General features: G+C 43.7%; 1 non-coding gene across 1 annotated transcript; it reads left to right on the forward strand.

Annotated features, from left to right (window-relative positions):
• The first annotated feature begins 41226 nt into the window (after positions 1-41226).
• Positions 41227-41418, forward strand: LOC116978162. Its single transcript, XR_004413401.1, has one exon. It is a non-coding gene; the product is annotated as a U2 spliceosomal RNA (small nuclear RNA).
• The last annotated feature ends 30671 nt before the right edge of the window (positions 41419-72089 follow it).

The raw sequence follows: 72089 nt of genomic DNA on the forward strand, positions 1-72089 counted from the left end.
ATGCTGGTTTGTAGGTTAATTGCCTCTGTAAATTGTTCCTGGAATGTCGGTATGGGAAAATGGGATACCATAGAACTGCTGTGAATGGGTAAGATAGTCACTAAGTGCTGGTGTAACTCAACGGGTCAAGCAGCACCTCTGGAGAAAAAAGGATGGGTGACACTTCGGGTTGGGACCCTTCTTCAGACCCTGACTTTTCGGGTCAGGACCCTTCTTCAGACTTGTGAATGGGTGATTCATGATGGTCGGCATGGACCTGTAGAAGCCAAAGGGGCTGTTTCCATGCTATACCTTTCAACCAATCAATCAATCAATTTATCAATCTTTGATATATAATAAAAAAGGAACTGCAGATTCTAGTTTATACCAAAGATAGACAAAATGCTGCTGTAATTCAGTGGCCAGGCAGCATCTCTGTAGAAAATGGATAGGTGATGTTTCTGGTACGGACCCTTCTTCATATGTATCTAGAAATATATAAAGGAGGTAGTTCGAGGCATGCGGATGGTGCATGTTGGCCGGCATGGGCAAGTTGGGCTGAAAGCTCTGAATTCCACGTTGTATGACTATGACTCTATGACCACCCATCTTCTCCTCGACTCCTTCCTGACACTCCCCAATCACCTTGTCAAAATTACTTCCACCCTACCTCAATCATCTACATGACTGCCTACGCAACCAACCTCACTATTGGAAAATCTGAGGTAAAGCTTAATTTTCAAATCCTTTATTTAAAGCATCAGCAAACACCAGTAACCTATATCTGGGCACAGAGTTATAACTTATGATAGATGGTCTTAAACATACCCTGAACCCACATATAAACTACATTGCTTGCCCTGGTACAGTGGCACGCACAGTGGTAGAGTTGCTGTCTCACAGCGCCAGAGATCTGGGTTCGATCCTGACTGCAGGTGCCATCTGTACGGAGTTTGCACGTTCTCCCTGTGACTGCATGGGTTTCCTCCGGGCGCCCCTGTTTCCTCCTACATTCCAAAGACATGCAGTTAACCTACCTGCATACAGGTACTTCAGCTATAACATGATAGTGACATTCATAAGAAGCCTCGTGTTGTGGAAAATCATTTTATAAAAATAATTATGGAGGTGGGGAAGAGTTTCAGACTTGGAATAACAAAGTTTTTTCTGACATGATTTTTAAAATAAATGAGCCCATTCCAGTGCTATACTGTTCAATGTTTGTATTTGCCCGGTTGTACGTGGACAAGGCACATCTGGGCAATTGTCCATATTTTTGGATGGACTCCAGGGTTGTAACTGTACTGGAACAAGTTGGAGAGCATGAGAGGAGTGAAGGTGAGAGGTCCATTTTAAATATCTGAACCGATCCCTGGCAGCTGTAACAATCTGCCACATGAAACCAGCCATAATCTCCCTTATGAGCGATTAACGTCACCATGAGTGGCAGATCAGGGAGGATTTGTGTTGCTGCTCTTGGCTGGAGTTCCTTCCGCATGCGCTGGGATCTTCGCTGGCATAGAGAACTCTGTCAGGAACTGAAACAATCAGAGGAGCAGAAATTATCAGGACTTGCGAAGCAGCTTTGGTCCACACCAAACAGATTGAGAGCAGCTTGGCCTTTCGGGACTCAGCTGCTCAGAAAACATCTCTGCTGGTGGAAACAGCAGGAAGTGGATGGTGGCCAGAGGGTGGCGAATCTGTGGAATTCATCACCACAGATAGCTGTGGAGGCCAAGACAATGTTTTTTTTTTAAGCGTCAGATTCCTTGATTAGTAAGGGTATCAAGGGTTGTGGGAAGAAGACAGGAGAATAGGGTTGAGAGTGAATCTCCCTATTATTCTGACTTCATCCACTTCACCACCAACTTCCATCCAGCACTCCAATACACCTGGACCATTTCCGACACTTCCCTACCATTCCTTGACCTCACCATCTCCATCGCAGGGGACAGACTTCTGAACGACATACACTACAAACCCACTGACTCACATGGCTATCTGGACTACACGTCCTCCCACCCTGCCCCCTGTAAAGACTCCATCCCCTACTCCCAATTCCTCCGCCTACGCCGCATCTGCTCCCTGGATGAGACGTTCCACACCAGGCCATCGGAAATGTCCTCGTTCTTCATGGAACGGGGATTCCCCTCCGCCACCATAGATGAGGCTCGCACCAGGGTCTCATCCATACCCCGCAACACTGCTCTCTCTCCCCATCCCCGCACTCGCAACAAGGGCAGAGTCCCCCTAGTCCTCACCTTTCACCCCACCAGCCAGCAAATACAACAAATAATCCTCCGCCATTTCTGCCACCTCCAACGTGACCCCACCACTCGCCACATCTCCCCATCTCCCCCTATGTCTGCCTTCCGCAAAGACCGCTCCCTCCGCAACTCCCTTGTCAATTCTTCCCTTCCCTTCCGTACCACCCCCACCCCGGGCACTTTCCGTTGCAACCGCAAGAAATGCAACACCTGTCCCTTCACCTCCCCCCTCGACTCCATTCAAGGACCCAAGCAGTCATTCCAGGTGCGACAAAGGTTCACCTGTATCTCCTCCAACCTCATCTACTGCATCCGCTGCTCTAGATGTCAGCTGATTTACATCGGGGAGACTAAGCGGAGGTTGGGCGATCGTTTCGCCGAACACCTCCGCTCAGTCCGCAATAACCTACCTGAACTCCCGGTGGCTCAGCACTTCAACTCCCCCTCCCATTCCCACTCCGACCTCTCTGTCCTGGGTCTCCTCCATTGCCAGAGTGAGCAACACCGGAAATTGGAGGAACAGCACCTCATATTCCGCCTGGGTTGCTTGCGTCTGGATGGCATGAACGTTGAATTCTCCCAGTTTTGCTAGCCCTTGCTGTCTCCTCCCCTTCCTTAACCCTCGAGCTGTCTCCTCCCATCCCCCCGCCCTCGGGCTCCTCCTCCTCCCTTTTTCCTTCCTTCTCCCCCCCACCCCCCATCAGTCTGAAGAAGGGTTTCGCCCCGAAACGTCGCCTATTTCCTTCGCTCCATAGATGCTGCTGCACCCGCTGAGTTTCTTCAGCATTTTTGTGTACCTCCCTATTATTCATTCATTTACAAACCTATATTGTTCAATCATATTTACCCCTGAACTGAAAAGGATGTTAAGAGTCAGTCACATTGATGGGAAGATGGGAAGAAAGTGCTTGAGAAACTCAGTGTGTCAGGCAGCATCTCTGGAGAAAATGGATTGCTGACTTTATGGGTCAGGACCCTTCTTCAGACTGATTGTAAGGGGAGTAAAGAAAGCTTGAAGAAAGGAGGGTTTGGACAAAGCCCAGCAGATAATAGTTTGATACAGGGTAGCAAAGTGGCACAGCAGTAGAGTTGCTGCCTTACAGCACCAGACCCCCAAGTTTGATCCTGACAACGGGTGCTCCAGTTTCCTCCCACATCCAAAGACAAGTTTGTAGGTTAATTGGCTTCTGTAAAATTGTAAATTGTCCCTAGTGTGTAAGATAGTGCTGGTGTATGGAGTATTCACTGGATTTGGTGGGTCGAGGGGCCAGACTTGGTGGGTCGAGGGGCCAGTTTCCGTGCTGTATCTCTAAAAGTCTAAAGTCTAGAGGTGAAGAGGGTCTTGATATTGATGGCAGACACAAATTGCTGGAGTAACTCAGCAGGTCTTTGGAGAAAAGGAATAGGTGACATTTCTGGTCGGAACCCTTCTTCAGACTCCGTCTTGACAATATCTTGACATCGATGGGTTCATGGAAAGACTGTGCAAGAATAATAGATTCCCATACATGAAGGTTTGGCTAAAATTCAACCGCAAAAAAAAGCATTCTGCTGTTCAATTGATATTCCAGGTAGAGATAAATGAATGGTTTTATTATTTACTTTGATAGTTTATTGGACAATTGTCGGAGGCGGTGGAGAAAGCTTTTCAGCTCTGGGTGGTTGGAGGTGGGAGGTTAAATGATGAAATCTCCACAGATATCCCACCAGAGAAGCCAACTTTATGCCAGAGGCAAATGATGAAGTAGGAGGCAATTTGCCCTGTCCATAATGATTATGGATGGATAGCTGCTATGTGTTCACAAAGGGGAAACCTTCCCGTAATCAGTCCGAGTGAATGTTTAAAACAAAATAAATCAAGATGAATTAAGTGCTTCAAGAATTAAATTGAGGAATTGATTATTAGTATTAAGTTTCAGGCTTTGCTTTGTGTTAAACACTGACCAACATGGATGTGGGGAGGATGTTTCCACTAGTGGGAGAGTTTAGGACCAGAGGTCATAGCCTCAGAATTAAAGGACGTTCCTTGAGGAAGGCGCTGAGGAGGAATTTATTTAGTCAGAGGGTGGTGAATCGGTGGAATTTTTTGCCACAGAAGGCTGTGGGAGGCAAGTCAATGGATATTTTTAAGGCATAAATAGATAGATTCGTGATTAGTATGGGTGTCAGGGGTTATGGGGAGAAGGCAGGTGAATAGGGTTAGGAGGGAGAGAAAGATCAGCCATGATTGAATGGTAGAGTAGACTTGATGGGCTCTGGCCTATTCTGCTCCTCTCACTTTTGACCTCATGAGCACAATGAGGAAAAGGGGCAGGTTCTCTGATGCATTTTTTAACCGTGGAAAGCCACAGGATATTGACTATTTTAATTCAATTCCAGCTGTTCAATTGTTTCATTTAGTTTAGAGATACAGCGTGGAAACAGGCCCTTTGACCCACCAACCAGCAATCCCCGCACATTAGCACTCTCCTACACACTCTAGGGACAATCTTAAATTTATACCAAGCCAATTAACCTACAAACCTGTACATCTATGGTGTGTGGGAGGAAACCGAAGATATTGGAGAAAACCCACGCAAGTTACGGGGAGAACATGCAAACTCCATGCAAACAAGCACCCGTAGTCAGGATTTAACCCGGGTCTCTGGTGCTGTATGGAAGTAGCTCTACCACCATGCCAACATGTCCCATAGAAACATAGAAAATAGGTGCAGGAGGAGGCCATTCGGCTCTTCGAGCCAGCACCGCCATTCATTGTGATCATGGCTGATCGTCCCCAATCAATAACCCGTGCCTGCCTTCTCCCCATATCCCTTGACTCCACTAGCCCCAAGAGCTCTATCTAACTCTCTCTTAAGTCCATCCAGTGATTTGGCCTCCAATGCCCTCTGTGGCGGGTAATTCCATAAATTCACAACTCTCTGGGTGAAAAAGTATTTTCTCACCTCAGTCTTAAATGACCTCCCCTTTATTCTAAGACTGAGGCCCCTGGTTCTGGACTCGCCCAACATTGGGAACATTTTTCCTGCATCTAGCTTGTCCAGTCCTTTTATAATTTTATATGGTTCTATAAGATTCCCCCTCATCCTTCTAAACTCCAGTGAATACAAGTCTAGTCTTTTCAATCTTTCCTCCTATGACAGTCCCACCATCCCAGGGATCAATCTTATGAACCTACTCTGCACTGCCTCAATCACAAGGATGTCCTTCCTCAAATTAGGAGACCAAAACTGTACACAATACTCCAGATGTGGTCTCACCAGAGCCCTACACAACTGCAGAAGAACCTCTTTACTCCTATGCTGAAATCCTGAACTCCTATACTGAAATCCTTAGTCCCCCGCCTAACATGTTTCTGCTTACTCTTTATAAAACTTTGCATTTTTTTTGGTTTGAGTACGAGTTTAGTTTATTGTCATGTATACCGAGGTACAATGAAGAGCTTTTGTTGCATTCTTAACCAGTCAGTGAAAAGACTACACATAATTGCAATCAAGCTGTACACAGTGTACAGATACATGATAGAGTAATGTTTAGTGAGAGATCAAGTCCAGTAAAGTCCAATTAAAGTTGGTCTGAAGGACTCCAGTGAGGTAGATAGTACCTCAAGACCGTTCTCTAGTTGTTGATAGATTGGTTCGGTTACCTGATAACAACTAGGAAGAAACTGTCCTTGAATCTGGAGATGTACGTGTTTATGTGGGAGTAGGAGGTAAAGGGGGAGGTAAATGTTTTAAGACTGGGTGCGAAGAAGGAAGAAGACAATGGTTTAAAGTGTTAATGGAATAGCTTCTTCCCAACAACCACCAGGCTCTTGAACACTAAACACTAACTAAACAATGAACTATGGACTGTCTTTGATTATACTAAGGACTTTGGGGGTTTTGCACTGGTATTGGGGTTATTAATTTATTCATTTTTGTTTATTTTTTATTTTTTATGAGTATTTACAGGCCTGCAGTACTGCTGAAAATTAAGAATTTAATTGTTCTGTTATAGGTACATTTGACAATTAAACACTCTTGGCTTGACTCTTGGGTTTGGTAGATTTGGCAAAAGTGGTCGAGGGGTAAAAAAGTGGAGGTAGGAGGAGGTGAGAATTAAGAGTTGCTGGAGGAAAAGGTGGGCAAAGGGAAGGAAATGGATGAATGACATAGAGTAAAGGGTCAGGTAAAATGGGAAGAGAAACAAAATGTAAATATCATTAGGCTGGACCAAGATGTTACCAGGGACACAAGGGCTTGGTTTATGAGGAAACGTTGAAAAGTCTGGAACTTATATCACCGGGACATAAGAGGCTGAGAAGGTGACCTTATAGAGGTACACAAAATCATGAGAAGCGTAGACCAGGTGAATGGTCATAACCTTTTTAACAGGGTAGAGCAGCCCAGAACTAGAGGTCATAGGTTGAAGGTGAGAGGGAAAGATTTAAAAGAGACCCCAGGGGCAATTTCTTCATGCAGAGGTTGGCGGGTATATGGAACAAGTTGTCATTGTTTAAAAGATATTTAACAGATGCATGGATAGGAAAGGTTTAGTGGAGTATAGGCAGGCAAATGAGACCAGCTCAGTTATAAAACCTGTTTGGCATGGACGCGTTGGGCCGAAGGGCCTTTCTCCGTGCTGTATTATTCCTCCATGACCCTAAATAAGGCCAAATCCCAACTAATATAATCTGTTGGAAATGCAGAAGGAAGTTCCCTGCAATGCCCTTCTCTGTCATTTCGTGGAGATTATTCGTGCACGGAAATCATTGTAGGTGAATTATTGAAGTCACGTACAGACACGATCTAACGTGACAAACAATGGAGGAGATTGTGTGCACCGGGAGAGAAGATCAAATATCAACATTTAACTAAAATATAAGATAAGAAAGCTTGACTTTTTAAAGGAGGTCCTCCCACCTGTTTCTCAGTGGCTGCAGATGGCGTATCTGATGGAGGGTCAGGTTTTGTATTGTACAGAACAGCAGGCTCATGAGGAGAGAAATGTCAGCTTCTAAATCACAACAGCAATTACATCCTCCAAGGAATTATTCAAACCCATTTCAGCATGGTGCCTCGGTGTGACTGTAACCTTTTAAATAAGCATCTCCAGATGTAAAAGTGTTTAACCCCTTTTCTGCCAGCATGCAATCTAACTCGTCTTTAGGAGTAAAATCTACTTGTGTTCATTTTTAGTTTAGTTTACTTTAGAGATACAGCATGGAAACAGGTCCTTCGGGACACTGAGTCCACATCAACCTGTGTGCTAATTCTATGTTATTCCACTTTCTCATCCACTCCCTATACATTCAGGGACAGTTTCTTCCCAGCTATTATCAGACAACTGAATAACTAGAGAGCAGTCCTGAGCTATTATCTACCTCATTATAAACCCTTGGACTACCTTTGATTTACTGGACTTTATCTTGCACTTAACATTATTCATGTTATTCCCTTTATCATGTATGTATCTGGACACTGTGGATGGCTCGATTGGAATCATGTATTGTCTTTCCGTCGAATGGTTAGCACACAATAAAACCTTTTCACTGTACACATGACAATAAACTAAACTCAAACTCAAAAGAACTCAATCAACCCACAAACATGCTCGTCTTTGTTATGTGGAGGAAATCGGAGCCCTCGGAGAAAACCCATTCGGTCACAGGGATAACATGCAAACTCTCCAAAAACAGCCCCCATATTCAGGATTGAACCCAGGTCTCTGTCGCTGTGAGGCAGCAGCTCTACCTGCTGCGCCACTGTGCCAGTTGCAAGGTGGAAACGTGGGTGAAATACTAGATTTCTCTTGGGTGGAAGAATTTCATTGCTCCAACCCCTAGCTCAGTTGGAATAAGCAGAGACACTCAGCAATTCCCAGCGAGCATGACGCACAGGGAATAGTGACATGTACCACGGAGCTCATGTTGGTAATAAACTAGGAAACTGCTAACACAAATGTAGGTTTTTGCTGCCTCTTGGGATTCGGATGTCTTCAAGGCTTCCTGCACAATCACAGCCATTCAAGATGTAAAGAAGAAAATCAAAGGCGTATAATTCACAACAAAATCTGATGGAGGTAAACACTTCTTTTCAAAGCGGAGGCAGGGGAATTATTCCCAGGGCCGATTGTCCATACTTCTCCCTCAGCTAAGAATCACTAAAACAAACGACTTAAATAATCTTCGCCGTCTCCGTGCAAATCAGCTGCTGAATTCTTAGCAGAATTGCCATCATGTTTCAATCCACTCCTTAGATGTCCTGAAGTGATAGAAACTGCTGTACAAATGGGAGAATTTTCCCTTTGAACCAAAATACAGACAACTAAAACATTTCCAAAGGCCACAATTACATCAACCGAAAGGTTAATTGAAAAGAGTGTTGCAGATAAGTGTGGCAGTAACGAGCAAAGCTTATTTTAGTTTAGTCATGGGACTGCCAAAGACTATTAGACCATTAAAACATGCTCAAGGACAGGTTGTAAAAGACTTCCGGAGAGGAGCTGAGATAATAAATGAGCATTTTACAACATCCTTCACGCTTCAAGTTAATGTTCAAGTGACAGAATTAATGAGTGTTGTTAATAATAAAACTCGGAATGTTAAAATAGATGAATTAACAATTTTAGAAAATACTAGAAACCTTGACACAAATAGGGCTGCCAAGCTGAATGAAATATGCAATGAGAAATGGGGCACGTGCTCCATGAGGTTCCTGCCCAAACCTTAATAGCTCCTTGGAGTCTGGGCCTTTGCCCTCACACGGAAAGATGTTTCGTATAGTCAGTATCTTTAAAAGGGAAATTAGGAAAATATGCTCATTATTCCAATGTCAGGTAAATGCGAGGTACATAAGCAAATGATCAGAGATGTAATCTAAATACAGGGAGAAAGACATAAGGGACACATAATCGGGAAGGTTATATCTTGCTAAATCGCTGGTGGAGGGGAGGGGAGGGGAGGGGTGGGGGAAGCATTAAAAAGTCAAGCTTTCTTATCTTATATTTTAGCTAAATGTTGATATATGATCTTCTCTCCCGGTGCTCACAATCTCCTCCATCGTTTGTTACATTAGATCGTGTCTGTATGTGACCTCAATAATTCACCTACAAATGATTTCCGTGCACAAATCATCTACACAAAATGGCAGGGAAGGGCATTGCAGGGAACTTCCTTCTGCATTTCCAACACACATGATATTTGTTGGGATTAGTCCTTCTAAAGAAGGTATGCAAACAGGCTTCTCCGTGGATGGTCACCTTGTCGTGGTGGAGAAGCTTGTGTGGTCCTGGGATCCTGAGAGCGATGCCGTCTGGAGCTATGCTCTTGGAAGGGCCACCCATGGCGGTAAGGTTAAGGGGGAGGCGCCTGACAACGAGCAATCCAACCAAGACCTCAACGTTGGACAGGCGGAGGATGATGGCTGACTTTAGTGGAGCGTCACACCGGCTGGGAAGGCGGATGACGGCTGTAGCAGAAAAGGGTCTCCGGTCGTCTTGGACTCCATGCCATTGGATCCTGACCCAGATCTGTCAAGAACCATGTGGTGGCTGTCTGTGCACCAGTCTCCCCACGTTAAACAAAGTCACACACAGGCGTCCTCCCAAAAGAGGACAGTCATACTTGTTTCGAGTGACTGCCGATGATGATGATGATGATGATGCAAACAGGAGAGGAAAGAAACCTGGATGTTTTTGAAAAGATATTACACTGGACACTTCCAATTCAAGAATGAAGCCTGTGGTACTGGAGGCAATCTTGTGTGCCTAATTTAGCATTGGCAGGAAGTCACTGGTATAAAGTCAAGTTAAGCTTATTGTTGTTGGAACAAGTTCAGTGAGGTATAGGTACAATGAAATCTGGTGTGTGGATATGACTCCATCTAGAAATTTGTATGGATTAATGATATATTTGCTGGATTTGTCATGGGAGGCCTGGTGCTCGGCTGGCCCGGGCACAGTTCCAAGAAACCAAGCGCGTGGGCCGCAGTATGGAGTCATACAGCATGGAAACATGTCCTTTGGCCCAACTTGCCCATGCTAACCAACATGCACCATCTACACTAGCCCCATCTACATTAGTCCCACTAGTCTGTTTTCGGCCCTTATCCTTCTAAACCTATCCTTTCCATGTACCTGTCCAAATGTCTTTTAAACATTGTGATAGCAGCTGCCTCAACTACCTCCTCTGGCAGCTGGTTCCATACAGCCTTTTGTGTAAAAAGGGTTGCCCCCCAGGTTCCTATTAAATCCTTCCCCCTTCACCTTAATTAGTTTAACCAAATATCATGTTCAGCACAGAAATGGTGGGCCAAAGGACCTGATCCTGTGCAGTACTGTACTATGTTCCATATATCAAAGTTTGCCAATGATAGAGTGAAAGTTAGTAGCACAAAATATATAACTTTATAATGAGACAATGATGCAGAACTGTAGTAGATCAACCTCAAAACTGGTATTTGGGAGGTCATGCATTGTGGAATATGAAAGAATAGATCTAAGAACTTTCAAGAGGTGCATCTGGTAGAACTGCTGCCTCACAGTGCCAGCCACTTGGGTTCCATCCTGAACTCAAAGTGCTGTCTGTGTTGAGTTTGCACGTTCTCCCTGTGACTGCTCTGGGTGCTCTGGTTTCCTCCCACATCCCAAAGACGTGTGGGTTTGTGGGTTAATTTGCCTCTGTAAAAAATGAATTTGTATGGAAGTGGATGAGAAAGTGGGATCAGATAGAACTAGTGCAATCAGGTGATCGATGGTCGCTGTCAACTGGTTGGACAGAATGGCCAGTTTCCATGCTATATCTCTAAACTAATCTAAACTAAATAAAAAAGCTGGAAGCAGAGATGGTCCAAAGGAAATTATAGATCCATGTTCACACATCATTGAAACGTAGTAAGTTTAGTTTAGTTTAGTTTAGTTTAGTTTAGTTTAGTTTAGTTTAGTTTAGTTTTAGAGGTAAAGCATGGAAACAAGCCTTTCATTTCATATAAACATAGAAACAGAAAAATAGGTGCAGGAACAGGCCAATCGGCCCTTCGAGCCAGCACCACCATTCAATATGTTCATGACTGATCATCTAAAATCAGTACCCTGTTCCTGCTTTTTCCCCATATCCCTTGATTCCTTTAGCCCGAATATCTAACCCTCTTTCTTGAAAACATCCAATGTATTGGACTCCACCGGCTTCTGTGGCAGAGAATCCCACAGATTCACAACTGTCAGTCCCGCCATCCGGGGAATTAACCTGGTGAACCTACGCTGCACTCCCTCAATAGCAATAATGTCTTTCCTCAAATTAGGAGACCAAAACTTGCACACAATACTCGAGGTGCAATCTCACCAGGGCCCTGTACAACTGGAGTAGGACCTCCTTGCTCCTAAACTCAAATCCTCTCGCAATGAATGCCAACATGCCATTAGCTTTCTTCACAGCCTGCTGTACCTGCATGCTCACTTTCAGTGACTGATATACAAGCACACCCAGGTCTCTTTGCATCTCCCCTTTTCCTAATCTGACACCATTCAGATAATAATCTACCTTCCTGCTCTCGCCACTAAAGTGGATAACCTCACATTTATCCACATTATACTGCATCTGCCATGCATCTGCCCACTCCCCCAACCTATCCAAGTCACCCTGCAGCCTCATAGCATCCTCCTCGCAACTCACACTGCCACCCAGTTTAGTGTCATCTGCAAACTTGGAGATGTCACATTTAATTCCTTTGTCTAAATTGTTAATATATTGTAAATAACTGGGGTCCCAGCACCGAGCCTTGCAGCATCCCACTAGTCACTGCCTGCCATTCTGAAAAGGACCCATTCATTCGTACTCTTAGCTTCCTGTCTGCCAACCAGTTCTCTATCCAAGATTAGTCAAGCATGATTTCCCCTTCATAAATCCATGATGGTTTTCAAAATGCACTGCTATAACATCTTTAATTATGATATATATTTTTTTATTAAAGGTAATCAATTACAATGCTTCAAACAACTTTATATCAAATTAATTCAATTTGCATTAAGTAAAACACTAGTAATACTTATCTACTATTTTTTTAGAAATAATGATAGAAAAAGAATAGAACAGTTATAAATCATTAAGAGAGTGATTAAATAATAATTTGATTATATATAAGAAAGAAAAGAGAAACGAAAAAAAAAAAAAAAAAAAAAAAAATGAAAAACCATGAAAAACCACAATATGTATTGTTAATAACACTACTACAAGTGATAGTATCAATAAAGACATATATGTTAATTCCAATATAAAAATGAATTATTCTCACCAAATCCCGCAGGGTGCACGCCGAGCTGTGTTGCCAAGAACAGCTACTTCTCTAAATACTGTATATATGGAGACCATATCTGTTCAAAAGAATTATACTTGTCCAATAGGACAAATCTAATTCTTTCCAGATGTAACGTCTCCATCATCTCTGTTGCCCACATTTTGGTTGTGGGGGATAATGTTCCCTTCCAAAATTTCAATATGATTTTTTTCCCAATTATCAAACAGTAATCAAAGAAATTTCTTTGATTTACTGTAAGTGATAGATGTAAATCCGGAATTCCAAATATTATTAGCTTTGGGTTAGGGTCCAATTTAACTTTGATGACTTCAGAAATAACTTTAAAAATTTCTGTCCAGTAATAATTCAATTTAGGACATGTAACGAAACTATGTATTAAATTTGCCTCTGCTTTCTTGCACTTATCACAAATAGCGGAGAGATTCGGAAAAATACTATTTAATTTAGTTTTCGAATAATGTAACCTATATAATACTTTAAATTGTATCAATATATGTCTGGCGTTTAATGAACACCGGTGTATTCGTTGTAGACTTTCTTCCCAGTTTTCTTTTGTTATAGCCAATCCTATTTCATTTTCCCATGCTTGACGATATATTTCCGTTATTGGATTCTCCTTATCCAAAATGATGTTATATATATAGGCTATTAATTTTTCTGTATTTGGATATAAATTAAACAGTTCGTCTAACAATCCTGCTTCTTTATTTTTATAATCTTGTGTATTGGATTTAATATAATCTCTAATTTGTAAATACCTAAACAAATGTTGTGGAGACAATCCATAAATATCTTGTAACTCCTGGAATAAAAGAAATTTTCCTTTTCTATAAAGGTGTTCTATCCTTGTAATTCCTAAATCATCCCATTGTTTAAACCCCCCATCTAATATAGCAGGTTTAAACGATGGGTTATTCATAATTGGTAATCTAAATGAGAGATTATCCAAATGTAGAGTCTTAACTATTTGTTTCCAAATACGTCTATTATTATATATTATTAGGTTGTCTTTATAATTTTTTTTTTGTACTTCCGTTGGTGCAAAAATTATCGAACCTACATTGAAAGGTAGACAGTCTTCCTTTTCTATATTTAACCATGTCGGTTCATGATCCATATTTACCCACCAGAAATTCATATTCTTAATCTGAACAGCCCAAAAATAATATAAAAAGTTTGGAAGTGCTAATCCTCCATTTATCTTAGCTTTGCATAGATGTTTTTTATTTATTCTGTGATTTTTATAATCCCAAATAAAACTATTAACAATATTATCAATTTTTTTTTTAAAGTTTTCCGAAGAAAAAAAGGAATAGCCTGAAACAAATATAACAACTGTGGTAGAAATACCATCTTTATGGCACTTATTCTACCAATCATGGATATAGGAAGTGTTTTCCAATATAAAATATTTTTTCTAAGTTTATCTAATAGTTGAGGATAGTTGGATTTTATTAATGAGTTATGAGTTTTAGTTACGTTAATCCCTAAATATTTAAGTTTGTCTGTAACTACTTTTAATGGGTATTGTTGTAATGTATTTAGATTTATTCCTGTTATTGGCATAATCTCGCTTTTATCCCAATTAATCCTATACCCAGAAAATGCACCAAATTTAGTTATAATGTTTAGCAGGTTGGGAATACTAATTTCCGGTTTTGTAATATAAATCAAAACATCATCTGCATATAAAGAAATTTTATTAATTGTTGTATCAGTATTATAGCCATATATTTCAGGTTCAGATCTAATTTTTTCCGCCAATGGTTCTATCACCAATGCGAACAATAAGGGTGATAACGGACATCCCTGTCTACATCCCCTAGAGAGTTTGAATTTGGCTGATAAAATTTGGTTAGTCAAAATCTTGCAATAGGATTCGAATATAAAATTCTTACCCATTTACAAAATCTATCCCCCAATTGAAACTTTTCCATTATATTAAATAAATACATCCATTCCACCTGATCAAACGCTTTTTCTGCATCTAATGATATAACCGCTAGTTCCGTATCTCGTATTCTTTTTGAATATATAATATTAAACAAGCGTCTGAGATTATGGGATGAATAACGTTTTGGGATAAAACCTGTTTGATCATAATGTATTAATTTAGAGATCACTAAACTTAATCTCCTAGATAAGACCTTAGTTAATATTTTTTGGTCTGTATTTAAAAGGGCAATCGCTCTATATGATCCAGGATCTTCCAAATCCTTATCTACTTTAGGGATGAGTGTAATTGTGGATTCATTTAGAGATTCTGGTAATTTTCCTTGGTCATATGCATATCTATACATTATTTGTAATCTTGGAGAAATCAGATCTTGAAATTTTTTATAAAATTCTGCACTCAGGCCATCCGGGCCCGCTGCTTTTCCGTTCTTTAGCGAACTAATTGATTCTATAATGTCTTTTACTGTTATTTCAGCATTTAACAATTCTCTACCTTCCTGATCTAAGCTATTGATTTGACATTCTTGTAAAAATATTTCCATACTATCTGTTTGTCCTGTTAGTTTTGACAAATAAAGATTTTTATAATATTGTAAAAATCTATCATTAATATCTTTTGGAGTAGTCAATATATTTCCATACTCAGATCTAATTCCGTGTATCATCTTCTCATCTTCTAATTTTCTAAGCTGTCGTGCTAGTAATTTTTGTGGTTTATCTCCAAATTCAAAATACACTTGTTTAGTTTGTTGAAAAAGTTTAATAACTTGATTAGAATATATTTTATTTAATCTATATTTTACTGATGCAATTTTATTACTTAACTCTTTGGAAGGCTGTTTTATATTTTCATTATCTAGACGTTTTATCTCATTTTCTAAATTTTGTTCTATTTTTCGATTTTCTTTATTGAGATGTGCTTGTGCGGATATTATTGCGCCACGCATGAATGCCTTAAATGTGTCCCAAAATAGTGATGGGGAAGTTTCAGGATTATCATTAGTTTCAAAAAATAATTTAATCTGATCCATCACATATTTACAACAGTCATTGTCCTTTAATATCTGAGGGTTAAATCTCCAGGTAGTAGTTTTATTAGATATATCTTTTAATTTTATCTTAAATGTTAATGGCGCATGATCCGAGATGATAATATTATGATATTTTGCGTCATACGTAAAAGGAAGTAATTTAGAATCTATTAAAAAATAATCTATCCTCGAATAGGTTCCATGTACGGGCGAGAAAAAAGAATATTCTCGTCCGGATGGATTATCTAACCTCCAGATGTCTTTAATATTAGATGTATTGATAAAAGCATTTATGAATTTACTTGATTTCGAGGCAACTTTCCTTTTTGCAGATGATCTATCTAAGTAGTTATCTAAAGTACAATTTAAATCACCTCCAATTATTAAATTGTGTTGAGTGGATAAAGGAATATTATTAAATATTTTCTTAAAAAATAGTGGATTATCAAAATTAGGGGCATATATGTTCGTTAAAATTACCTTTTTTGAATATAATTCCCCTGTAATTATTACATATCTGCCTTCTTTATCCTCTATAATAGAACTTTGTATGAAAGGTATACCTTTGCGAATAATTATTGCAACTCCTCTAGATTTATGTATAAATGTAGAATGATACACCTTAGAAATCCATTTAGCTGTTAATCTATGTTGAGCATCTTTTTTAAGATGAGTCTCTTGAAGGAAAATGACATCTGTCTTCAATCTGTTCAACTGAGCTAACACCTTTCCCCTTTTAATTGGTTCATTAATTCCTTTTACATTCCAACTGCAGAAGGTTACTCCATCACCCCCAGTCTTCACCTTTATATCATGCATTTTACTATTAGGGCGGCTTTTTTTGGAGTAGCTTTCTTGACTCCCCCAGCTCCCCGTTGCACCCGGACATCAATCCAATGAGAATTTCTATCCACCTTAATCCGCATCTATGTCTTCTTAAACTATATACACAATATCCTTCACATCTACATTCAAATAATATATAATATAAGATCAATAAAAAACAAAAACAATAAGAAATATCAATAATAAAAAAAAAGTAAAGGGTGTTAATAGGGTGCTCAGAAAAAAAAGAAACTACACTTATATAGTGTGTAGTATGTGAAGGTGAAACCCACACTAACGTGGCCATTAATCTAAAGACTTCCGTTTTTTTAATTAAAAAAAAAGATGTTAATTATACCAGCTCCTATCTCAAATGCTATATATATTGGGGTGGGGTACTAACTTTATATACTTAGTACTTAGTAATTATTTCTATTATTCATATTACTATTTGCTAATTACTAATATCAATTATATTTAATACTATAATATGTAATACTATTATCATGGAATAATTAAATATTTTCTAATAATTAATACAGAACTACAACTAAATGTCCATTATTCCACTTCCTTCTAAGTGAGTATTTCATAACCACAGGCCGATGATAAAAGTTCAGTTCTCTCCTTCTCCCTCGGGTTCTTCCTCCACGTCTTCTCTCTCTTCATCTTCTGGCTTCTGCTGTATGCCTCGGGCGAATTCCAATGCTTCAGTATACTTAACGAAACGATATTCCTTGTCATCATAAGTTACTCTCAGTATTGCTGGGTACATCAAGCCATATCTCAGATCCTTAGTATTCTGTAAATTCCTCAGGATACCTTTTGTTTCTCTAAATAGTGCTCTTTTCTTGGCCACTTCTGCTGGGTAGTCTCTAAAAATACTGATGTTGTCTCCCTCGTATTTCAGGTTTCTCTTTTTTATTATTATCTTCATCATTTCTTCGAAGACATGATCAAAGGCCACTTTTACAATCATTTGTCTGGGCGATGAACCTATCCCAGGAGCCCGTCTTAGAGCCCTATGTGCACGGCTCAACAGGGGTTCATGATCCAAATTCAGAATATCCTTTAAAAGTTTTGCAACAAATTTTCGAGGATCTTGATTCCCCTCACGACCTTCGCTCAGACCAACTATACGCAAATTTTTATGGCGTTGGCGTCCCTCCAGATCAATACATTTCTCGTTTGTTTTGCGTAATAATTCTGAGAGGCGTTTGTTCTCGGCACGGAGTTTTTCGGTCTCCTTAGTATTCAGTTCAGCAATCTTAGTTAGCTCTTTAATTGCTTCGCCTTGTTGGTCTAGCGAAATTATAGTAGGATCTATCTTGCCATCCAGCTTTCTTTCCATCCCAGCAGCTATATCATTTACCTCCTCAATTTGAGTTTGTAACTCGGCATTAGCCTTTTCCTTCCACTCATCCATCATATTTCTTACCGTCATTATAACTTGTTTTATTAAGTCTTCTTTATTTTTCTCGTGAGACACCAGCATATCCGCTTTTAAACTTTTTATCTCCTCCATATACTCCTTCCTCTGCTTCTTTATCTCACCTAGAATGGTAGTCTTGAGTTCCTCCATTTCAGCTTTCCTCTGTGAGATATCTTCTTGAGAAGCAGCAGCAGCAGCAGCACCCGAGCTGAGGCCAGTTTCCCTTCTCGTAGCTTTTTTTCCAGTGGTGGGGGGAGGGGAGCGCTGGGTCATAATTTCTTCTTAAAATCGCGCGCCTGATGACGTCACGCACCTTTTAAACGCTGCCGGAGCCGTTTGCAATCGATCTCCTGTGGTAAGTGCGTTTGTTTGACCCTTTTACCCCCGTTTTAAATTCATTTTTTTGCGGAACTGTAATGGCGCGATTCCACTCACATCGTGGCGCCAACCGGAAGTCTAACATCTTTAATTATGGACTCAAGCATCTTCCCCACTACCAATGTAAGACTACAGTCTATAATTCCCCATTTTCTCTCTCCCTACTTTCTTAAAAAATTGAGTTACATTGGCTACTCTCCAGTCCACAGGAACTGATCCAGAGTCGAGAGAACATTGGAAAATGATCACCAATGCATCCACCATTTCTAGGGCCACATCCTTGAGTACCCTGGCATATCAGACTGGCATGTAGGCCCTGGGAATTTATCTCCCTCAGTCCCAACAGTTTACCTAACACCATTTCCTGACTAATGTGGATTCCCTTCAGTTCCTTACTCCCATTTGATCCTTGCTCCCCTAGTATTTCTGGGAGATTGTTTGTGTCTTCCTTAGTGAAGACAAAACCAAAGTACTTGTTTAACCGCAAGAAATGCAACACCTGTCCCTTCACCTCCCCCCTCGACTCCATTCAAGGACCCAAGCAGTCGTTCCAGGTGCGACAAAGGTTCACCTGTATCTCCTCCAACCTCATCTACTGCATCCGCTGCTCTAGATGTCAGCTGATTTACATCGGGGAGACCAAGCGTAGGTTGGGTGATCGTTTCGCCGAACACCTCCGCTCAGTCCGCAAAAACCTACCTGAACTCCCGGTGGCTCAGCACTTCAACTCCCCCTCCCATTCCCAATCCGACCTCTCTGTCCTGGGTCTCCTCCATTGCCAGAGTGAGCAACAGCGGAAATTGGAGGAACAGCACCTCATATTCCGTCTGGGGACCTTGCGTCCTTATGGCATTAACATTGAATTATCCCAATTTTGCTAGCCCTTGCTGTCTCCTCCCCTTCCTAAACCCTCTAGCTGTCTCCTCCCACCCTCCCATCCGCCCGCCCTCGGGCTCCTCCCTCTCCTCCCCTTTTCCTTCTTTCTCCCACCCCCCATCAGTCTGAAGAAGGGTTTCGGCCCGAAACGTCGCCTATTTCCTTCGCTCCATAGATGCTGCTGCACCCGCTGAGTTTCCCCAGCAATTTTGTGTACCTTACTTGTTTAACTGTTCTGCCATTTCCTTGTTTCCCATTATAAATTCACCCGTCTCTGACTAAAAGGGACCTAATTTGTCCACTAATCTTTTCCTTATTACATATCTAAAGATATTTTTATATTCCCCACAAGCTTTCTTTCATGCTCTTTTTTCTCTCTCTTAATTAACCCCTTTGTCCTCCTCTGTTGAGTTCTAAATTTCTCCCAGTACTCCAGTTTGCTGCTTCTTCTGGCCAATTATATGCCTTAACACTTGGATTTAACACTATCCTTGATTTCCCTCATTAGCCACGGTTGAGCCGCATTCCCCGTTTTATTTTTTTGCCAGTCTGGGATGAACTATTTTTGTCATTGCATCTCCACCATCAACCCTTTAAGTATAATTTGCCAGTCTAACCTAATCAATTCCCGTCGCATACCTTCAAAGCCTCCTTCTTTAAGTTCAGGACCCTAGACTCTGTATTAACCGTGTCACTCTCCATCTTAATGCAGAATTCCACCATATTATGATCACTGTTGCCCAAGGGGCTTTGCACAACAAGATTTCTAACTAATCCTTACTCATTACACAATACCCAGTCTAGGATGACCTGCCCTCTAGTCGGTTCCTCTACATATTGGTTTAAAAAACCTTCCCGTATACATTTAATGTCCATGCCAACCATTGATGACCCATTGACACTAGTTCGATGCTTTCCCACTTTTTCATCCACTCCCGACAAACTAGGGGCAATTTACAGTGGCCAACTGATCTGCAAACCTGCACATCGTTGGCATGTGGGAGGAAACTCATGCAGTCACAGGGAGAACGTGCAAACACTGCACAGACAGCACTCAAGGTCAGGATTGAACCCGAGTCTCTGGCGCTGTGAGCCAGCAGCTCGACCAGTTGCGCCATTGTGCCGCCCAAAATTCAAACACATTGTTATCCCTTACGAACAGAAGTTCTGCTCCTGTTATGTAAAGCCCTGTGTAAACCATATCTGTAACAATGGGGTTGCCAAGAATCCAAAGGATAGATTATCAGTAGTGATTAGTTAAACAATAAATCTATCCCCTGGAATTTATATGGCTTGGATAATTTAGATGAAGCTGTAGCATTACAAGAGAAAATGACAGGATAAAGAGAGAAAACACAGTTTGCACTTGTCAAGGTGCTTCAGGCACAAGGTTATAGCCTTAATATCAGAGCAAAGATATTTAGTATAAAGTTAGGGATCATATTTTATACTGGTAGAATTGTAGAACACTTGCTCAGAAAATGTCAGCTGAATTAATCATTTAAAGACTGCGATTGATAGATTTTTACAAGCCAAATGTTTTAAAGGGGATGGACGGGGATGAGTAAATTGTGTTCATATACAGATCAGTCATGATCTCATTGATGTGGAAAATAGGCTGCCAGGGCTGCACAGTCTGCTCCTTGCGGCTATTTCCCAATGCAACGTACGAACCACCATCTTCCCCGTTGGCATCCTCAGAGCCTGTGTTCTGGGCTGGGCTTTTCCATTACTTTTCCATGCCATTGGGGAAAACCATTTAGAGTCATAGTGTCATACAGCATGGAAACAGCCCCTTCGGCCCAACTTGCCCACACCGATCAATATATCCCATCTACTCTACTCCCACATGCCAACGTTTGGATCATATCCCTCCAAACCTATCCTATCCATTTAGCTTTCTAAATGTTTCTTAAATGTTGTGATAGCATCTGTGTCAACTACCTCCTCCGGCAGCTTGTTCCATACACCCACCACACTTTGTGTAAAATAGTTAGCCCTCGTTCCCATTAAATCTTCCACCCCCATCCCCTCTCCTTAAACCCATGTCCTCTGGTTCTCGATTCCCCTACTCTAGGCAAGAGACTCCATGCGTTTATCTATTCCTCTCATGATTTTATACACCTCTATAAGATCGCCCCTCATCCTCCTGTGCTCCAAGGAATAGAGTCTTCGCCTGCTCAACCTCTCCGTATGTCTCAGGTCCTCAACTGACTCTATGGCTCCATGACTCTATAGCAGGGGTTCATGCCAGCTACCCTCACCTAGAGCCCTGCCACTGCAGACAATAGGGCAGTGGCTTGAGCCAACTTCCTGAGTCAGAGGCATCCCACCATTTAGAGTGACATACTGACCTCGCCGAGTGCTTTCATTCCTGCAGGTTAGGAAAGGCACTAGAGCAACTGCTGATGCTGAAACCCTGACAGAAAGATTAAAAATGCCGTAAATAACTCAGCAAGTCAGGCAGCATCTGAGGAGAGAGAAACAGAATCAATGCTATATGTCAAAGACTTGACATTTTTATGTAGGAAGGAACTGGAAACACTGGTTTACACCGTAGATAGGCACAAAATGCAGGAGTAACCCAGCAGATCAGGTAGCATCTCTGGAGAAAAGGAATAGGTGACATTTCAGATCGAGACCCTTCCTCAGACCTTTTTGTACCTGGGCCAAGAAATAACATAGAACATAGAACAGTACAGCACAGGAAGAGGCCCACCATCTACAATGTCTGTGCCAAGCATGAAGCCAGGACCAACTGTATCTGCCTGCACATAATCCATATCCCTCCATTCCCTGCATATGCACGTGCCTATCCAAAAGTCTCTTAAATGCCACTGTCATATCTCCCCACCCCCCACCCCTACCGGCAGTGCATTCCAGGTATCCCCTCAACTTCCAGTGTTCCAGAGAGAATAAATGCAATTCTGTCCAACCTCTCCCTAATATCCCCTATTCCAGGCAACATTTTGGTGAACCTTCTCTGCATCCTTTGCAAAGCCTCCATATCCTTCCTGTATTGCGGCGACCAGAACTGCACCCAATTCTCCAAATGCAGCCCAACCTAAGTCGTCTAAAGTTGTACCATGGCTTCCTGACTTGGTGTCCCAACCTATGAAGTCAAGCATCTCATATGTCTTCTTTGCCATTCTAGCTACTTGCATTGCCTCGTTCATGGAGTTATGGACTGTTAGGGGATATGAGGAGAAGGCGGGAACGGGGTACTGATTGTGGATGATCAGCCATGATCACATTGAATGGACCTCCAGCACCTATTGTCTATTATCTATTGACCCCTAAGAATTTTTTTTTTAAACGGTCAAGAAAGTTGAGCTCCCTCGTGTTACCCTGCCTGTTTAGTTTAGTTCAGTTTACGTTGGCTTTGCTTAACTTAGCTTAGTTTAGCTTAGTGTAGTTTTATTTTGTTTAGTTTAGTTTAGTTTAGTTTAGTTTAGTTTAGTTTATTGGCATGTGTACCGAGGTACAATGAATGGCTTCTTGTTGCATGCTATCTAATCAGTGGAAAGTCTATACAAGATTACAATTGAGCCTTCCACATTGTACAGGTAATCTCGATCCATTTCAATCACACTAACCTAACACCTCCCAAATAAATTGGTTGGTGTCATAATACTGAACATGCAGGATGACAAGATGTGCTTTGCTCTGTCTGCTGTACCATTGTGCCACCCTTAATGAATGGGCTTTATAGTTTTTATTGACCTTTGTCGAGGAATAGAGGAAATGAGGAATAGAGAAGGTTCATAGGATCGATGGCTAGGGTGGTACTGATGAAAGACTGAAGCCCGGAGCAGCTAGTGATGGTGAAACAGTGGCTGTCAAACATTGCTTGCCTCAGAACCTAATCCTGGAGCTTGCGAGCGGCAACAAGTAACAAGGAGCTGGTGGAGCTTTCATTTAAAAAAGCTGTAAGGCCTTTGACAAGCTTCCCCAAACATTCAAACCACGTCCATGCACTGAATGCTCCTGTGGCTTCAATGGATATCAGTCGCTGAGGAGAAAAGGGCATGAAAGATGGAATAGAGCTTCTTGAAGTAGATGTGAGAAGTGAGAAATGATTTTGACACAAAGGATTCTGAGTAATGAGAGGATTTAAGAGATCATGTAGAAAAGAAAACTTCACAGAGATATGAAGAAACTGCTCTTGGTAATAGAGTGACTACATTTTTAAATACTTTTTTCAGTTTCATTTTAGTTTAGTTTAGTTTAGGTTAGTTTAGTGATACAGCGCCGAAACAGGCCGTTCGGCCCACTGAGTCCGCCCTGTTCATTCGCACTAGCCTACACATTAGAGACACGTTACAATTTTTACCGAAGCCAATTAATCTACAAACCTGTGCGTCTTTAGAATACAGGAGGAAATCAGAGCTCCCGGAGAAAACCCACGGCGTCACAGCAAGAATATACAAACTCCGTACCGACAGCACCCATCGTCAGGATCGAACCAGGTCTCTGGAACTGTAAGGCAAGAATTATAGCACTACGCCACCATACCGCCCTTTAGGGAGCCAATTCAAACTTGAAGAATATGAAGAACCAAGGAGCTGCAAATGCCAATTTACAAAAAAAAGACAAAAAGTGCTGGAGTAACTCAGTGGGTCAGCAGCATCTCTGGAGAACATGGATAGGTAACGTTTCAGGTCAGGTCCCTTGTTTAGACTACTTATAGGGGGGACAGGGAGAAAGCTGGAAGAGAAGAGGGGCAGGACAAAGCCTGGCAGTTGACAGGCGGATAGGGGGTGGGGGGGGGGGGCAGTTGACAGGCGGATAGGGGGTGGGGGGGGGGGGGGAGTTGACTGGCAGATAGCTGGACAAAAGGCAGAGATTTAAAAAAACCTGAAGATGTGAGCAAAAGAATTGCTGAGTAGTGAATTATGAATGCTGGGGGAAGGAATGTAGGTGAAAGGGGAGGAATAGGTGCGAGTCCAGGTGGGGGACCTGGGAGAGAGTGAAGAATGTGATGCTGTAAACCAAAATGGACTAAAAAAAATAACCAAACTCCTTCCTAAGCACAGTTTAATGTCTAAATGAATAGGGCAGCACAGTGGTGTACCTTACAATGCCAGAGACCTGGGTTTCAATCCTGACTATGGGTGCTGTCCATGGGAAGACCTCCCTGTGACCGTGTGGGTTTTCTCCAGGTGCTCTGGTTTCCTCTCACATTCCAAGGTCATGCAGGTTTGGAGGTTAATTAGCTTCTGTAAATTGTCCCTCGTGTGTAGGATAGAATTAGTGTAGGGGGATCGTGGGCGGCGCGGACTCGAAGGGGTGAATGACCTGTTTCCGTGCTGTATATCTAAAATTACATTAAAACAAAAGCATTTGGTGTGCTTTTCCTAGCGTAAGTAATGAAAGAGTTAAAGGATGTTGATGTTTCTCTGTGCAGTTTTTATTCTACCAGCAATCCATGTGCAGACATCCATCTGTGTGAGACACCTTCCTTGACTGAATTGATATCATCAGTAATCATTACCATAATTAGAATGGCAGGGGCACATATGTTTCAGATAGTGTGGATAATAAACGGGAGACGGCAATGCAAAGGCAGTTTAGTTGCAGTGCGACAAAAGTGTACCTTTGGGAGTCACTTGTCAATTCAAAATTGAAAAACTGGAGCAGGAACCAAGCTGAACTGCTCTGCTACATTATCATGCCAGAGATACACATTAAGCATCAAATTGCAGCCTAAAACTCAGAACTTTACTTAAAAAGCTACTGCCAAGAATCATGCATCTGAGCATTGAAAATAAAGAACTGTTAAGACATTAAAAGATGAACACAAAAAGCTGGAGTAACTGGGCGGGTCAGGCAGCATCTCTGGAGGTATGGGTGACATTTCAGGACGCGACCCTTCTTCAGCCAGCCTGGAAATTCAGACGCATCATTCCTGTTTTTATGCACAATTGTAAAGCAAATTAGATTTTTGAAAGAAATTAGGACTTTATAACTCCTGTAGTGTTCAGTGAAACTTTGATTCAGGCAGACGAAAGACACAGAGCAGCAGCATGTGGCACAGTGGCGCAGTGGTAGAATTGCTGCTCTACATCACCAGAGACCCAGGTTCGATCCTAACTACAGGTGCTGTCTGTATGGAGTTTGCACATTCTCCCCATGACCGTGTGGGTCTTCTCCAGGTGCTCCGGTTTCCTTCCACATACCAAAGATGCAGAGGTTTGTAGGTTAATTGGCTTCTGTAAAAAATGGTAAATAGTCATTGGTGTGTAGGGTAGTGCTAGTGTGCGGGGTGATCGCTGGTCACGTGGACTCAGCGGATCGAAGGGCCTGTGTCACACTGTATCTCTAAAGTCTAAAGACTAAAGTAATTGACAATGAAGAACTGATAAGATATTAGCCTGGAGAGTCAGACACATCGTGCCTGCTTTCATGCACAATTGTAAAGCAAATTTGATTGCTGAAAGTAATAACCATAACCATATAACCATATAACAATGACAGCACGTAAACAGGCCATCTCGACCCTTCTAGTCCGTGCCGAACACATAATCTCCCCTAGTCCCATATACCTGCGCTCAGACCATAACCCTCCATTCCTTTCCCATCCATATAACTATCCAATTTATTTTTAAATGATAAAAACGAACCTGCCTCCACCACCTTCACTGGAAGCTCATTCCACACAGCTACCACTCTCTGAGTAAAGAAGTTCCCCCTCATGTTACCCCTAAACTTCAGTCCCTTAATTCTCAAGTCATGTCCCCTTGTTTGAATCTTCCCTACTCTCAGTGGGAAAAGCTTTTCCACGTCAACTCTGTCTATCCCTCTCATCATTTTAAAAACCTCTATCAAGTCCCCCCTTAACCTTCTGCGCTCCAAAGAATAAAGCCCTAACTTGTTCAACCTTTCTCTGTAACTTAGTTGCTGAAACCCAGGCAACATTCTAGTAAATCTCTTCTGTACTCTCTCTATTTTGTTGACATCCTTCCTATAATTAGGCGACCAAAATTGTACACCATGAGGACTTTATAACTCGAGAAGTGCCCAGTGAAACTTTCATTCAGGCAGATGAAGGAAACAGAGCAGTAGGGACATTAGTCATTGCACAACATATCAAGTCAAGTCAAGTCAAGTCAAGCCAAGTTTATTTGTCACATAGACATACGAGATGTGCAGTGAAATACCGGTGCTATATTAGAATACTAATTCCATGAAGTACAAATAAAATAATATAAATAGTTTAGTTTAGTTTAGTTTATTATTGTCACGCATACCGAGGTACAGTGAAAAGCTTTTTGTTGCGAGCTATCCAGTCAGATGAAATACTATACATGATTACAATCAAGCCGAACACAGTGTACAGATACAGGGTAAAGGATCAGTCTCAACTTTTGTAACTTTGTGGGCACCCTATGCGTGACGACTCCTTGCATACTTGTGTATTGTACGCAAAACAAAGAATTTCACTGTACCAAGTACACGTGACAATAAAGTTTTAATTATTCAATCAATCAATTCCCCCCCACTTCACCTGTTGTATCCTGGTGTAAATGTGACCAAAGATGGTAAGGAGTCATTCTCAGCAGCACTGGACCAAACTGAGTCAGGTTTTCATAGTGTGTGCTTGTAAGCGAGAATGAATTTCATGCCCATTACACAATGCCCTAAAATTGCTTTTTATTTCCATGGTAGTAATCTCTTTATTACACTATTCACATAAGCACTTCCAATTCCCAAGCACAAAATTGCATTCTATGAAATAATAAAGTCAGAAACATACTGCGACAATTCGAGCAGCATTTTTGCCTGCTGAATCTCATTACGCATCAATTTTCGTGCATACTGACAACTAACGTTATTAACATCGCATTCTTCATCCAAATGGCTGCTGACATTTCAGGCTTATTGATCTGCAACTGTATCAGTATTGGCAGTATATTGACCTACTTAACAGATGGAGTGTCTACCTATTTAGCTTATCAGTGAAAAAAATGCAAAGAAAACAGATGAGCAAATCCATTATGTTATACTTACTCAACCTTCCACACACTCCTAATGCACACATATGTAAAAATACACATACAACACAAATGCAAATATACATGCATATGCACATACACAAACATGCAAACATGCAGATGGCAGACACGCAAATAAACATATAATGTGGGCACATGTACATCATCTCACACACATATTCCATATTCTTTTCTTTAGTCAGAGGGTGGTGAATCTGTGGGAATCATTGCCACGGTGGTTGTGGAGGCCAAGTCAATGGGTATTTTTAAGGCGCAGATTGACAGATTCTTGATTAGTACTGGTGTCAGCGGTTATGGGGAGAAAGCAGGAGAATGGAGTTGAGAGGGAAAGTGAGATCAGCCATGATTAAATGGTGGAGTAGACTTGATGGGCTGAATAGCCTAATTCTACTCCTATCACTTATGAACATGAACTTTTGTATCAGTGGTTTACAAAATAAATGAACAGATATGAAAGTACAGTAAACCCTCATCTCAATGGACCTCTATATAATGGTTAGAGCATGGAAACACAGAGTCCGCTGTGACCACCGATCACCTGTACACTTGCTCTATCCTACACTGCATAGTAGGAATGTGAGGCGTAATTTTTTCATACAAAGGGTTGCGTGTGTATGGAACAAGCTGTCAGAGGAGGTAGTCGAGGCAGGGACTATCAGAACATTTAAGAAGCAATTGGATAGGTACATGGATAGGACAGGTTTAGAGGGATATGGGTCAAACGCAGGCAGATGGACCTAGTGTAGATGAGACATGTTAGTCGATGTGGGCAAGTTGAGCCAAAGGGCCTGTTTCAAAGCTGTATGACTCTATGACTAAATCATCATCAAAACATATTGAAATGTCTGATTGTGGCCCAGTGCTATGACTCTATGACTATATGGCACAATGTTTTGGATTTATCTTTCCTCCAACATTGCAAAGACAAAGCCTTGTGACAAACCTAGGGTAGGTTAGATCCAGTGCACCTGGAGGAAACCCACGTAGTCACAGGGAGCACCCAAGGCCAGGATCCAACTTGAGTCACTAACACTGTAAGGTAGCAACACTGCCGTGGCACCACTGTGCCATCCCATGGTATCGTGTATTTTGTCTTTTACTATTTATTGGGTCGTGTATGTTTAATGGCTTTTTTTCTAATCGTAGTGTACATATTAGGAATACTTTATTGTCACATGTGACTAGGCACAGTGAAATTATTTGCTTGCATACCCAATGTATACAATGTGTACCCAATTTCAGTTACCGCAGACTTATTCAGTTATAGCAGATAATCAGCAATAACCATCTCTCCCCCCCCCCCCATATGTTCCGTTTAGCGAGGGTTTACTATATTATCATTATGCGACTATGGATCTCATGATTGCCCAGTCTCCTAGATGTATTGTGTAGGTTAATTGCTGCTGTTTGGAGGATGTAAGGAACTTCACTTTAATCCAGTTAAGAGCAGCCTGCGAGCAAACTCTGTCCATTTACTTTTCAAATCATGAGTTAAGAAATTGAATGTGACATCTACAAACGCGCACAAACACATACACGCACTGCACGCACACAAACATACACACACATTAATACACAGTCATATATCTACCTCTGGAGATTTCTGCTGCATGACTATTCAAACTGGGGCATGAGCATTAGGATGACATTGACAATCTCAGATCCATGCATGGGATGGGGTGCACACAGAAGCCCTGTGTAAGTTCTGGAAGGAGTGCACCACTCCACGAGCTAAGGGCAAAGCTACTGCCTCACAGCACCAGAGACCCAGGTTCGATCCTGATCCCAGGTGCTGTCTGTATGGAGTTTGCACGTTCCCCCTTTGACCACTCCGGGTGCTGTGGTTTCCTCCCACATCCCAATTACGTGCAGGTTTGTAGGTTAATGTTAATGTTAATTGTCCCGAGTGTGTAGGGAGTTAATGAGAAGGTTGAATAACATGGAACTAGTGCTAACAGGTGATCAAGGATTGGCGTGGACTCTGTGTACTGAAGGGCCTGTTTCCAAGCTGTATCTTTCAATCAGTTAATCCGTTGTATACCATCTCTTGTCCCATCTGTGGAAGAGGCCGCAGGTTCCCTCTTTGGCCTCATCAGCCACCTCACGAACCCCTAACCAAAGTAGAAACAAATCATAATTTATCCCAAGAGATTTCCTCCAAAAAAAAATAATGAGTTTTAAGAAATCCACTTCCTGACAATGGAACTTCAAGAGATTCAAGATTCAAGAGGCATTTATTGTAACATGCACCAATTGGTACAGTGAAATTTGTGGTCACCATACAGCCATACGAATAAAAAAAGAACACAGAACACGATAGTCTTTAACTTAAACATCCCCGCACAGCAGAATCAGTTTCCCACTGTGAGGGAAGGCCCAAAGTTCAGTCATCCTCCTCTTTGATGTTCACCCATGGTCGGGGCCTCCAGAGCCACCCGCAGTCGCCGCTACGGGCGGCCCGATGCTCAGGCTCTCTCGCCGGGATGATGGAATTCCGACTTCGGAACGGAAGAACACCCTCAGCGGCATGGACTTCCGAATCGGCCACTTCCTACCGGTGACCACGGCTTCCGAAGTCCACAGGCCGAGCTGGGCGGAGATTCATGCTGGCGGCCCTCGACAAAGGGATCCCAGGACTCCACGGTGTTGATGTCAGCGCTGCCCGCGCTGGAAGCTCTGCAAACCACAGCTACATGATGTTGAAGCAGCAGGCCCAACACTCCGGAGTTTCAAACGGCGATCCAGATAAGGCATCGCCCGCTCCGCGGTGAATCCAGTGCTGCGCCGCTGCTAAAGCTCTGGTCCGGTGTCCGGCAGGAAAGGCCTCACCAATCCAGTTGGTAGGCCATGAGGGGGGGGGGGGCGAAGACGCGACTCGGAGAATAGTCGCATCCTCGCCAGGAAGTGACTGGGAAACGGTTTCCCCCTTACCCTACCCACCTCCCCCCACATAAAAATACTAGGAAACTCCAGCACATACTTATTAAACAAACTAAAAAATTTTAAAAAGATGGAAAAACAGACAGACTGTAGGCAGAGGCTGCCATCATGCAGTGCCCCTAGTGTTGAAATTCAGAGGCTGCCATCATGCGACTTACCCTTGATGTTGAAATTCAATCACAAATGAAATAACTATTTTATCATCATTACCTATAAATGACTTGAAGATGAGGAAACTCTATAGGTTCTATTAATGACCAACTGTGCCAAATGTAATTGGATGAATTCTTGAGCAAAACAACAAACAGCTGGAGGAACTCAATGGGTCAGACAGCATCTGAAGGCAAATAAAAATGCAATGTTTTGGGTTGGGACCTTTCTTCAGTTTTTGCTCAGGTCGCATCTGCAGTCTCTCCAGGTGATAGAAAATTGGTTGGCAGACAGGAAACAAAGAGTAGGGATTAACGGGTCCCTTTCTGAATGGTAGGCAGTGACGAGTGGGGTACCGCAAGGCTCGGTGCTGGGACCGCAGCTATTTACAATATAAATCAATGATTTGGATGAAGGGATTCAAAGTAACATTAGCAAATTTGCAGATGGCACAAAGCTGGGTGGCAGTGTGAACTGTGAGGAGGATGCTATGAGAATGCAGGGTGACTTGGACAAGTTGGGGGAGTGGGCAGATGCATGGCAGATGAAGTTTAATGTGGATCAATGTGAGGTTATCCACTTTGGTGTCAACAACAGGAAGGCAGATTACTATCTAAATGGCGTCAAGTTGGGAAAAGGGGAAGTACAACGGGATCTGGGGGTCCTTGTTCATCAGTCTATGAAAGTAAGCATGCAGATACAGCAGGCAGTGAAGAAAGCGAATTGCATGTTGGCCTTTATAGCAAGAGGAGTCGAGTATAGGAGCAAAGAGGTCCTTCTGCCGTTGTACAGGGCCCTAGTGAGACCACACCTGGAGTATTGTGTGCAGTTTTGGTCCCCTAATTTGAGGAAGGACATTCTTGCTATTGAGGGAGTGCAGCGTAGGTTTACAAGGTTAATTCCCGGGATGGCAGAACTGTCGTATGCTGAGAGAATGGAGCAGCTAGGCTTGTATCTGGAGTTTAGAAGGATGAGAGGGTATCTTATTGAAACATATAAGATTGTTAAGGGTTTGGACACGCGAGAGGCAGGAAACATGTTCCCAATGTTGGGGGAGTCCAGAACCAGGGGCCACAGTTTAAGAATAAGGGGTAAGCCATTTAGAACGTAGATGATGAAACACTTTTTCACACAGAGAGTGGTGAGTCTGTGGAATTCTCTGCCTCAGAGGGCGGTGGAGGCCGGTTCTCTGGATACTTTCAAGAGAGAGCTAGATAGGGCTCTTAAAGATAGCGGAGTCAGGGGATATGGGGAGAAGGCAGGAACGGGGTACTGATTGGGGATGATCAGCCATGATCACATTGAATGGTGGTGCTAGCTCGAAGGGCTGAATGGCCTACTCCTGCACCTATTGTCTATTGTCTATTGTCTATTGTCTATTGTCTACTGTCCATTGCTCTGGTTTCCTCCCACATGCCAAAGACATGCAGCTTTGTTGGTTAATTGGCTTGTGTAAATTGTCTCTAGTGTGTAGGATGGAACTGGTGTACAGGTGATTTCTGGTCAGCATGGATTCGTTGGGCTAAAGGACTGTGTCCGCACTATATCTCTAAAAAACGTTTAAAAATCGGGCATTCCCTTGTGCTGACTGTGGAAGAGTCTTCAGTTCCTGCAGTGGCCTCATTAATCATCTCCGAATCCTCTAAACTAGTAAAAGCAACATTCTCAATCCCAAGGGACTGCCTAAGTAGAAAGTGCTTCAAAGGTGAGATGGGCAGAGGTTAAAGGAGCGTTTGCCGGTAAGTTTCTTTACACAGAAGGTGGTGGGTGCCTGGAACTGGATACTGGAACTGGGGTGGTGGTGGATGCAGATATGATTGTGGCGTATAAGAGACTCTTTTAGAAAGGCAATGGATATGCTGGGAATTGTGGGAAGGGGATCACCTGCTGGCAGAGGAGATTAGTTTATCTTGGCATTGTGATTGAACATAGACCATAGAACCGTTCAGCACAGGATCAGGCCCTTCGGCCCACAGTGTTTGGGCTGAACATGATATCACTATTTGGCACAGATATTGTGGGCTGAGGGTCCAGTTCCTGTGCTGTACTTTTCTATATTCTATAGTCTATGTTATTGCACTGGAATGCAATATTTCATCAAGAGGTGATGATTTAGAACATAGAATAGAATCGTATAGCAGAAGACAAACCCTATGGCCCATAATGTATTTCCCAAACATCATGCCAAGACCATCACTTGTTTACCTGAACATAACCCATATCACTCAATTCCCTGCATATGCATATCCCTTTCCAAAAGCCTGTTAAATGCCACTGTTAGATTTGTTTGTACTGCCATTTTAATCCAATGCATTGCCTGTTCACAGTGTTATTATCAAGACAAACACAGATGGGAGACATGTTCCCACTGAAGAACATGTCTGTTTTCAGTTGCCTGCCACGTTAACGATGTTGTTGCAGCAAAGCTCAGTGTAAGATCAACATAACGACATTTCATCTTCTGACAACACCTTAGTCTGAGCCCTCTCTCTACATCCAGCACTGACTTCAACAATCTGAGATAACAAGCAAACACAGATTTCACATTTCCAGTTTTCAGAGGTTTGCTTTTGATAATCTCAAATAGAATTATTTTGCCTCACTCGTTTGCACCGGAGTGTTTTACCTTCCGTTATTTACTAATCTTCTTACTGCCTCCATTTGCCTTGGTCCATCATCCATTGTCCATGTTTTCCACTCTATCACAGAGCTTCCTACATGACGACCCCTTCCTTTGCCCTTCATTCTTCTGTGGGCGCACCAGAGGCACAGTGGTAGTTGCTGCCTTACAGCGCCAGAGATCTGGGTTCGATCCTGACCTTGGCTGCTGCCTTTATGGAGCTTGTACGTTCTCCCCATGACCACGTTGGTTTTCTCTGGGAGCTCCGGTTTCCTCCCACACTCCAAAGACGTACAGGTTTGTACGTTAATTGGCTTCAGTAAAATTGTAAATTGTCCCTAGTGTGTAGGATAGTGTCAGTGTCAGTGTACAGTGATCACTAGTCTGCATGGACTCGGTGGGCCGAAGGGCCTGTTTGTGCCCTGTATCTCCAAACTAAATCAAACTTTCTTTAGTCTCATTTTCCCAGTTCTGGTGAAAACATTATCTCTTTCTCTGATGTCACATAACATTGTATTGTGCTTCCTGTTTTATTTTATCTCCCTTTGATTCACCTCTGGGTAATGAAAGGTTTTCTCTTTAACCCGCCTTCTTTAATCCAGACAAAAGCGCTCTTGATATCCCCCCAAAAATGTGGCGCCTAGGCCGGGTGAGGTGGCCAATCTTGACCTTGTTGGGAATGGCACTGCCGATCGGCGAGTCGAATTTTCCCCCTGCAGCCTAAGCTCTGTAACTCCGGCCTGGCCAAAGCCGGCAGATCCGTTCCCATAGGTGACGTCCTAGGAGGTCTTTGCGTGCCGGTATCTCGGACCCCACCCCGAGGCCGTTACCTCTGTCGGTCCAACAAAATGGGCAAAACGGCAAGATTCTGGAACCAAGGTGGACGGAAAATCGATGGTGTACATCAGGGGTCTCCAAACTATAGCCCGTGGGCCACATCCGGCTTGCCACAAGATTTTATCCGGCCCACAGCAAGCTTTAACATGTTCCGTGAGGTGAGCTATTTAGCGGGTTTTGTGGTAGTTAGTAGTACGTGACTAATACCCAGGGGTGCAGTACTGCCGGGGCTCACTAGAGCACCGCTCCAGCACCTCTGTAAAACTAAAGCCTAAATAAACAAGGGGAATTTTAACTAGCGGGTGTATGATCGGGGTAACCTGGTTAAAAGAGGGGGAAGGGGATGACCCATCACTAGTGAGGTTCCCTGTAGGAGGGTGAGTGTGAGGGTGAATGAGTGGGTGGATGAGTGGGTGGGTGAGTGGGTGAGTGTGAGGGTGAATGAGTGGGTGGATGAGTGGGTGGGTGAGTGGGTGAGTGAGTGAGTGAGTGAGTGAGTGAGTGAGTGAGTGAGTGAGTGAGTGAGTGAGTGAGTGAGTGAGTGAGTGAGTGAGTGGGTGGGTGGGTGGGTGAGTGAGTGGGTAGTGAGTGAGTGGGTGAGAGGGTGAGTGGGTGGGTGTGTGATTGAGTGAGTGGTTGACATTTCTTTATTTTTTCCTACGGCCCGCAACAATGTGCCAAATATATAATGTGACACTTGTGCTGAAATGTTTGTGGCCCCTGTTGTACATGTACCAATTTCTTCCAATCAAGTCCAAAGGCCTGTGCCCAACTGAAGTCCAACCAGGTCAGAAGGAAGAACTGCCACTGTGTGATGATTGCAAAACTCATTGTTAGTCATTTGGGTGGACTCTTTCGTCCTTGTTTTTAATTTAATAAGGGGTCTTCACTAATTAAAGGGATGGATGGAGCTGACTCGGCAATAAACCCAATTCACTCTAGAGGCTTCTGAGTGAACAGCTCAATACAAGGTAGGCTCGGTGACTTCTTTATAGCTCTTTGGTTTGCATATTCAAACCTTTCCAAATTCAATCTCCAGTAAGTGGGGAAAGTGCCAACCCTTAATAAAACTGCTATCAGTTTTGTTATTTGTTGCCTGGCTGTCATTTTTTGACTGATTTAGATTATGTAGATCATCTCCGTGTGGATAATACAAAGTGCGGCATTAAAGGTGCTTCATAATTTCAGGATAACTTGGTAATAAATCTTTTACGTGAACGCAATAATATAAAATTAGCTCATTGGAAATAAGTGACTTCAGTAGTGATTCAAATTCCAATTAGCAGCCTGGCAGATAATGGATTCTGCAATTCAGAAGTCTGGGATGGGATGTGTGTTGCGGGGTGGATGGTTTTGAGCTCCAAGCCTGCAATGTGTTGGCATTCCTGTGGAATGAGTGGCGAGATTCCTGAGTGGCCTAACTTCAGAGCAGATGATCAGAGGAGATGTTAGCCACAGGTCCATCACCGATTTTCCAGCAACTAGTGGTCAGGCACCTCCTTTAATCCGGACAAAATTTACGAGAGTGCGCTTGAAATCCCCCACGGAAGTCTCCCTGAAAATGTGGTGCCTAGGCCGGGTGAGGCAGCCGATCTCGACCTCATCTGGACTTCTGCAGCCAATCGGCAGGGTCGAATTTACCCCTGGCAGCTGGCCTGGGCCAGCAGACCTGTTCCCATAGCCGACTTCCGAGGCGGACTTTGGGGGCTAGTATCCCACTTCCTCTCCGGCCTAGGTGGACTGTTCCAGTACTGTTGGCCTCTATAAATCCGACAAACTGGATAATCCAGGAAGGCTCTGGAACCAAGGATGCCAGAAAATTGGTGGTTAACCTGTATTTGATAACTACTCAGGAACTCCTGAAAAGCACAGAGAAATATTCATCCAGTGATCTAATCTCTAATGAAGAGAATTCCAGAGATTTATCATCCTCTGTGAGGATCTTCTATACGTCTTATGTTTATTGACCACACCTCTCATCTTGCCGTCTCTTTGTTTGTGAGAGAGTCCTCTCTCACCGTGCACTGCGTGGTGGTGCAGTGGTAGAGTTGCTGACTTACAGCGCCAGAGACCTGGGTTCAATCCTGACAATGGGTGCTTTCTGTTTGCATTCTATACACGTGACCTCGTGGGTATTTCCTGGGTGTTCCGGTTTCCTCTCTCACTCCAAAGACATACAGGTTTGTGGGTTAATTGGTCACAGAAAAGATCGTAAATTGTCCCTCATGTGTAGGATAGGGCTAGTGTGTGGAAATCGCTGATCAGCGTCGAATCTGTAGGCTGTTTCTCTTTCTCTAGAGACCAGAAATTTAAATTCTCTTCCGTGGCAAATGGATATCGAAGTGAATAGATCCTGTCGCTCACAGCTATTGTGGCAAATCATATTATTTACAGCTGTGGGATTGCATCAATCATAATTATTGTGATATACCTTATCTGTTCGGTACCAAAGGTTAGTATTTTCAAAGATGGATTCTCAGAAATGTATAAGCTTTGTTCATCACATGCCGTCTGCAATAAATTGTCTTAATAACTAATTTATAGTGAGTGCATTCTTTTCCAAGTAGCGAGCTTTGTAATTCATGGGTAATAAGGCCAGCCACACACAGGTGAGTTAACGAGTACTATCAATTAGACTCAATAATAAGTACTGGCACTACAAACAAATTAAGTAATGAGCCCTATCAATTACAAGTAGTGAAAGTAATGAACCTTTGACATTGCTGTTGCATGCAACTGTTTATGGTTTTACAATCTTCTGGGTTCTGTCAAAGAGATGTAATAGGTCAGGCACAATAGATAATCCAGAAAGGCTCTGAAACGAAGAGTGCTGGAAAATTGGTGGTTGACCTATATGCCATATATGCCAACTAATGTTTGTAAGGCAAACAAATCCTTGCAAGGCTCATGGTAAAGCCATTGTTAACAAATTGCTTTGGGGACTGTTAAGTGCAAGAGGTAGTCTCTTCCGAAGGTAGACACAAAATACTGGAGTAACTCAGCGGGCCAGGCAGCGTCTCTGGAGAGAAGGAATGGGTGACGTTTCAGGTTGAGACCCTTCTTCTCGACTTGAAACGTCACCCATTCCTTCTCTCCAGAGATGCTGCCTTTCCCGCAGGGTTACTCCAGCATTTTATGTCTATCTTTGGTTTAAACCTACATCTGAAGTTCCTTCCTACACCGGTAGTCTCTACCAGCAGAATACAACTGCCTTTTAATTGCTGTGCACAAGAAACTTTTTTAACAGATCCCTTTGGCCATCCGTTCAGTGGAGAACACATTTAACCAATGCAAATTTGAAGTATATGTTTTCGAAACATAATTAAACCTGGACATCTTTTGTGGGCAAAGTTGTAAATACTGGTTTAAAAAAACCTCCCAAAGGATATCAAAATCAAGACAAATATTTTTTAAATAGTTTGATGAAAACTGGAAAATCAGGAGCAGCAAGGCCTGAAAGAAGCAAACTTGGCCACACAGCCTTCAATTCCATCATCAAAATCTTTGATATACACAGTGAAGAGTAGTGGCCACATCACCGACCCCTGTGGAACACCCCTAGTCACTGGCAGCCGACCAGAAAAAGCCCCCTTTATTTGCCTCCTGCCATCCAGCCAACTTGCTATCCATGATTGTACCTTCCATCTGATACCATGGGCTCTCATCTTCTTTAGCAGCCTCACATGCGACACCTTATCAAAGTCTTCTGTAAATCCAGGTAAACCACATCCACTGACTCTCCTGTGTCTTGCCTGCTATTTACTTGCTCAAAGAAATCCAACAGGTTCATCAGGCAAAATCTCCCTTTCATAAAACCATATTGACTTCGGCCTATTTTAATGTGTGTTTCTAAGTACTCAGAAACCTCTTCTTTTAAAAATCGACTCTAAATCTAATTTTACCAGTTCCACAGTTCTCCACGTTGTTTATCGAGATCACACCTTCCCTAGACCACAATGGACCGTTTGTGGTCAGCCCTGATTCGTCCTGGTCTTTTCACGCCCCTGGCTCTTCACCTTCCCCTCTTCACCCCCTACTTTCAGTCAAAAGAAGGACCCCAACCAAATCGCTACTCATTCTTTTTCTCCAGAGATGCTGCCTGACCCACTGAGTTACTCCAGCACATTTTGTCTATTATTGGTATAAACCAGCATTTGCAGTTTTTTGGTTCTCCAGAAATGTGAAAGGCAGATTTCTGGAGAAATCCTGTTCAAAGGGTACAGATAAGAGTCTATTGCAAAAATGTTTAATTGTCAGTTGTTTAATTAAACAAGCAAAACAAAATAAAAAGGCAATACCCTTCTTTATTTGTGTTGAAACACTGTTTCCATGCAGACACACACATGAGAAGGTTGTTTATCACAGTTGTGGATACATCTTGGTTCAGCCTCTTAGTTGATACTAAACTAAACAATATTTGATATATGAGGTTATAACCTAAATAAGGAAGTGGGTCATCCTCAGCAGATATTCTGCTGTCAACTGTTCACAGTTGACTGTGCCTGAACCCCTCCGTCCGTGGATCATCAACTTCCTGACAGACAGGAAGCAGCATGTGAGGCTGGGAAAGCACATCTCGGACCCGCAGACCCTCAGCATAGGAGCACTATTAAGGCTGCATACTCTCCCCTCTCCTTTACTCTCTCTACACCAATGACTGCACCTCCACAGACTCCTCTGTCAAGCTTCTCAAGTTTGAGGAAGACACAACCCTGATTGGACTGATCCAGGATGGGGAGGAATCTGCCTACAGACAGGAAGTGACACAGCTGGCATCCTGGTGCCATCACAACATCCTGGAGCTCAATGCTCTTAGGACAGTGGAATTCATTGGAGACTTTAGGAGAGCTCCCCCTCCCCTACCCCCACTCACCATCAACACACCACAGTCACAACTGTGGAGTTATTTAAGTTCCTTGGAACCATCATCTCCAAAGACCTTAAATGGGAGTGCACCATCGACTACACTGTCAAAAATGCCCAACAGAGGATGGCAGCTGAGAAAACACAATCTGCCACAGGCAATGAAGGTCCAGTTTTATACTGCCATCGTAGAGTCTGTCCTCGCCTTCTCCATCATGGTCTGGTTTGGCTTAGCCACCAATTAAGACATCCGGAGGCTGCAGCGCATCATTCGATCAGCCAAGAAGGTTATTGGCTGCAACCTTCCCCCCCATCGACGAACTGTACAATGCAAGGGCCAGGAAGAGAGCGGGTAAGATCATCTCTGACCCCTCTCACCCTGGCCACAAACTCTTTGAAGCACTTCCCTCTGGAAGGCAACTCCGGACTGTCAAAGCTGCCACAGCCAGATATACTGTAAAAACTGCTTTTTTCCCCGAGCAGTAGCTCTACTCAACAGCCAAAAGTCTGTAGCCTCCTTTTGCTCTGGTATTTTATTTCATTCTTCACGTGTTTAAATTATATAATGTTTTATTATTTTTAATTGTCTAATGTATATCGTGTTGTTACTAGTGAGCAAAGCACCAAGGCAAATTCCTTGTGTGTATACATATTTGACTAATTTTACTTTGGAGTCACGTGAGTGACTACGTGAAGAACCCGCTCAGTGCGCAGGCGCGGCATTATGCCAGCAGTGCAACAGCGGCCTGCAACGGGAGTTAGGCTCTCCTGCTACAGAATGAACTGGACCGTCAGGTGAGTACCCTGAGGTCGGGTTTTCTTTTACAGGTGAGCCTTTTTCTGCTTGTGTTTTTTACAGGCAGAGAAAAAGGCTCTGGAACAAAACTGTCCCCCGTTCAAGGAGGAACGTATTCCCGTCGGGGAGGGGGGCAGCAACAGGCGGCAGGAGCGTTACCCGGTGTTCCGTAATTCCCCGACACAGTGCCGAGGCCAGCCCGCTAGTACCTGAGCAGCGGGCTGGATGCATAGCCACTCAAGAGGCATCCGGCAGGTGTTCCCGATGTCGGACGGGACGTCTCTCCACCCGCACGGGGAGAGAGATAGCCGCCTGAGCTGCTGGAGTGGCTCACGGAGCAGGTGCCTGCGAGACGCGCTGCTTGAGGGGCGCTCTCGCTACTACAAGGCACAAAAGCTCCAGAAGAAGGCGGTAGGAACAATTACCGGGCGCTCCGCTATCCCCATCACCGCGCCGAGCCCAGTCCCGCTAGTGCCTGAACTGCGGGCTGGATGTTCAGCCATCCGAACAGGCATCCGGCCGGTGGCTTCCGACTTGTCGGAGGGGACGTCTCTCCACACGCTACGTGAGGGGCAGTCTCGCTGGGGGTTCAGGCATACCCTCCACAGTGCCTAGGCACTGCCCATCGCTTCCTCCTTAGTGTGGTTAGCTTTGGGGTGACCAGTGGCTGGGCTGGTCATGAAGAGGGGTCTCTGGCTGAACAGGATCAGGAAGAGCTACAATATCGGGAGTATGCTTGAGGTACAGGATCAGGAAGAGCTGCTGGGTGTGGCCGCTGTGGCTCCACCACTAGCGAGATGACTTTTCAGTCTCAACTGATGGCCAGCTTACTACCTGTCTTTTCCAAAAAACCTCTCCAAGACAGGTAGCCATGAGGCGTTCGTTTTATCACGCCTCCCCTAAATTGCATTTACTCAAAGTGCCCGCCATTATTGGGGGATACATTGAGCAGCGCATTTAACCTAAATATTTTAAAAATGCATTTGGTACCCTGACGTCGGCTATCATGTCCACCTGCTCATTCCAGAAGGGCAGGGTAGTATGGCAAAACACCTGACCCTACTGTTCAACGGTATACCTCATAACTTCTCAAATGAACTGACAAACCTGCCCTCAATCTATGAAATTAACAGGACTATGAGAACGCCGACCTCACAAGCACAGATCCTGCTACCTGGCACTTACCAAACCAGTCCTAAAAAACTGGACGAAGTGTTCAAACTATTCGGCACAAGAGGGCAGAGTCTGGAATGAGCACCACACTAAACCAGACAGCAGTACCTCGACGTGTCCACCAGGTGCGTCTACCTCATGGTACTGGTGAAAGCTCGGGGCCTGCATGCCAAACCCGTAGCATTTTAGGCCACGGCCCAGAGCAGGCCCCAGGGAAAATGCGCCACCCCCCAACAAACATCGTCCCTACAAGAACAAGGAACCAGAAACCGAAGAAAACAACAATGAAGACAGATAAGTATGGTTCCTACCATCACATAAAGGTTAAGGGTTGTACTAACAAGGGGTGGGTGAATCACGCCTGGTTAGGAAGCTATCACTCTTGGTAGTTATATACCAAAAAATAAATACAAGGGGAATAGAATTAATATCTTGCCACCAATTCAGCAAGCACCCCAAGGGGTCTACCCTCCCACGATGGTGAATGTCGCACCATCGTTGATAAACCACTTGAGTATTTCACCAGGTATACCCATTCATGGGATTTGTAACTACTACCATGGATCCAAGGATACTTTATGGTAGACATCGACCTTGAAGATGCACACTATTCAGTACCTTCTCATATAAGTTTCGGATATACCGCAATTACCTGGATGGAGTAACCATGATGAGCGTTGCGGCATTTAAGTCAAAGTTATCCAGAATCAACTAGCCCTGACACTTAGAAACATTCCGTCATGGCATGTCTATATATTAACGACAAACTATCCTTGGATACAGCTTTAGCTGCATCGCTTCTCGGCCTTTTGGCTAAGATCAAGTGTAGTATCTGTTCTTATCAGTTTAATAATCTGATACGTCCCTTATCTAGGGACCATATATTAAATTGAATTTTGGAACAGGGAGATGGAATAGGGGCTTGCTCCGTCCACTCCACGCATCGACCCAGTATTGCAGTGCCTCTGGGAACGGTGCACAAAATATATATCCAGATATTTACGTTGACCATCCACAACTTTGTTATCTGGTATTCATTAAGACTATCAGTCATGGTACATTAACCACCAATCAACTACGTGGCAAAGTAATTGGGATAGAGCAGCATTACCAACTACTGAACTTTGTACCTTTCCTATGAGCTGAGATACTAGTGTTCAAAACTATCTCCATACCTGTAATATGGGGGCAAATGGATTAATCTGTAGTGTTATCATGGAATTTATCGGCAGGAAGGATTATGGTTGTACACTTACACCTGTTTTGAGTAACATCTTATGTGTCCTGGTGTGTTACTGAGCTTGTAATACTTAATGCCAATATGAATTGACTTAAACATGTTATATATTAACTTACTTAATTCTAGTGAAGCATTTGCTCAGTAATCCACCAAATTTGCATGGTCGTTTATAAGATAACAACATCACAGTGGTGGCATATACCAAACCACTTGGGCGGAGAACATCGATATTAGGTGACAATTTATTAACAATTGGAAACCGTATGTCGTCAAACATGTTTGACCATCAGTAACTCACCTATCAGGTGAGTTAAATACTGTAAACATACAATTAAACCAAAAATATTTGCTGAAATTACTAAGCAATATGGACACCAGATATCGATTCCTTATATCCAATTAAATCACCACGTACTAACTTACGTCACATGAAACCAATCTCAAGGCAGCGGCAATGGAGACATTCCCGTGTATTGAGGGGTGGGGGGAACCTAATCTCTATGTTTTCCTTTCCTTCTACCTCTTCAATAGGTACTACGGCTTCATCAGTCGGGTACTACGCAAATTACAGTGGACCAAGTCCACAAGCATGGTTCCCAGTGATCCTCGACATGGTCATTAAAAGAATTGCAGAATTGGGAAGACCATTGCTGTGCTTGGATCAGCAGCACTATCAACCTGATGACAGCATTCCGTCACATATCCTAGGGAATATACCTGAGGAGCATCAAGAAATGGTACACTGTTTTCCAAAACAGGAATTACACATTCAACTATAACAAAAAACTGTACTGGAGCTCCTGGCAGGTCTTCACCACAATGAAGGACATGTTCTGTTAGCCTACTCAACTTGGGTACCGCTCACTGGCGATCAGATACAGGATACATTCCCCAGAAATAGGTACACCCAAATTGGGATGTCAGTGAAATCCTGACATACCTTAGGGGATGATCACCAGCCAGGTCACTCACCCTGGAACAGCCTACACTGAAGATGGACATGCTGGTGGCCTTACATCAACACAAAGAGCCAGCTCTCCCATCTACTGCGATGGGACAACATGGTTATAACACCAGATAGTGTCACATGCCCATTCAAGGGTTGGCCAAACAGAACAGACCAGGAACATCAGGTCCAGTCATGAAATTCCGGGCATACCCACCTGAACCACGTTTTATGTGTCATGACCCACTTAGAGATCGACACAATAAGGAATACCGAGGGAGAGGAAAAAGCCTTATGGGTCAGCCACAGGAAACCTCATGGTCGGGTGACGAGCTAAACTATCTCTAGTGGCTCAAGCAGGTACTGGGAGTTGCTGGAGTAAATACTAACGTGTATAAAATCTTATTCCACCAGGACAGCTTCCACGTCAGTAACTAAGAGGATGGACGAGCCTATGGACCACATCCTGGCTACTGCAGGGTGGTCTAGGGAGTATACGTTCCAAACTTTTATAACAAACCACTGACATAACCTGTATCGTTTGCAGAAAAAGAATCTGCAAAAAATATATAATTTAAGCCCGGGGGAGCAATTGGTCTTGTTGTTGTTAATAACACCATTATTGTTTTTACAAACAGATTCATGGTTGATTATGATAACATACTTCCTCCCTCGAATGACTCCGGCAGCGAGTGAAGTATGAACTGTTACACGGTTTGAAATCACAGAACTTTGAAGTCTTCACGTAGTCACTCACGTGACTCCGAAGTAAAATAGTAAGATTAAATGAGAATTTACCAGTTTGAAGTTTGATCTGTATTTTATGAGGAGTTACGATGAGGGATTACGTGCCCTCCGATCCCACCCTCATTATATGGATCAAACTAATAAATTGATGTCTCCTTACCTTTACTATGTTTACTTCAAATAACTGTGTCTATCTGTGATTCCACACCGCTGCTTGGAAGTATGCCGCGCCTGCGCACTGAGCGGGTTCTTCACGTAATCCCTCATCGTAACTCCTCATAAAATACAGATCAAACTTCAAACTGGTAAGTTCTCGTTTAATCTTACTATTAGATGTATTCAATTCAATTCAACAGTGTTTGAAGTGAAGGTACACAAAAATGCTGGAGAAATTCAGCGGGTGCAGCAGCATCTATGGAGCGAAGGAAATAGGCAACGTTTCGGGCTGAAACCCTTCTTCAGAATTATGACCTACAGATTTCCAAGGTATGAACATTAGATTGAATATCCTGCCATGACTAAGGTGGTTTTGCACCATAGTTCTCCACAAAAGGATCTGTTTGGGTCTTATTATAATTTTTACTGTGAGCAAAATCTAAATTGGCACAAATGGTTGGTTATATTAATTACCCTTTTACACCAGGAATCAAATAAGTTAGAAAATAAAGTTGAGATATTTGCTTATTATTGTAGATTCATGATTAACACTTACATTGAAACAGGTTACACATAAAGGATTGGCGGACTGAGTTAATTGCCAAAATAAATGGCAAGAGTCACAAAGCAAGTTCCTTGGTGTCCGAGTAATTCAGCATTAAATGCTTGTGGTTGTAAATTTACAGTTAAGGTCCATGTCTGACATTGATTTAAATTGGAATTTGACTCCTAATTTGCTGACAAGTTGAAAGCATTAGAAAGTTGGCCCATTAACGAGATTGAAATGCAAGGGTTGGCAGTTAGCAATGTTTCCAGAACTTGTGCAACTTTGTGCATGGAAATTGAGCCCTTCATCTGTTCTGGAATCGCAGACAGTATGTTATATCTTAATGGAGATATCTTAACGACAGTCCGCTATAGTTGAGGAGATGCTGGACATCCTAAGGTGTATGAAAGTAGATAAATCTCCCAGGCCTGATCAGAAATATTCAAAGACACAGTGAAAAGTTAGAGGAGAAATTACAGGTGCCCTGGCTGAGATATATGAATCATCGTTATTCATTAGACATGGGTGAGGTGCGGAAGACTGGAGGATGGCTAATGTTGTAGATAGACACAAAATGCTGGAGTAATTCAGTGGGTCAGGCAGCATCTCTGGAGAAAAAGGACGGGTGACATTTGGATGGGTACACAGATAGGAAATGTTTAGAGGGCAACATGCCCATGTGGGCAGGTGGGACGTGAAGGTGGGGCGTATTGGTCGGCATGGCCAAATGGAGCCGAAGAGCTTATTTCTGTGCTGTATGATTCTATAACCATATAAAGCATGTTAAAGCATGCTGCTAGCAAAGCTTATTGGCAATTGAACATTTAGTGAAAGCAGAAATCACTAAGGAAATCAGACTTTAGTTCAGCGTTCAATACAATCATCCCTCAGCACTTGGTAAGCAAATTGGGTTGATTGGGCCTCAGCACCCCCTTGTGTAACTGGCTACTGGACTTCCTCACTGACAGACCCCAGTCAGTGCGGGTTGGAAACAACACCTCCAACATCATCTCTCTGAGCACCGGTTCCCCTCAGGGCTGCGTCCTGAGTCCACTGCTGTTTACCCTGATGACCCACGACTGTTGTGCCAGGTTTAGTACAAACCACATCATGAAGTACGCAGATGACACAACAGTGGTGGGCCTTATCCGGGACGACAATGAACTGGCTTACAGGGAGGAAGTGAAACAACTGGTGGACTGGTGCAACTCGAACAATCTGATCCTGAATGGTGACAAAAGAAAGGAGGTCATCGTTGACTTCAGGAGAAACTGGCACAGGCATACACCACCACACATTAATGACATCGATGTGGAGTTGGTCAGTGGCACTAAGTTCCTGGGGGTGCAGCTCACGAACAGTCTGACCTGGTCACAAAACATCGCATCACTAGTTAAGAGAGCGCAGCAGCGGTTGCACCTTCTGCGCTGGATGCGAAGAGCTCACCTCCCCCATCCCGTCCTCACCACTTTCTACAGGGGCACCATAGAGAGCATTTTGATCAGCTGCATCACTGTCTGGTTTGGGGACTACAAAGCCTCCCACTGAAAGTCCGTGCAGAGAGTGGTGAGGACAGCTGAAAAAATCATTGGGACTTCTCTACCTTCAATCCGGGACATTGCGTGCAAACGTTGCTTGTCCAAGGCCAACAGCATTATAAAAGACCCCACACATCTCCATCATGGACTGTTCACTCTGCTGCCCTCGGGCAAAAGGTATCGCAGTATAAGGAGCAGAACGGCCAGGTTTTGCAACAGCTTCTTCCCCGAGCCATCAGACTCGTGAATTCCATATAATGTGCCGCAACTATTATCTATTTTATCTTTTTATCTATTTTATCTTTTTATCTATTTTATCCTTTTGTTATTTTATGTTGCACGGTGAGCCAGATGCAACAAAATTTTGTTCAGGTTTGCATTTGTTGGTGTATTTTTGAATGACAATAAAGTCTTTGATTGATTGATTGATTGATTGATTGATTGATTGATTGATTGATTGATTGAGACAGCATTAACAGAACTGAAATCTAACATTCTGATGAAGACGTGTGGTCTCATTACTATAAGCATTCTCCAGCACTCCTTGAGGTATCTATAATGAAGTCCTTTGTTGTTTACACGGTAGACCAATCTATAAGGAGGAATGAGGATCTACAAATGCTGGTTTACAAAAGAAGAGACACAAAGTGCTGGAGTAACTCAGTAGGTTAGGCAGCATCTCTGGATAACATGGATAGGTGACGTTTCGAGTCAGGACCCTTCTACAGACATTTCTTTGCCCCGCTGGGAGTGAATCTTTAGATTGTCCATCCAAGGATTTCGTTTAGTTTAATTTAGTTTATTGTCACATGCACCGAGGTACCGTGCAAAGCTTTTGTTACATGCTATCCAGTCAGCAGAAAGACTACACATGATTACAATTGAGCCATCCACTATGTACAGGTACATGATAAATTGAATAATGTTTAGTGCAAGATAAACTCCAGTAAACTCTGATTAAAGATAGTCCATGTGTCAATGAGGTAGATAGTAGCTCAACACCGTTCTCTAGTTGTTAATAGGATGGTCCAGGGCCCTGATAACAGCTGGAAATAAACTCCCTGAATCTGGAGGTGTGTGTTTTCACACTTCTGTGAAAACTCAGTAGTTGAGTATATTTATAACAGATTGATAGATTTTCAGATTTGCAGACTGAAGATGGGTCCCAAACCAAAACGTCACCTATCCATGTTCTCCAGAGAAGCTGCCTGACCCGTTGAGTTCCTCCAGCACATTGTGTCTCTTTTTATTGATGACTAATGTATAACTTAAATCCAATGCTAGTGATCACTCAGCAAGTTTTGCACAGAAGGAGATTATTCAGTCCATTGTGATTTATCTAACCCTTTGAAAGTGTTTGATTACGCTTACAACTCTGCTCTTTCCCACACATTCATTTTTCATTTTTCTATACTTATCCAATTTGCTTGTGCAATTCTAAGTTATATCTACTTCCACCACCCTTCCAGTTAGGTCATGCAAGGAGAAAGCCATTCCCCGGAGATATATATATATTTTAAATCTAAATTATTCATATTAGTTTAGGACCTCTGCAAGCATGAAGACTTTTCATTTACCTATTTATTCATGGGCGACAATTTCTTGTAGAGAGCCTGGAGGGCAAAATAAATGGAGTCAATACAGAAGTAAAAACTGCTGGATAGTGAGAGTTGTGGAAAACAGATGAACTGCTCTGAAACTTGTGACAGGTAACACATCCTGAAGGTCAAATACACATTGTCAAGGCTTAGTCCCACTTAAAATAACAAATGAATCCCCAACAGAGTAACCTCAAACCTCAGTCGCAGCTAGCTGCGACATTTAGCACAAAGGTTCTCTTCCTGTACAAACTATATACAGTAAAGGTGCAGTGGTGATACCAGTATGACTCTAAGCTACAACTTTTGCACTAAGTTTCTTCTACTTAGGCAAAAATGTACATTAGATTATTGAGTGTACGCCAACCACAGGGAATGGTGGGATAAGGATCATTTGCAGGCAGATGAGATTGTCTTGAAGAAGGATCCCGACCTGAAATGTCACCTATCCATGTCCTCCAGAGATGCTACCCAACCCACTGAGTTACTCCAGCACTTTGTGTGTTTTTTTTTGTGTAAGCTGGCATCTTCAATTCCTTATATCGCTCTTGGTCAACTGTCGTTGGCCCTGATTTGTTCTGCCTTTTTCGTACCCCCAGTCCCCCCCCCCCCACCCCCCTCCCCACCTTCATTCTGAAGAAGGGTTTTGAACCGAAATGTCACCCATCCTTTTTCTCCTGAGACTTGACCCACTACACAGGATTCGGATATTGTCTGATGCTGGTAAAGGTCTTTAGCTGTCCTAACTCAACCCATCACTCTGGATGTGTTCCATTACATGCTCTGTGCACTTTGACTACAGACAGTTAATAAACTAAAAAACATAAAACAATTATGGGCTTGAAAGGGCCTGAGTACTGACCAGAGGGAAGTTCTGGTGTATATGAGGCACTCCTACTGTTCAAAGGTTTAAAGGTTCAAAGGTATTTTATTGTCACATGTACCAATTAAGACACAGTGATATTTGTATTACCATACAGCCATACAAAAAAAAGCAACAAGACACACAACTACATAAAAGTTAACGTAAACATCCACCACAATAGATTCCACATTCCTCACTGTGACAGAAGGCAATAAAGTCTAATCTTCTTCCCTCATTTTTCTCCCACGGTCGGGGCAGTCGAACCATCCGTCCGGGAGGTCAAAGCCCCCGCGTTAGGGCGATCGAAGCTCCTGCAATTGGAGCTCCCGAAGTCAGTCTCCGGCAGAGGCCGCTAACTCCTCGATGTTAAGCTGCAGTGTGGCTGGAGGTACGATACGGACAAAAATCACATCTCTGTCGAGGTAAGAGATTTAAAAAAGGTTCCCCCAACCCGCCCCCCCCCCATAAAACAAGCTAAAGAACACAAAAACATACATTTAACACATACTGAAGAAACAACAAAGGAAGGGACAGGATGGTGGTCTGTCAATACAACATCTGCAGTTTTCCACTCAGATTAATATAATTGGAGAATATATGTGTCACAACATTCCGTAAGGATGATAAAGATCATATTGTAAAAAATGCAACAGGTAATTAAAGCAAGCTACAAACAACATTGGTTACATTTACTCTCTCCGGTATATAAAATCATGAGGGGAATAGATAATTTGAATGTACTGAGCCTTTTGCCCAGAGTAAGGAAATCAAGACCCAGAGGACTTCGCTTTAAGTTGAGAGGGGAAAAATTTAACAGGAGGGGCAACTTTTTCACTCAGAGGGTGGTGGGTATATGGAACGGGTGCCAGAGAAGGCAGTTAAGACATGTACTATAACAACATGTAAACATTTTTGGATAGGTACAGGGATAGGAAAGGGATAGGAGTCAAACATAGGTAAATGGCGCTTCTTAGATGAGCCATCTTGGTTGGCATGGACGAGTTGGGCTGAAGAGCCTGTTTCCAGTATCCAGTGCGGCACAGTGGCACAGCAGTAGAGTTGGTGCCTCACAACGCCACACACCGAGGCTCGATCCTGACTACGGTTGCTATCTGTGCAGAGTTTGTACGTTCTCCCTGTGACCGAGTGGGTTTTCTCTGGATGCTCTGGTTTCCTCCCACACTCCAAAGACGTGTAGGTTTGTAGGTTAAGTAGCTACTGTAAATTGTCCCTAGTGTGTCGGATAGAACTAGCGTTTGGGTGATCGTTGGTCAGTGCGGACCCGGTGTGCCGAGGGGACCTGTTTCCACACTGTATCTCTAAACTAATCTCAACTAAACTTATCCACAAAAAGGGAGCACCTTGACAATGAACAATGACCAAACCCTGTACAGAGAGCGGCCTAGCTCACTATTTTGTATTTGCCTTATATATAGGTCACAAATCAGGCTATTATTGTACTGCGCTCAAGGGAGGGCTCAAAGGCAGTAAAACCAATACCTTAGCTCAGCTCCTCAGAAACCAGCAACAATTATTTTGATCCTCTCTGACCCTTTCATTGCCCGGGTGACAGTAATGAGCCTTCGTTGGATTTCACTACTTCACAAATCTTTCAAGAAATAGCCCTGTTACGAGGCAAAAAATGGTAGCAGGCGCTGATGAAGACCCCCAAGGCTTTATCGTTACCAAGGTAGAAATATTTTCTGGACACAAAGTCCTGAGGAATGTATACCATCCACAAACATTACTCCCATTACATCTAAACATAAAAATAAATTGTTAAGGCCTGAAGTACAAATAGGAAAACAAACAGTGCTGAAGTCACAGTGCTGTGAGATATAGATGATCTGATATTGCAAACAATATGTATGTACTGTAACTCTTGACGTTTAGGTGTGATCGCTGGGATTATTGCTGTTCCACTTCAGTGGAGGATCACGGGTCGGGTAGTTATTGAGAGCTGTCCTCTCCTCTTTCATTGTTGGTCTAGTTTAGTTTAGAGATGCAGCGCGGAAACAGGGCCTTCGGCCCACCGAGTCCGCGTTGACCAGCGATCCCCGCACACTAACAGTATCCTGCACACACCAGGGACAATTTGCAATTTTACTGAAGCCGATTACATCTTTGGAGTGTGGGAGAAAACCAGAGACCCTGGAGAAAACCCATGCAGGTCACGGAGAGAACATACAAACACCGCACAGTCAGCACCTGTAGTCAGAATCGAATCCAGATCTCTGGTGCTGTAATGCCCCTGTCCCACGTAGGAAACTTAGGCGACCTCATGGAAACCTTGGGTCGCGGGCAAGGTCACCAGAGGTTTCTGTTCAGGTTTCCTAAGTGGGACAGGGGAAAACGGATGCAACTCTACCACTGTGCCACCGTGCTATTACTGTTTGAGAAGGGATGGATGAATATTCCAGTACCCCGGTAGCTCTCCAATGTATCCCATGAATCTTACATGATCACTGAGTATTGACTATGGATGTTTACATACAGGGACAATGCTTAGTTAAGGGCCCATCCCACTTTCCCGAGTTTCTCATGAATTCTCCCAAGTTTTCCCCTTGATTCAAATTCGGAGAATGTCCGTAACGAGTCCTTAGGAAGCTGGCATAACGAGCCGCTACGATATATCCACGGACACCTACGGCCTCCTACAGACTCGTTACGAACATTCTCCAAAAACTCGGGAGAATTTGTGAGTAACTCGGGAAAGTGGGACAGGCCCTTTACCATGATACAGAACCAACCACAGAACCATAAAGGAGCAGAATTAGGCCATTCGGCTCATCCACGTTTTCTCCGCCATTCATTGCTGGCTGACTTATCTTTCCCTCTCAACCCTTCTCCTGCATAGAAGGGGGGGGGGGGGGGTACCAAGAACAATGAACATTGTGAACTGTAATTAATATTTTGTAACTTTGTCGTTGCCCTATACATGGTGACTCTTTGCATACCTTGTGTATGGTATCCAAAATAAATAATTTCACTGTGACGCGTCATATGTGATAATAAAATGTCCGTCCATCCATGTATGTATGTATGTCCATGCATGTATGTATATATGTATGTATGTACTGTATGGATGTATGTATGTATATGTACTGTATGGATGTATGCATCACACTGGTGAACCAGCCTTCTGAAGAATGGTTCTGACTAAAAACTTCACCAATTTCTTGTCTCCAGAGATGCTCCTTGACCCATTGAGTTACTCCAGCATTTAGTGTCTACCTTCAGTATAAATCAGCATCTACAGTTCCCCTCTATACATCCCCCAGTTTCCTACTCCTTTCCCTTCCTTCGTAGGTTGCCGTCCATTTTAACTCCCCTTCCCATTCCTTTACCAAACTTTCTGTCCTTGGCCTCCACTGTTGTCAGACTCCTAACAAGGGGATCTCACCTTTTCTAACCATGCATGCGTTCCATTTTCAAAGCCAGTTTCTTTTTGCTGGTGAAACGTCAAGTGCATTGTTAAAGACATAATGGTTCAACGGTTCTTTTATTATCATCAAAGTCAAAGTCAAAGTAGCCTTTATTGTCATCAGACCTTGTGGTCTGAACGAAATGTTGTTGCCTTGCAGTCCTATATATAGTAAAAATGACAAAAACACACAATAAACACAAATTAACATCCACCACAGTGAGTTCACCAGGCACCTCCTCACTGTGATGGAAGGCAAAAGTCTTGTCTTTGTCGTGTATCTTCATCCTTTTTTGCATACAGATCAGTAAGATTATTGCCATATACAAGTACAATCCCCAGAAGTACAGAATGCATAAAAACGTGGGTTCAGGTTCATAGACTCGGATTCGATTCTCGAGACCCAGGTTCGATCCTGACTATGTGTGCTGTCTGTACGGAGTTTGTACATTCTCCCCATGGCCTCGTGGGTTTATCCTGTGTGCTTCAGCTTCCGCCCACACTCCAATGACGTTAATGTTTGTAATTTAATTGAATTCTGTAAAGATCGTAAATTTTGCCTGGTGTGTGGGATAACGTTACTGTATGTGGATCACTGGTCGGCGCAGACTCAGTGGCACGAAGAGCCTGTTTCCGCGCTGTATCTCTAAAAGCAGCCCATTAAGTCTATATGCAAGAGTGGCCAGGTTTTGGCACCATTGCAGCTGCAGCCGGCCATAAAGGCCCGTTGCAGGCATCGCCTCCATTCAGTCGTCATGTGAACTGTCTCCCTGTATTATCAACCTGTGTGCACAAGGTTGATAATACTGAGCTCATTCTGCTCCCACCATCATCTATTGCAACAAGTGATGGCTCCCACTGATTGTTGCTGGAAGCTTGTGTCCTTTTCAGAGAAGGAAGGGAAGGGAAGGGAAGGGAAGGGAAGGGAAGGGAAGGGAAGGGAAGGGAAGGGAAGGGAAGGGAAGGGAAGGGAAGGGAAGGGAAGGGAAGGGAAGGGAAGGGAAGGGAAGGGCAGGGAAGGGAAGGGAAGGGAAGGGAAGGGAAGGGAAGGGAAGGGAAGGGAAGGGAAGGGAAGGGAAGGGAAGGGAAGGGAAGGGAAGGGAAGGGAAGGGAAGGGAAGGGAAGGGAAGGGAAGGGAAGGGAAGGGAAGGGAAGGGAAGGGAAGGGAAGGGAAGGGAAGGGAAGGGAAGGGAAGGGAAGGGAAGGGAAGGGAAGGGAAGGGAAGGGAAGGGAAGGGAAGGGAAGGGAAGGGAAGGGAAGGGAAGGGAAGGGAAGGGAAGGGAAGGGAAGGGAAGGGAAGGGAAGGGAAGGGAAGGGAAGGGAAGGGAAGGGAAGGGAAGGGAAGGGAAGGGAAGGGAAGGGAAGGGAAGGAAGGAAGGAAGGAAGGAAGGAAGGAAGGAAGGAAGGAAGGAAGGAAGGGAGGAGGAGGAAGAAGAAAAAAGAAAAAAAAAGGGGGAAAAAAAGGAAAAGAAAAAACCCCAACATCTTTCCCATGAAATTCCATCAATCACTAATCTTTTTTTTCTGTTGTGCAACAGCCCTGCCAATCATGGTATAAAAGAGAAGCTCCATCAGTGATTGTGAAAGATACACAACACAATCGTACTTTAATAAACATAGAAATATGGAAAATAGGTGTAGGATGAGGCCATTTGGCCCTTCGAGCCTGCACCGCCATTCATTGTGATCATGGCTGATCATCCATAATCAGTAACCCGTGCCTGCCTTCTACCCATATCCCTTGATTCCGCTAGCCCTTAGAGCTCTATCTAACTCGCTTTTAAACTCATCCAGTGAATTGGCTTCAACTGCCTTCTGTGGCTAAGAATTCCACAAATTCACAACTCTCTGGGTGAAAGTGACACTGTTTTGATTTTTGGAGCTTTGCACCGGGATAATTAATTGTAAATTAGAGGTTGATGGCTTTTGCCAGAAGGTTCTGCTCATGTTCAAATATGTTAATCAAAGGCTCCTAAACTTTCTCCTGAACAATTTGCTGGAATGGTCCCATTTCCCCCCACTGTTGCCTTTAACTGTATAATCCCCAGTGCAAGGTACACAATTGGACGGAGCTGGTGTAATACTGAGCAAATTGCTGCCATCTGCCTTGCTCTTCGAATGCACCAAAAGAAAACAATTATGTTCACTTGGCATTGTTGCGAATTTCTCTCCTATTTCCCATGATAAGTATGATGTTGTGGCGATCAGTGAAACATGGTTGCAGGAGGGCTGTGATTGGAAACGAAATATTCCAGGATTTTGTTGCTTCAGGTGTGATAGAATTGGAGGGGCAAGAGGTGGAGGTGTTGCATTGCTTATCAGGGAAGATATTACAGCAGTGCTTTGGCAGGATAGATTAGAGGGCTCGTCTAGGGAGGCTATTTGGGTGGAACTGAGAAATGGGAAAGGGGTATCAACACTTATAGGGGTGTATTATAGACCGCCAAATGGGGAGCGAGAATTGGAAGAGCAAATATGTAAGGAGATTGCAGATATTAGTAGTAAGCACAAGGTAGTGATTGTGGGAGATTTCAATTTTCCACATAGACTGGGAAACACATTCTGTAAATGGGCTGGATGGGTTGGAGTTTGTAAAATGTGTGCAGGATAGATTTTTGCAGCAATACATAGAAGTACCTACTAGAGAAGGGGCGGTGTTGGACCTCCTGTTAGGAAATGAGACAGGTCAGGTGGCAGAGGTATGCGTTGGGGAACAGTTCGGGACCAGTGATCACAATACCATTAGTTTCAATATAATTATGGAGAGGGTCAGAACCGGACCTAGGGTTGTGATTTTTGATTGGAGAAAGGCTAACTTTGAGGAGATGCGAAAGGATTTAAAAGGAGTAAATTGGGACATTTTGTTTTATGGGAAAGATGTGGAAGAGAAATGGAGTACATTTAAAGGTGAAATTTTAAGAGTACAGAATCTTTATGTCCCTGTTCGGTTGAAAGGAAATAGTAAAAATTGGAAAGAGCCATGGTTTTCAAGGGAAATTGGACACTTGGTTCGGAAAAAGAGGGAGATCTACAATAATTATAGGCAGCATGGAGTAAATGAAGTGCTTGAGGAGTATAAAGAATGTAAAAAGAATCTTAAGAAATAAATTAGAAAAGCTAAAAGAAGATATGAGGGTTTCTACAGCTATATTAATAGCAAAAGGATAACGAGGGATAAAATTGGTCCATTAGAGAGTCAAAGTGGACAGCTATCTGCAGAGCCAAAAGAGATGGGGGAGATATTGAACTATTTCTTTTCTTCGGTATTCACCAAGGAGAAGGATATTGAATTATGTGAGGTAAGGGAAACAAATAGAGTAGCTATGGAAACTATGAGATTCAAAGAAGAGGAAGTACTGACACTTTTGAGAAATATAAAAGTGGATAAGTCTTCAGGTCCGGACAGGATATTCCCTAGGACATTGAGGGAAGTTAGTGTAGAAATAGCAGGGGCTATGACAGAAATATTTCAAATGTCATTAGAAACGGGAATAGTACCGGAGGATTGGCGTACTGCGCATGTTGTTCCATTGTTTAAAAAGGGGTCTAAGAGTAAACCTAGCAATTATAAACCTGTTAGTTTGACGTCAGTGGTGGGCAAATTAATGGAAAGGATACTTAGAGATAATATATATAAACATCTGGATAAACAGGGTCTGATTAGGAACAGTCAACATGGATTTGTGCCTGGAAGGTCATGTTTGACTAATCTTCTTGAATTTTTTGAAGAGGTTACTCAGGAAATTGATGAGGGTAAAGCAGTGGATGTTGTATATATGGACTTCAGTAAGGCCTTTGACAAGGTTCCTCATGGAAGGTTGGTTAAGAAGGTTCAATGGTTGAGTATTAATGGTGGAGTAGCAAGATGGATTCAACAGTGGCTGAATGGGAGATGCCAGAGAGGTGGATGGTTGTTTGTCAGGTTGGAGGCCAGTGACTAGTGGGGTGCCACAGGGATCTGTGTTGGGTCCACTGTTGTTTGTCATGTACATCAATGATCAGGATGATGGTGTGGTAAATTGGATTAGTAAGTATGCAGATGATACTAAGATAGGTGGGGTTGTGGATAATGAAATAGATTTTCAAAGTCTACAGAGAGATTTATGCCAGTTGGAAGAGTGGACTGAAAGATGGCAGATGGAGTTTAATGCTGATAAGTGTGAGGTGCTACATCTTGGCAGGACAAATCAAAATAGGACGTACATGGTAAATGGTAGGGAATTGAAGAATGCAGGTGAACAGAGGGATCTGGGAATAACTGTGCACAGTTTCCTGAAAGTGGAATCTCATGTAGATAGGGTGGTAAAGAAAGCTTTTGGTGTGCTGGCCTTTATAAATCAGAGCATTGAGTATAGAAGTTGGGATGTAATGTTAAAATTGTACAAGGCATTGGTGAGGCCAATTCTGGAGTATGGGGTACAATTTTGGTCGCCTAATTATAGGAAGGATGTCAACAAAATAGAGAGAGTACAGAGGAGATTTACTAGAATGTTGCCTGGGTTTCACAACTAAGTTACAGAGAAAGGTTGAACAAGTTAGGGCTTTATTCTTTGGAGCGCAGAAGGTTAAGGGGGGACTTGATAGAGGTCTTGAAAATGATGAGAGGGATAGACAGAGTTGACGTGGATAAGCTTTTCCCACTGAGAGTAGGGAAGATTCAAACAAGGGGACATGACTTGAGAATTATGACAGATGGCACAATGGGCTAAGTGTTCGGCTGGCAACCGGAAGGTAGCTGGTTCGAATCCCGCTTGGAGTGCATACTGTCGTTGTGTCCTTGGGCAAGACACTTCACCCACCTTTGCCTGTGTGTGTCCCTGGGCAAGACACTTCACCCACCTTTGCCTGTGTGTGTGGATGTAATTATGTGAAGCACTTTGGGGTCAATGCAAGTTGACTAAAAATGTGCTATATAAATAAAGAAATTTAAAAAAAAAAATTTTAAATTTAATTAAGGGACAGAAGTTTAGGGGTAACATGAGGGGGAACTTCTTTACTCAGAGAGTGGTGGCTGTGTGGAATGAGCTTCCAGGGAAGGTGGTGGAGGCAGGTTCGTTTTTATCATTTAAAAATAAATTGGATAGTTATATGGACGGGAAAGGAATGGAGGGTTATGGTCTGAGCGCAGGTATTTGGGACTAGGGGAGAATACGTGTTCGGCACGGACTAGAAGGGTCGAGATGGCCTGTTTCCGTGCTGTAATTGTTATATGGTTATTGTTATATGGTTATAAGGTTTTCATTTAATGAAACTGGATGAGTGCCTGTGTAAAAGGTGGTAAAAGTTCACAACACTATTGCATCCAAAGTCTTCCCGAAACTTGAATCTCAGACATGTCTATGCTTGCAATAATGAGGAACTGCAGATACTGGTATACCAAAGAAAGACAAAACATACTGGAGAAACTCAGCAGGTCAGGCAGCATCATAAAATGTCGCAGTAATTAACCCTGGTATTTTGTGACCATTGACGTGCTTACTAATCAAGAACCTATCAATCACCACTTTAAAAATACCTAATGACTTTACCCAATGATATTGCCTGTGGCAATGAATTCTACAGATTCACCAGCCTCTGGCTAAATAAATTCTTCCTCATCTCCATTCCAAAAGTGCACCCTTTTATTCTGAGGCTATGCCCTCTGGTCTTAGACTCTCTCACTACTGGAAGCAGTGCTTAGCAGGTCGGGACCCTTCCTCGGTAGTTGGCTCAAGATATCAGCATCTGTAGTTATTTGTGTCTTCAGTATTTCAGTTCCCTCTATTCAGCAGGAGGCATAGAGTGCAGTGAATAGTTATGCAGTGCAGTGATATTCATTTATTCTGCTGTTTCCACAGGATTCCTATCTGGAAGGTTGGTAACCTTTGAACCTGGAATCAAATGTTTTCCTTAGCAATATTTTTCCTGCTCCAAGAGTTAAGGGTGATTACAGTATATTCAATCATACAATTTGAAAGTTGTCATAATCAGCAACAAAATAAAATAATTTAACGTTGCTAGATGTATTATCAGACCACTGACCCGAGTTGTTCAGGCCTATTCATCACACTGGATAGCAGAGTATAGATGTTGCACTCTCCTCTTCTCCCGGCTTACTGCGGGCAATCTAAATGCAAAGCAACAGATTTCATGAGGAAGGTGGAACGTAGACGACATAACAGTACAGCACAAGAACAGGCCCTTCAGCCCACAGTCTGTGCTGTACATGATGCGTAGACAATCTCTTATCTGCCTGCAAATAATCCATATCCATCCATTCCCTGCATATCCACAAGCCTATCCAAAAGTCTCTTAAATGCCACCATCATATCTGCCTCAACCACCACCACCTCAAGCAGCACGTTCCAGGCACTCATCACCCTCTGTGTAAAAAAACTTGTCCCGCACATCTCCGTGAAACTTTCCCACTCTCATCTTAAACCCATACTCTCTCGGAATAAACTGGAGGTGAGAAAAGATCAGAAAAGAATCAGGGCCGACAACAGATGACCCCAGGAACGGTGGAGCCCGTAATGACCCATTGTTGGCTAGGGAAGGTGTAATAACAAGAGGGATACAAGGATGTGACCAGTTGAACAGGTAGGACAACTAGGGTGGAGGTGGGGGGGAGCAGGTGAACATGGATAGGTGATGTTTATGGTTGGGTCCATTCTTCAGACTGATTGTGGGGGGGGGGGGGGGAACTGGAAGAGAGGAGAGTCAGGACAATGCCTGGCAAGTGATAGGAGGACACAGGTGAGGGGGGCTTTGATATGCAGATGGTTGGGCAAAGACCAGAACAAAAAGAAACAGAAAGTGTGAGACAAAAGGATTGAAGAGTTGCATATTATGAAGCCATAGAAAGGAATGTAGATGGAAGGGGAGGGGGGGAAATAGGTGTAAGTCCAGTGGGGAACAAGGGATGTGGTGGTGGAAGGGCGCTGTGGGGGAGAATGGGAAGGATTGTTCGAGGTTACCTAAAATTGGAGAATTCAACATTCATACCATTGGGTTGTGAGCTGCCCAAGTGGAATATGAGGTGCTGTTCCTCCAGTTTGCATGTGGCCTCAGGACAGAAAGGTCAGTATAGGAATGGGAAGTTAAGCTGGATTTATCCATATCCACATCTGCTGACTTTGGATTTCTTTATTGGCATTTGAATTACATGTGCACTATCACTCAAATCAGCAAATATTCACAAAATCTTCTTGCAGGTTAAAAGTAAAAACCACAGATATTAGCATTGTGGCATTATGATATTGAATTGTTATATATCAGCATGATTCTCAAGACTTGTATCGAAGGGTTGTAATGACTTGCAGTAGTGTCAGTAATTCACCTGATAGACACAAAATGCTGGAGTAACTCAGCGGGACAGGCAGCAGACTGATCAGTCTGAAGAAGGGTCTCGACCTGAAACGTCACCCATTCCTTCTCTCCAGAGATGCTGCCTGTCCTGCTGAGTTACTCCAGCATTTTGTGTCTGCCTTTGGTTTAAACCAGCATCTGCAGTTCATTCCTAAACATTCATTTCATGTTATCCCACGTTCTCATTCATTTCCCTGCACATTGGGGCAATTTTACAGAGGCCAATTAACCTACATACAATGCATGTCTTTTGAATGTGGGAGGAAACCGGAGCATCCACGCATTCATAGGGAACACATGCAAACTCCACACCAACAGCATCGTGGTCAGGATCGAACCCAAGTCCCTGGCACTGTAAAGCATCAGCTGAAGATTTCTCCACTATTTCTCAGATTACTTCTTTTTCTGATTTGAAGGTCTAGTCACCGACCAACCATTCCGACATGCTAGCTGTACAACTATAACATTGAGCCACATTATAGTTACACAGTGAACAGCGCACATCAAAGCAGAATACTGCAGTTTTTTGGGGGGGTTTCAATTTTTTAGAGATGCAGCACGGAAACAGGCCCTTCCGCACACCGAGTCCGCACCAACCAGCGATACCAGCACATTACCATTATCTTACACACACTAGGGACAATTTACACTTATACCAAGCCAATTAACTTACAAACCTGTATGTCTTTGTAGTGTGGGAGGATACTGAAGATCTCTGATAAAACCCACACAGGTCACAGGGAAAACGTATAAACTCCATAAAGACTGTTAAGCACAAAGTGCTGGAGGAACTCAACGGGTCAGGCAGCACCTGTAGAGGGAATAGACAGATGATGCATCGAGTGTGAACCCTTCATCAGAGTTCTTCCAGAACGTTGTGTTTTGCTCAAGAATCCAGCATCCACAGTTTCTTGTGTTTAGTTTAGTTTAGAGAGACAGCGCTGTAAAAGAGCCTTCAGCCCACCGAGTCCACACCGACCAGCACTATCTTACACACTCCAGAATAGCACGGCACACTGGCGCAGAGCTAGAGTTGTCGCACTTATAGTGCCAGAGAATCGGGTTCAATCCTGACTACGAGTGCTGCCTGTATGACGTTTGTGCGTTCTCAGTATTCTGGTATGAATTTGATTTCTCTAACTTCAAGTAACCCTTGCATTCCCTCTCTCTTTTTTCCCTCCCCCACCCTAGTCATCCTACTAGTTTCACCATCGTCCTGCTGAGTTTCACTGTTTGTATGCACTCGTTATCACCTTCTCCACAGCCAACAATGGACCATCGTCGGCTCCACCTTTTCTTGATCATTGGTGCTGGCTTTGATTTGGTCTTTTCATACCTTTCATTTGTTCTTTATACATTGTCATATCTCTAGTTTCCCTTTCCCCTGACTTTCAGTCTGAAGAAGGGTCTCAACCCAAAACGTCACCTGTGTTTAAGAAGGAACTGCAGATGCTGGAAAATAGAAGGTACACAAAAATGCTGGAGAAACTCAGCAGGTGCAGCAGCATCTATGGAGCGAAGGAGATAGGCAACGTTTCGGGTCAAAACCCTTCTTTTCGGGCCGAAACATCACCTATTCCTTTTCGCCAGAGATGCGGCCTGTCCCGTTGAGTATTTTGAGTCTATCTTCAGTATTTTGTGTCTATCTTCAGTGTTAACCAGCATCTGCAGTCCCTTGCTACACTCAATATTTATACCACTGGGTTTTGTGGCCACACTATGAGTTGTGTGTGTGTGTTCTGCAGTGGGTTATCCATGCATTGCGAACCAGTGCATACATTAGATGTCGGCAACATAATATCCAGGAAAAGGGGGGGGGGGGTGGGGGTACATCAATGTTACACCTACAGTAAATCAAACCGATCGCACCATCCCCTGCTGTTTAATTCCCATATATTAACATTGCACCTAGAGTGAATTGTATAGACCACACTAACTCCTGCTGTTACACATAATGCATTAAAATTGCACTTACAGTGGATTCTACAGTCCCCACAGTTCCTGCCATGAAATTGTCGACATTCAACACTAAACCTGCGGTGACTCGTATAGAAAACACTGCCGCCCCCTGTTTCGCTTAATATATATTGTAAAGAGCACCTGCAGTAAAAAAAAGCACTAAGCACAACACTCCCTGCTGTTTAAATCACACACATTAACGTCGATTCTGCAGGGAATCATATATTTCTGCCGTTTAACAAAATACATCAGAGTACATCCGGCAGCCCCTTGCTGTTTATTCTGCATATGACAACATTGCTCCTAGAGTAAACAGTATAGATCACGGCACGCCACTGCTCAATGTGCTAAGCCGCTTGCAGTATATAGAATGGAGCACACTGCCTCTACCGTCGTATTCCTGTACAGAATCTTCACAGCTCCAGTGTATATTGCAGACCGCATTGCCACCTGCTGTCCATTATTCCCTAATGTCATCCCTGCACCTCCAGTCAGGAGCACAGACCACACATGGTTCCCTTTGTTCCATCCCTAAACGGTGACAATTCAATTGCATGGACCACACCGCCCCCTTTTGTTCGGTCAAAGTTGTGCAGATATTTCTCCTGAAGCAAGATGCACAGTTTCGTGCCCATATTAAATCGAGGACCAGAGGACATGGGTTTAAGGTGAAGGGGAAAATATTTAATAGGAATCTGAGGGGTGACCTTTTCACACAAAGGGTGGTGGGTGTATGGAACAAGCTGCCAGAGGAGGTAGTTGAGGCAGAGACTATCCCGACATAACAGTTAGACAGGTACATGGATAGAACAGGTTTGGAGGGATATGGGCCAAACATGGGCAGGCAGGACAGGTGTAGCTGGGACATGTTGGCCGGTGTGAGTAAGTTGGGCCGAAGGGCCTGTTTCCACACTGTATCACTCTGTGACTCTATGAGTGGTGCCTAGACTGGGTGAGGCGACCAATCTCGATCTCGTTGTGACTTCCACGGTTCATCAGCGATTCAAATTTGCACCCTACGGCCAGGACTTAGGAACTGGTAGGACGACTAGGGTGGGGGAGTAGAGGAGAGGGAATGCAGGGCTTGCGTGAAATTAGAGGAATCAACGTTCATACTGCTGGGTTGTAAGCTGCCCAAGCTTATTCTATCAATTTCTTGTGAAGCATGTTAATGTTGCAACTGAATTGAGTAGCACAGTGCAGTGCTTCCTTTGGAAAAAGGGCAACGTTATAAAACAAATATTTGTACAAAATGCAATATCCCATTGATTATAAAGGTTCTATATTGATTGGGGTTAATCAACAGTATTCCCATCTTCTAACCATTATTGGGAAAGTATATATTAAAGTTCCAGTGCTCACTTCAGGAATCAAGCAAATCACTTGCTCGCTGACTTTGACCAAAAGTGTTGCGTGCTTTTGCAAGGAGCTTGAAGGTCTATTGTATCCTCATCCATCGCTGTGATGTCCAGCATCAGACCTACGAGCTGCCCATTGTACCTCTCTGCTCTTCACTCGAAGCCACCAGTGACTCATGGTGGCACTTGCATCTACACACTGCTGCGTCCAGGGATACTACCGCAATGTTAGAGGGCACAAGTTCAGTCGCTGATTTTAACTCTTGAGTGAGGTGGTCCATTGGTAGGAAATCTCCTGCTGGGATCCAGTAACCAGCTCAACCTCTGGTGTTCAGTCGAAGCTCACTGATGGAGAAACTTCAAAGGATGTTTTGTTTGAAGGAACTGCAGATGGTGGTTTAAACTGAAGATGGACACAAAAAGCAGGGGTAACTCAACGGGTCAACATATGTACTATGTGTACATATTCTGTTGTGCTGCAGCAAGTAAGAATTTCATTGTCCTATCTGGGACATATGACAATAAAACACTCTTGACTCTTGAGAAAAGGAATAGGTGATGCACCTCGTCAGAGATGCTGTCTGACCTGCTGAGTCCAAAGGGTGTTGCTTGATTGCAAAAAATACACCTATTGTTAATCCTTCTCCGATACCACCTGAGCCATTTGCACACATTATTACCCACATAATAAGCCAAAAATGAATTACTGCCTTATGTTTTCCAAATAGTGAATCGCAGGATATTTTAAAAGCTGAAAGGACTTGGTAAGGTTTCCATTTTCTATGGCTCCAGTTCAGACGAATGAGTACGTGGCTTGGATCGTACACTGCCAGCAGATGCCAGCTCACATGCTTACATTTCCACAAAATCCTCCCTCTGGGCTCCAATAAAAGTTAAATATTTAAAAGCATTGAGAGACAAAGCGTTGTAAAATTATATGTTTGATTCTGATCTTATAGAAACTTACAAAATTCTTAAGGGGATGGACAGGCTAGATGCAGGAAGATTGTTGGGGAAGTCCAGAACTAGGGGTCACAGTTTAAGGATAAGGGGGAAATCTTTTAGGACTGAGATGAGGAAAACATTTTTCACACAGAGAGTGGTGAATCTCTGGAATTCTCTGCCACAGAAGGTAATTGAGGCCAGTTCATTGGCTATATTTAAGAGGGAGTTAGATGTGGCCCTTGTGGTTAAAGGGATCAGGGGGTATGGAGAGAAGGCAGGTACAGGATACTGAGTTGGATGATCAGCCATGATCATATTGAATGGCGGTGCAGGCTCGAAGGGCCGAATGGCCTACTCCTGCACCTATTTTCTATGTTTCTATGTTTCTATGTCACATGTGCAACTGCATAGTAAAATTCTTTTTACATATTTACACACGCAGGCGCCGCCATGTTTTGTTTCCACAAGTCAAGGACCAGTCAGCCCGCGAGCTTGGTCTACTGAAGCGGATCCCGATCTAGGTAAGCCCCAGGCTCCAGCAGGGCCATCCTCTGTCGCCTTCAACTGGAACGGCACGCGAATCAATGTCCCTCTCCTCACCCGGCCATGTTTGTGTCCCGGGGCGCCTCCTGCAGTCGACCTTGAAGGCATTGGAGGCCTTACCTCGGGGTTATCCTCCTAGCTGCTCCCTTCCTCTCAGCTTCCACCCTCTTCACCTTACTTCTCCATTTGCCCTCTGTCTTTCTGCCGTTCTACTGCCCGGATAGCCCCTACTGTCAAGCTTCTAGCTATTAGCTCCCTCCTAGGTAGTACAACCCCATTCCCCCACGCAGTTGCTATCACTTGCCTCTTTAAGACCTCTTCCCGATTGTTCCTCAGACACCATCCCTCCACCTCAAGTTCAGAGTTGCCAAACTGCCCAAGCCTGTGGCCAATGGAAAGCTCCGAACCACTCCCAGAAAACCTTGGGAGTACTTTCAGTTGTCTACCTTATGATGTTCAACATCGATAGCTCGCATCATCTCCTGGGGCCCTGCTGGTTGGTCACTGGGTCCCAGCGAATGGTTTCCCACCATGGAGAAGGGACCATCTCACTGAGAAGATATCACCACATTGAAAACCTACAACGTCCATACACGGCCTGTGTCTCCAAATGCACCATCAAACCCACGTTGCAATGAACTGGACAAGAAGACCAGCATGGATGTGGTGGGCTCCTTGTACTTTATACCTCTGTACAACCCAGGACCATGCGTGCAGTTCGGGTCACCCCATTCCAGAAAAGATGTGGAAGCTTTGGAGAGGATACAGAGGAGGATTACCAGAATGCTGCCTGGATGAGAGGGTTTCAGCTACAGGGACAGGTTAGATAGACTTTTTCTCTAGAACATCAGAGGTTGAAGGGAGACAATAGAGGTATTTAAAATTATGAGAGGCATAGATAGGGTAGACAGTCTGAGGTGGAAACACTTGAAGGCATAGCTATAAGATGAGAGGGGGAAAGTTTAATGGAGATGTGCGGAGCAAGTTTTTTACATGGAGAGTTGGGGAGGTCTGGAACGCATCGCCAGGGGTGGTTGTGGAAGCAGATACAATAGTGGTGTTGAAGCGACTTTTAGATAGGCATATGGGAGTGCAGGGAATAGAGGGATATGGATCATGTGCAGGCAGTTGAGATCGGTTTGTTAATCCTGGCTAGATTGGAGCAGCTAGGACTTCAAAATGGGGTTCGTTTCAGGGCTTCTGGGAGATTTGGTCATTTTGGAGTTGCTCTTTGCAGAGCTGGGACAAGCTGGGAAGAGGTGCCAGAGTGTCTGGAACTTAGATACAATTTTAAAGCAAAGAATGGGAAGATCTGCAAACCCTGTCAATTTGGTGCAAAATGCATAGAATGGATTGGATGGCAGCAGACCAGACATACACCTTGTAAATAGTTGTAAATAATGTTGCAGAGTTTGACTTTGCCAAGTGTTGATTGGATGAGGTGTTGAGCTTTGTCTGGGCTTTCTGTAAATCAGGGTAAATGTTTCCTCTCAAAGTCCGTTTTAAATACAATGTATTGAGCTGTTGTATCATTGGGTTAGGGGAATGCCTGTTATGTATGGGGTTAATCGATGTCTGTAATTGGGTTATTGAGAGACCACCCCCATGTGGTTCGGCCCCTCAAGGTCCCGGGACATATAAAAGTCTGTGATCACGAGGCTCAGTGTCGATCTTCTGGAAGAGCGCTCGGGACTGCGTGAACTTCGGGAGTGTCTCTGTCTGAGAGAGGCCTAGAGGCCTTGAACAGGCAGACGCGAGGATCGAACCCGCAGTGGGATAGGTACAGTGTTTGATCTGTGATGCGCTTTTGGTAAAATAAAATGTAGTTGTTTCAAGTGCTTGATTCAGTGTTTTTACTGAAACTAGACTGGGGGGAAGCTTAGAAACGAGCAATTAGCGAGTTCAGCTAGGCATCATGTTCAGCACAAATATTATAGGCTAAATGGCCCGTTCCTGTGCTGTGTTGTTCTATGTTTCATCATCTCTTACTTCTCTAAATAAACAACAAACATGTTCCATAAAATCTCTCTGTTAATATTATTTTTAATAAAAATCTGCCCTCTGTTGCCTCATCTTCTTCTTACTACAGCCATCTCGTCACCTTGTTTAAAATTATTAAAAAATAATGAGTAATGTAGAGGTTGCTGACCCAAGATTATTTCTAATTTCCTCAGTCTTAGAGCCATAGAGTCACACAGCACAGAAACAGGCCCTTTGGCCCAACTCATCCATGCTAGCCAAGATGTCCCAATTGCCAACTGGTCCCATTTTCCTGCATTTGGCCCATATTCCTCTAAACCTGCATCCATATACATGTGCAAGTGTCTTAACTTCCACCCACAAAGCATCCCATTTTCATTCTTTGTAACACAATGGAAACTATACTCTTCCGATTCCTTGCATCCACCACGATTGGGATGGAAAAGTGGAAATAGTGATAACGGCAGTGATAATCAGTTCCACAAATTTCCTTTTGATTGTGGTCAATGAAAATTGGGCAGAGTGTGCAGCAGAGCATTAGTTCTCTTGCAAACCCACCCACACCAAGATATTTCCTTGTAAAATTTTAATAGCAATCAGAAAAGCAGATTCAGATGTTGATGACAAAGGGCTGGAATACAAAAGGAGACACATGAAACTATAGATGCTGGTTTACAAAAAAACACGCAAATTGCTGGAGTAACTCAATGGATCAGGCAGCATCATTGGAGAACATGGATAAATGACGTTTTGGGTCAGGACACTTCTTCAGACTGAAGAATTATACTGAACCGAAACCTCACCTATCTATGTTCACCAGAGATGCTGCCTGACCCATTGAGTTACTCCAGCAGTTTGTGTCTTTCTTGTCTCAGGTATTAAATCTTATAGAGGTATATAAAATCATGAGAGGAATAGATCAGGTAGATGCACAGAGTCTCTTGCCCAGAGTTGGGGAATCAAGAACCAGAGGACATGGCTTTAAATGAAGGGGGAAAGATTTAATAGGGATCTGAGGAGTAACTTTTTCACAGAAAGGGTGGTGGGTGTATGGAACGAGCTGTCAGAGAAGGTAGTTGAGGCAATGTTTAAGAAACAATTAGAAAGGTACACGGAGAGCAGAGGTTTGGAGGGATAAGGGCCAAATGCAAGCAGCTGGGACTAGTATGGATGGGACATATTGGGCTCAAGTTGGGCTCAAGGGCTTGTTTCCATGCTGTATGACTCTATGACTGTTACAATTATTGTGCCAATGTATCCGTTCCTTTGTACACTTTTGTTTATTCAATATATAAAAGCATTAAAGATTGGATTCCTCAGACTGAAGAAGGGTCCCGACCCCGAAAGGTCACCTTTCTATGTTTAGGAAGGAAGTGCAGATGCTGGTTTATACAGAGGATAGACACAAAGTGCTGGAGTAACTCAGCGGGTCAGGCAGCATCTCTGGAGAAAAAGGATGGGTGATATTTCGGGTGGGAATCCTTCTTCAGACTGGAGTTCTGATGGGAGTTCTGTGAGATCGTCTCTCACTCCTCCCCCTCTGTGATTTCTTCTGCTCTCTGGCTCCATGACCAGGTCACCTATCTATGTTCTCCAGAGATACTGCTGACCTGCTGAATGACTCCAGCACTCTGCCTCTTGTTCTTGGCTGGAATACAAAAGCAGGGAGTGTTGAATGGAGCCTTGGTGTGACTTCTTTGGAGCAGTGTGCTCCGCTCTGGACACTGAACTACAGGAAGCGCAGGTTCATTGGAATGCAATCATTTGTGGGCACTCTTTGCACAAACTTGGCTATGCTCCCTTCTTTATGAATGATTAGGTGTGGTCTGATCCTGGCCTCAAAATGTTAGAATGGTTCCACAGGGTGAATCAGAGAAACCCGATGAAAGGAGCTGAAAGGAGAGTAAGCCATTCAGGAAGGAAGTCAGGAACTTCTTTTCAGGTACAGATTCATGGAAACCCCACTCCATAAAAGCCATCGAAACGTTCAAAATACAGATCATTATTGTTGGATAGGAGTTTCCAGGTCAAGAGACTTAAGGGCCTGTCCCACTTAGGTGATTTTTTAGGCGACTGCCGGCGACTGTCATAATCATAGCAGGTCGCCGGAAAACCAGTGACTGGACCCCCCCGACGACAATGTCTACGACAATCTCCAAACAACCTACCTCCTAGTCGACGTAAAGCTACGGCAAGCTCCCGATAACCGGCAACCCAAGCGTTACGACTTAGGGCGTCCACCTACGACCACACCTACGACAACCTACGACGACACCGACAACAACCTATGACACGTGACAAGCTACGACCCTGTCGGCGACAACTGAAGACAATTCACGTCATTTTGGCCTCCAAAACAATGGAATCACCCAGTTTTCCTATAAAAGAGGTTGTAGGGTGCGGGTTCCAATCATGCTGCATCATGACTATCATGGAGCAACATTAGAGGGCATTACTCTCACAAGAAGAGGATGCCCCGCTGCTTGCAGCAGCCCCCATGCTGCCAGGTGAAGCCCAAGAAGAGGTCTGTGTGGTTGAAGCTCTTGTCCTTGAAGAGACCCAGGTTGGGCCAGTATGACAACCTGATGACTGAGCTCGAGCAAGAAGATGAGGCTGCCTTCAGAAACTTCACTAGGCTCCCCCCTGAGCTGTTTCGGGAACAGAAGGCACAGGTGGGTCCTCTCCTGGAGAAAAAGACCTTCATGAGGAAGCCACTGGAACCAGGCTTGCGCCTAGCCATCACCTTCCGCTACCTGGCATCAGGAGACTCCTACAAGAGCCTCCCCTACAGCTCTCCTGTGGCCCACAACACCATCAGCAAGGTTGTCTGAGAGTTCTGTGAGGCCATCATCAATGCTTATGAAAATGAAGTCATGGACTGCCCTAATACACCAGATGAGTGGAAGAGAGTGGCGCAGGGCTTTGATACCAGATGGAACATCCAGCACACATGTGGGGCAGTGGAAGTCAAACATGTGGCCATCAGGTGTCCACCCAAGGGACGTTCAATCTACTTCAACTACAAGAAGTTCCATTCCATCGTACTCCTAGCTGTGGTGGATGCAAACTACAACTTTCTGTCTGTGGATGTAGGCGCACCTGGCAGTGTCGCAGATGGTAGGATCTGGAGAGAGACCTCCCTTGGGCAACACTGGAAGAAGGGCAGGCTTTCCTGATCCAGCACCTCTGCCAGGAGAAGACCACCCTGACATCCACTACACACTGGTTGCTGGTGATGCCTTCCCACTCAGGTCATGGATGATGAAGCCATACCCTCACAGGCAGATGTCAAGGGAGCAGAGGATCTTCAACTACAGGCTTCCAGGGCTGTGAGCGCCATGGAAAACGCCTTTGGCATTCTCGCCAGCAGATTCAGATGTTTGCTGACTACGATTGAGCAGGGTCCCAAGAATGTGGAGACCATTGTCTACGAAGCATGTCTCCTCCACAACCTGATCTGTACCAGAAGTGCATGGGTGGAAATCCGGGGGTGGGGGGGAACGGGCGCATCCTTCATGTTTTGAGAGGTGGGGGACAACCCCCCCCCCCCCATTTTTTGTAATCTAGATTCTGAAATTCGGTGAAAAAAATCTATTAAAATCTCTGCTTTCTGTGAGACAGTGGGGGTGTCACTATTAAGCGCTTGTTAAATGTCTCTATCAACATCGTATTAACATGATGTGTCACCAATTGTGTTCTGACATTCAAGTATTACTGAAGGTATTCACAGAGAATTTCTTAAAGCTGTCTGATGCGGGTACAATTACCATTAGATCTAATTGGATGTATTGGTGGATGAGAAAGATTTAAACGAGTATCGGATTTAAACGGGACAGGTCATTAGGCTCCGGTCGAACGGGTTCCCTGGCGGCTTGCAGGTAAGTCCCTCATTCAGGTCACTCACATTATTTTGTGTGTTTTTCCCATCTCTCTCTCTCTCTTTCTCTCTCTCTCTCCCCACCAAGGTTGGTTCTTCTGTTTGCCTTTATTTGCTTCAGTTTTATTTGTTTAAGTGTTATTTATCACATTATAGCTTTTGAAAGATTCAAGCGGGTATCAGACGCTTTCTAAGGGCTGAATCGGCCCATTCGCGGGGCCTTTCACTGCCCGGCGCTGCTTAAAATCAAACTGCACCGGGCGATGAAAGGCCCCGCAAATGGGCTGATTCAAGCCCCATGATTCGGAACGGACGAAGCTGCTGTTGCTGAAGTTCGGAGTCGGTCACCAACCAGGTCAGCTCCCGAAGGTAGACATAAGTGCTGGAGAAACTCAGCAGGTGAGGCAGCATCTATGGAGCGAAGGAATAGGTGTCGTTTCGGGTCGAGACCCTTCCTCAGCTCTAGTCTGAGGAAGACCTGTGGAAGGGTATGAGGAAGGGTCTCGACCCGAAACGTCACCTATTCCTTCGCTCCATAGATGCTGCCTCACCCACCGAGTTTCTCCAGCATTTATGTCTACCTTCGATTTTTCCAGCATCTGCAGTTCTTTCTTAAACAGGTCAGCTCCCGATGTTACCGTCCACTGGGCCCACGGCTGAAGCCTGCACAGCCTCGCATGTGTGTATGTGTGTGTGTGTGCGCAGGGCCACCAAGGAATTGTGTCCCCTCCATGTTTTGATAACGATTTCTGCCCCTGGCCATGGTGGAGGGTGACCGAGTGGACAACCAGACAGGCAACATCAGACCAGGCTCATGGAGAACTGGAGGACAGGCTGCACCGATGGTGGCACTGGAAAGATTGCCAGGAAACACCTGTAACAAGAGAGCCAAGAACAAGAGAGACCATCTCTGCACTTACTACAACTCCGAACTAGGCAGTGTACCATGGCAGAACAGCATAATCTGAAGACCAGCAGCAAACAGCTCACACCACAAACAGAAGTCCACCACTCCAGGAAGAGAGCCCACAACAGACCACAAGACAAGGCCCTTTTTCAGGGCCACCCACATCCTCCCAAAAGAGTTAGCTTTTCAATGCAGTACAATGTTTGTGTTTGTGTTTGTTTTATTGATCAAAATATATGAAATATAAATATTTGAAAGTGATGACATGAGAAACTACTCTGAAATATAATATCTTCATACATCAATTTGCCGTCAAAATGTCAAGTATTTCTTTTATTGATATTGAAACAAACAAAAGTTTTCACAATGAAAGGTTGATAAGAACATACAACAGTGCATACAAAAATATTATGATCACATAAAATTTGAAATTATCCATAATAAATCTGTAAAGAATCATCACTTTAACAACCAAAAAACCAAAGTCAGCACCGGCGACAACCTACGTCACCTGGCAACAACCTATGACAGCACCTACGTCAGGAGAAGTCAAGCTACGTTCATTGGCGTCAAACCCACTGTCGCCGACTGTCCCCGAAAACATGTTGAAAATTGTTGAACATGTTGAAAATTCAGCGGCTACCAGAAAGACACTACGATTCTTTGGGCGACTGAGGAGACTACGCACGACCAAACAGGCGACACCCCGGTGACCATGTGGCAACAGCATAGTTGCCTGTAGTCGCCTAAAAAATCGACTAAGTGGGACAGACCCATAAGAGTCACAAAGCTATACAGATGGGAAACAGGCCCTTCAGCCCAAATTGTCCATGTTGACCACGTTGGCTAACCAAGCTAGTTCCACTTGCCCACTCCTGACCCATATTCCTCCAAACCCTTTCCTATACGTACCAAGTCACTACCAATTTTCCAGCACCCTTAGTTCCAGAGCCTTTCTGGATTATCCATTTTGCCAGACCAACAGAGGCCATGTCCTCTGAGGGGAGTCCAACGGAATCGGATTGGTCCGCCTAGATCGTCAGAGAGCCAAGATAGCGGCCCGCAAAGTCTGCCTCGGAAGTCGGCTATGGGAGCGGATCTGCCGGCTCCGTCCGGACTAGAGTTCCAGAGCCTCGGCCGCAGGAGGCAAATTTGACCCGACGATCGGTCGTAGAAGTCCCGATGAGGTAGAGATCAGCCACCTCACCCAGCCTGGGCGCCACAATTTGGGGGGTGGGTGGAGGGGGATTTCAAGTGCACTCTTATAATTTTGTCCAGTTTAAAGAAGGTACCCGACTACGAGTTGACAGTGGACCTGTACATAACTAAATGCCGTGTAAATGTAATTGCAACCACCTCTACCACTTCCTCTTGCAGCTTATTCCACACACACGCACTACCCTCTGTGAGCGAATTACTCCTTGGGTCCCTTCTAAATCTTTCTCCTTTCACATTAAACCTATAGATTTGGACTCTCCTATTCTAGAGAACAGACCATGGCTATTCACCTTATCGATGACCCTCAAAAATATATATACCTTTTAGTTTAATTTAGTTTAGTTTAGAGATACAGTGCGGAAACAAACCCTTCAGCCCACTGAGTCCATGTCGACCAGCGATCCCTGCACACTTAAGGGCCTGTCCCACTTGGGCGTCATTTGCACGTAATTTACACGTCA

Source organism: Amblyraja radiata, chromosome 10 (assembly GCF_010909765.2).
Source record: "Amblyraja radiata isolate CabotCenter1 chromosome 10, sAmbRad1.1.pri, whole genome shotgun sequence".
Taxonomy (NCBI): Eukaryota; Metazoa; Chordata; class Chondrichthyes; order Rajiformes; family Rajidae; genus Amblyraja; species Amblyraja radiata.